Source organism: Phyllostomus discolor, chromosome 4 (genome assembly GCF_004126475.2).
Source record: "Phyllostomus discolor isolate MPI-MPIP mPhyDis1 chromosome 4, mPhyDis1.pri.v3, whole genome shotgun sequence".
Classification (NCBI taxonomy): Eukaryota; Metazoa; Chordata; class Mammalia; order Chiroptera; family Phyllostomidae; genus Phyllostomus; species Phyllostomus discolor.
This window is the reverse complement of record NC_040906.2, coordinates 195,694,470-195,766,558: the sequence shown is the minus strand read 5'-3', so window position 1 is coordinate 195,766,558 and position 72,089 is coordinate 195,694,470. Positions and strand designations below refer to the sequence as shown.

The 72,089-nt window shown below is 44.3% G+C and overlaps 1 protein-coding gene, 1 long non-coding RNA gene and 1 other non-coding gene across 4 annotated transcripts; 1 reads left to right on the top strand and 2 right to left on the bottom strand.

Moving 5' to 3' along the window:
* Positions 1–23,526: 23,526 nt before the first annotated feature.
* LOC118500364 lies at positions 23,527–30,477 on the top strand. Its single transcript, XR_004902932.1, has 3 exons — positions 23,527–23,652; positions 26,704–26,706; positions 30,467–30,477. It is a non-coding gene; the product is annotated as an uncharacterized LOC118500364 (long non-coding RNA).
* SAMD5 (sterile alpha motif domain containing 5) lies at positions 24,242–71,263 on the bottom strand. Of its 2 annotated transcripts, none has more exons than XM_028510660.2 (2): positions 69,483–71,261; positions 24,242–28,033 (listed from the first exon to the last, which is right to left on the bottom strand). In XM_028510660.2, the coding sequence occupies exons 1-2, from the start codon at positions 69,945–69,947 to the stop codon at positions 27,971–27,973; spliced, it is 528 nt and encodes a 175-aa protein (XP_028366461.1). In that variant the 5' UTR covers positions 69,948–71,261; the 3' UTR covers positions 24,242–27,970. The 2 variants fall into 2 exon arrangements, with proteins under 2 accessions (XP_028366461.1, XP_035880760.1); XM_036024867.1 differs by lacking the exon at positions 24,242–28,033 and adding an exon at positions 37,182–37,782 and having other exon boundaries at positions 69,483–71,263.
* Positions 54,841–54,947, bottom strand: LOC114495811. The gene has a single exon (XR_003684480.1). It is a non-coding gene; the product is annotated as a U6 spliceosomal RNA (small nuclear RNA).
* Positions 71,264–72,089: the final 826 nt, after the last annotated feature.

Below are 72,089 nucleotides of genomic sequence, written 5' to 3'. Positions count from 1 at the left end.
CACCCTTGGGAAAGCTATTCTAAGCTTCAAACCATTAAATGGGGGTGGGGGGGTATACTACCTGTCTCATAGGGTTGGTATGAGGATTAAGTTACATATTGCATACAAAGCTTTTTGCACTGTGTTAATAATAGTAATGCTTGTTATTGTCATTATTATGAAAAACAGATCTCATAATCTCATGGTCTCTCTTGCGGATTTTTATGGCTGGCTGTGAGGTGGAGTGAATCTCAGAGCTAGATGAACTCTGAAGGTGACCTATTATGCTGTGGTCTTACAGGCAGAGCAAGTTCTAAGGCAGTTTATGAAAATCACTCTACCGTAGAAAATGAATAGCTTCACCAAGCTTTTCTTCTGTGGTTTTAGGCGGGTCCAATAAGTTGGTTTTCCAGTTGGGGCTGGAGAAGGGATATGCTAAGTGAATAAGTATTCTGGTAAACAGAACTGTTGCATTTTGAGCTTCACGTAATCACCAAATTCTGAAGAAAAGTGTTGACAGATACGTAACAAGAATGACACCAAAGGTACTTCAGTTTTCTTATGAGGCTTCAGAAGGAACTTAAACCTCTTGAATTAACTGAACATCATCAGACTAAATCCCAATTTTCCTCATGTGGCCTAAGTCCAGAGACAAGCCAGTTAGTGATGATTTCTGATGAACTGATTGGTAGTGAAGAGTGATTACAGTTATCTTTCCAGAGATACAGCTCTAGTTTGGATAGTGTCTGAACCCCCGCCCCATCCATCCGCGCTGCCTAGTATCTTTCTCCTTTCTTTTTGGAAAGAACCGGTCATCATCACAACTCCATGAAATGTGTTGAGTTACATACCTTAAGGCGGAAACAGCTGCTTGTCAATGCCTGTCTCTGTAACCAAATGGATTAGATGAAAACTTACAAAACAAACTCAGTCTCAATGATCTCTGCTGCTCAGAACTTGGCATAATTAAACTCAATGGCATTATCCATAAATGTCTTTATAATCTCATTGCACTTTCAATCTTCTCTGCCACCAAAACCTTTGCACGAGAGTTGTTAATGAGAAGGAAAGGAAACCACTGCATTCCCCTCTTTCTTCTCTTACCTAACCCTTGACCAAGTCTTAATAAGCAAAGAACTGAGGGAAAGATGAGCAAGGGAGAGGAGGAAAAAAGATCAAAGTGCTCAGAGATAATGCACAGACGAGCTAATTAAGACTAGGAAACGGAAGCGATCATGGTTGCACTGTAGTCGTTGGCTCCAGTTGCTTTTTGCTTTACTTTTGTGGGGACGCGTCTGCAAAAGACCTAAGTAGACCTCTTACAATGGATGTGTTCTCTAAGTCTAGGACGTGCAGAAGGAAAGGAGGAGCAAGGGAGGGTTATCGAGTACACAGTGGAGTCAGACATTGATGCATGATTTTGCAATTTTAACTCCTTTGAAATCCACGTTCAAGCCATGCCTGTGTCTGTGGAAAACCTTCAGACACAGGCGGACTGAACAGCACTGAGTTCAGCCAACTGCAAACGCCTGGCACCCAGTGCCCCTGTACAAAGCCAGGTGTTAGCTACTATTTCAAACATATTACTTACAAAGAACACACCAGATTCATTGACTAAACATTTTAAGGAACTACGATAGGCTCCCTTACATCGATAACTTAGTGTATAGAAGGTTTACCTTGATCCCTCAGTCTAAAGCAGGTTCTCCACCCTCCATTTTAGTAGCCTTGTCCTTCTGCCTCAACATGGTGATCACGCATTTATTTGAAAATGTATCTGCATGTTGTCTGCCTCCTCACTAGACAGTAGGCTCTGTCAGGGCAGGGAGCCTGGTCTGTTTTGTTTGTTACTCTAAATCCAGACAGTGTCCTGGTACATGACATGAAGCAGGCCCTCAATGTTCAGCAATAGGAATGAATGAATGAATGAATGAACAAATGGGAAAATGCAAGGGTGCTGGGTTCCACTCACAGTAACTTCCGGTGTGACTGGCCAAGGTACCCTCACCTACCAAAAGTTCTTTGTCTGTTATGTGAACACAAACACAAAACACCACACACCCCTAATAACCTGTATGATGCCCCAGGACTCTTATGTAATTTTTTAAAACTCAGCCCTCCAGACTAAATGATATTGAAGCCTCATCTGGCTTCAGGGGTCTACGATTCCAATTCTCCTTGAAGGAGGTTCAAGCCCTCAACCTTTGATGGATGTTACAGATCCTGAAGACAGCGTGAGAAAAACACATAATGGTAACAGCTGTTACAGCCAGCTATGAATGCCTACTGTGTGCCAGGTACTAGGCTGGGCACCTCACAGATGTTCCCTCACTTATGCCTCAAGCAACCTTTCACGACGGATCACAGTCTCTCTGTTTTACAAATGAGCACACCGACACACAGAAAAGTTAAGCATGTGGCCCGAGGCTTCACAGCTAACTAAAGTTTGTAATCATTAATGGCTCTTAGTACCCACGGTGCTGGGTATTATTAAGGTGTGGACTGAGTCGTTCAGGAGCTTAGAGCTTATTTGATAAAAGATTACAAAAGAAGTAACTTCTGTTTGCTCTACTCATTGTGAGAAGCACATAGATCAGTGATTACAAACCTGAGTGAGGCCAAGGGCTTTATGAATCAGGAAAGAGGGGAGGCAGACCTCAAGGGGACCCAATGTGTTTAGGGACCAGGGAGAGTGGTGATGGGCATGGTAGGTTGAATAGGGGCAAAGTGAGAAAGAAGTCTAGAAATGGCGATGCCAAGTGACTTGGGCAGAGCTTTAACTATCTGGACTTCACCCTTTAAATAATCAGGAACCCATCTTCTATTTTGGGAGGTGCTGGCATGTTAGCTTGCACGCCTCCTCCTCTGGGGGCCTTCCCTGAACACCTGAGACCATGTGGAGCGCCCCTCCTCTGTTGCATGACAGCCTGGAACCCCTTTCCTAGCACTGACCCTCCCCTATTACAGTTGCCTCCTTGTTTGCATGGTGGGAGGAAAACATTCCCTGTCCCACCCCTTTTAAAAGATTTTATTTATTTATTTTTAAACAGAGGGGAAGGGAGGGAGAAAGAGAGAGAGAAAAATATCAATGCGAGAGAGAAACATCCATCAGTTACCTCATGTACATGCCCCAGCCAGGAACTGAACCGGCCACTCAGGCCTGTGCCCTGACCAGCAACACTTCACTTTGGAGAGTGGGCAACGCCCAACCAACAGAGCCACACTGGTCGGGGCAACGTTTCCCCTTTAAACAAGAACAACAAGAAGCCACTTGGGGACTAGAACACTTCTTATCAGCCAGGGTAGGGCTTGCTCAGGACAGACCTAACCTCTCCTTGGACATAGAAGGTGGGGCACTCCAGAACCTAGGAGAGAGCAAGCCTCGATTCCTTTCCAGCACTGACTCTGCCCTGCTTTTCCCAATGCCCTGTGCGGCTCTCCCCCAGGCGGGGAGGAATTAGAGAGACGTCTGGAGACAGAAGAGCACCTTGCTGGGGCCACAACCCCGGAGCCCTTCTCAGAGGCGGCTCTGGAATTCTGAGCTTCATGTCCCTGGAGCGTGTGCTGCCCTGGGTGGAAGGGAGCACCCATAACTTTCCCAAAACTGTCACAGTGATCCTCACATCCTTACTCTAGTCAAATGAGTAAACATCTCCTATAGAAATCCCCATGTCAATGAAAAACTGAGTAACACACTCCCCAGATACACGACTGAATTGAATTTGTGCTAGAATGCTGCTGGTTACACTGCAAAGTGTACAATGTAAGCTGGTTGCAAAGAACGCGTCCAAACTTGGCATTTAAGTGTCTCTCCGTGAGGTCAAAGTAGACTTATTACTGACTTTTGGTCTTAGTAAAGAAGAATTGAAAAGAGAAAAAACAAGGCTGTGAAACCAAACAGTGGCTGACCCCTCCGGCCGGACCTGACCCCCTCCAGGTCGGTAAACACGTCCCCGGCAGGCGCAGGGCCAGGCTCGGCACGTGGCAGCGTAAGGACGGTCCGGCACTTCGCTCACTGAAGGAGCGCACGTTCCGCTGGAGCCACGCCGTCCTTGAGGAATGTTAAAGAACTAAAACTCCCCCAGTTTATATGTGGAAATAACTATGGGCCATTGAAGAGATAAATGCAAGCTCTCTCTTCTGGAAAAACCTAACGAAATATTTAGAACCATTAAACCATCACGATTCTGGCTCTGACTTCAAATAAACAGGATAAATAAACCCTCCCTTCTCTGCATTTTTAATTTAGCAAAGCCTTTATACACCCTCAAAGAGCAAGTGCATCTCACATTTGCATCTTATTTGAAATGTACTGGCATTTTGCTTGATTTTTTAACTGCAGTTTGGCAGCCCTGAACCGTCTATTTGGAGATATAAAGCAATATCTGCTCTGAGTTTCTCATTCTGGGCCCATATACACATCCATATGCATGCACACATTTAAAATATCTATGATGGTTATATACTGGGCTCGCCAAAAAGTCCGTTTAGTTTTTTCCATAAAATAACAGACATAGTTTTCATTTTCACCATTAGTTTTATTGATTTGGATATTTTGAGTATGTCAGCTATCTCCCATGTGGTATAATGTTGACTGTTCTCAATTAATGTCTCGATTTGATCACTGTCAACTTCAACTGGCCTACCGACCATGGAGCATCGTCCAGTGAGAAGTCTCCAGCACGAAACTTCTCAAAGCAGTTTTGACACACTCAATCAATCGCCTCACCTTCTCCACACACTGCACAAATCCTTTTTTGCATTTCAGTTGTGTTTTTACCTTTCTTGAAATAATAAAGCATAACAAACCAAAAAATGTATATTTTTCTTCCATCTTCAATATTAAAATGGCTACACAAATAATCACCAATTTTGAGAAGTTTTCTAAATGCATGTTGATATGACAACTGTCGCCACAGTACAATCTAACAAAACTGTTTTGAATGAAGTTAAAGACAATGAAGCATTACTACAGCCATCTTATGGAAAAAGCCAAATGCACTTTTTGGCCAACCCAATATTATTGCGGGGATTAGGCAGGGACAGACACCGGAGAAACGTCAGGTCAGCATCTGGTAACATTACTACATCTCATCTCCTCGGTGCTGTGTTTGAGGCACTTGCATTTATACCATATTATGTTCTCAGAGCACTAGTAACAATGGCTAACACCTACTGCGCATGTTCCATGGGTCTGGCTTCACTTTCAGAATTTTTATATATGTCAATTCATTTGATGCTCTCGTAGTTGTGACAGAGCTGCAATTCACACCCAGGCAGCTGGGCAGCAGAGTCCGGACTTGTAACTGCTGCACTGTACGGATTTCCTAAAAAGTGCTGCTGTTACCCCAGGCACAGATGAGGACCATGGGCCTTGGAGAGACGGGCTACTGGCTGAAGGTCACATGGCCCGCAAATGGCCAAGCTGGGCTCAGACCCAGGTCATCTAGCTCCAGCCCCCAGTCCTTTATGTCTCAATGTACAGTGGCCACTCCAGCTGTGTCTCCGTGGCATGTATGAGAAAGGAAAGCTTGGTCTTTGAGAAGCAGAGGTGGAGAAAAGTGGGAAATGTTCAAAATATGAGGGTCATATGAACAAAGTCCTCACAGATCAACTGACTGTATATGCACTGTCCACATCTTTCAAAGTGAAATGAGTGCTGTTGATACCAATGCCAGGGAAACAGGAACAAAACAGGTGTGATCACCCGATAGGGCCCTGTCAGAGTCATGCCCGTATTTCCATGAACTGACTTACTAGTTGAAATAAGTAAAAAGATACATAAGGAAAGAGGAATCCACATGCCACGTTGCCACATTCTGTAAGCTGACCTTACAACAAAAGTATATTATCTTGATAAGCAAACCACAGCTCTTCCAAAATCTATTTCAAAATCACATCACACAGAAAGACAACATGACATTTTATTTAGGGAACTGAAAGGATTGCCTGAAAGCAGACAGTGATATTCATATTGTATATTTATCTAAAATAATCGGAAATGAATCAGATACATACCTATATTTCAAGCTCCTACCAAGATTTATTAGTTAACATATAATGATTCCTCTTCATAGGTAAGGGAGATTTAGAGCAACTTGATTTTGGTCGTTGCTCCTCATCCTCTATTTCCTCACATTATTGCATGTTTCACCTTAATTTCTTTGCTTCCTTTTATAAATTCTAAAAGGGCAAGTATTGTCCATTGTAAGAAGTCTATAGAGACAGGCTTAAACTTAAAGAGTGGAAACAGTTGATCCACTATTCAATTTGAAAAAGGCCAAAGCATCAAACATTGAAAGTTTCCAGATTATGGATCATCCTTCAGGGAAATGCATCCTCAGAGTCCAGTGCTATTTGTTACTACACAGTTAGAGGTAAAACAGAGAGGGGACTAAGTTCTAGGAACTTAAAGAACAAAGTGAGTATCTGCTCTGGCACACCGGGACGGGCAACCTATGTCAGACAGTGGAAGGAAGAACCCAGAGGAGGAAAAGTCCTACTAAGTTTTGAAAATGCAGTAGAAAAAGTACCTACTGTGTGGTAAATTCAGTAGCTAGCAGGCGTACCCCTGTTGGTTCCTTAATACAGTGATTATGACATGAGTGTCAACCGCCTGCTAAGTGAGTATATTTTACACATTTTAGATGTATTACACTACATGATATTTTCCCAGAACAGTATGTCTTCAAGATTCATTAAAAATATTTGTAGCAAGAATTAGAGTGATTTTCAGGAGCTGAGAGTACAGTGTTGGAAAAGACACGGGTCTTACCTTTCTTAGGTGCACAGTCAAGCAGGGAAGACAAGCGTTAAATAAGTAAGTGCACAGGAAGAAAAATACTCTAACACTCCAAAACCAAATCTGAGTACCAGAGTAACATCCATGTTACTGGCATTAACTTCATAAGCAACTGTGCAGGAAGGCAGCTATTCTCTTATAAATTAAGTTTGGTTATTTAGTTTTCCTTTGTATTGACTTTATTGGGTGACACTGGCCAACAACATTACACAGGTTTCAGGTGCACACTTCCACAGCACATCACCTGTACACTGTGCTGCGTGTTCACCACCCAAGTCAAGCCTTTGTCCATCAGTCCATCACTGTGTCTCCTCCCATCCCCCATGCCCTCCTCCACCTGTCTCCAGCCCCCTTCCCCCCAGCCCCCCAGCCCCCCAGCCCGGCAACTGCCACAGCGTGTCCCTGGAAGTCACTGTTTTCTCTTCCGCTCAATCCCTCCATGGAACATAGAAAGCTACAGATGAAGAACCGTGGAATATATGTTAACATAATGTATGTAGTAATAACAATCATATATGAGTTTCTATCATTTCAAAATTTTGTCTTACAACCTATCAGAGAAAGAGAAAGAAGAGGATCAAGAAAAATGGAAGAATGATCATGTATTTCTTCATTTTGACTTTGATTTCATTAATTGGCTGTTATTTTGTTTTTGCTGCTATAGGCTTTTTTCCCACACTTGCTGTAACTTTATATCATTTACCTATTTAAATCGTTAGGATATAAACTATAGCAGCTAATACTTTAACCCCTATTAGTATCAGAGTATGGAGGAAACAATTTTTTAAAGATCTAGGCAGTATGGACTAATGTAAAGAGAGACCATTAATGTTCATTAGCTTAAACGTGGAGTTCAGGCAAAAATCCTTTAGCCCCTGCATTCCTCAATCTCTCCGTAAACAGTCATAGAGCATTTAACATCCACAGTAACAAAGGTCTTCCTTCTCTGGTTTGTTTTCCTTATGAAAGGCATATGCATTTTTATTAAATATTTATCTCCAAGTGAAATTTCATAAGATAATTTTGAAGGTATACACAAGAGTCCCCCCCCACCATCTTAAAATAAGTAAAATATTTCTGTTTCCAAAGCTTCCCTAATACACACATCCTGACAAATTGGTTTGTGATGAGATGAGACCAGGCAGGTTGCCTGTAATTGAAGACATTTTGCCAACAAGTGAGCAGCTGCCAAAAGAGGCTCTGGCAGCGCTCTGAATATAAGCGGATGATCCCTATGTAAATACCAAGGCTTTCTGCCCTTTCCAAGGCGGTGATTCGGGCCCACCTGACTGGCAGATACCTTAATTAATCATGGCGCCTGGGATGGCTGTGCTCACAGACGCCTGTTATCTCGGCTCCGAGCTCACATCCCCATCCTGCCCCATCCTTTGATGTGACCCACTTCTTTTTGTCACGGCCACGTTGTTCAGAATTGAGACACCAAGAAAATTTGGGTTAAATCGCCCTCATCATTTTTTGCAGTCCTTCAACAGGATTTTTGTCAACACTGAATTTTTTTCACATATATATATATATATAGAGAGAGAGAGAGAGAGACAGAGATGGCATTAAGATTTAAGAAAATCAAGTTCTCAAAGGACACAAAGGGAAAAATAAACAAATGGGACCGCATCAAATTAAAAGGTTTTGCAAAGCAAATGAAACCATTAGCAAAATGATAGACAACCCACTGAATGGGAAAATATATTTGCCAATGATACACCTGATAAGAGGTTAGTACCCAAAATTTATAAAAACCTATACAACTCGATACCAAACAAACAAACACACAATCCAATTAAAAAATGAGCAAAGGACCTGAATAGGCACTTCTCCAAAGAGGACATACAGAGGGCCTGGAAACATGTGAAAAGATGCTCAATGTCACTAATTGTCAGAGAAATGCAAATTAAAACCACAATGAGATACCACCTCACACATGTCAGAATGGTTATCATCAATAAGTCAACAAACAACAAGTGTTGGCAAGGACGTGGAGAAAAAGGAACCCTTGTGTACTGCTGGAGGGAATGCAAACTGGGGCAAGAATTGTGAAAAAAAAAAAAAACAGTATAAGGTTTCCTCAAAAAATTAAAATTGAACTGTCTTATGACCCAGTGATTCTACTTCTGGGAACATATCTGAAGAAACCTGATACACTAATTCAAAAGAATATATGTGCCCCTATGTCCATTGCAGCATTATTTACAATTGCCAAGATTTGGAAGCAGGCCAAGTGCCTATCAGTAGATGGGTGGATGAAAAAGCCGTGACACATTTACACAATGGAATATGACCTGGCTGTGGAAAAGAAGGAAACCTTACCTTTTGTGACAGCATGAATGGACCTGCAGAGTATTATGCTAAGTGAAATAAGCCAGTGAAAGAAAGACAAGTACCATATGATTCCACTCATATGTGGAATCTCATGAAGAAAATAAACTAACAACACAGAAACACACTCCTAGATACAAAGAACAGGCTGATGGCGGCCAGAGGGGAGGAGGTTGGGGGCACTGGATGGACAAGGTGAAGAGATTTAGAAAAAAAACTCATAGACACAGGCAACAGTATGGTAAAGGCGGGGGTGGGGGGGCGGGTAAATTGTGACAGAGGGAGACTTGACTGTGGGTGGTAAACAAGAAATTCAAATGATGTGTTGTAGAAACCTGTATAATTGTACTAACCAGTGTCACCCCAAATAAATTCAATAAATTTTTTTTAAAAAAATTAAAGTTCTATAGGAATTCATAATTAAAGACCAAAGATAAGAATCCTTTAAATGAGAGAGAAATGGCAGGTTCTTAATACTATATATGGGGCTTGTTCCTTCTGCAAAAATAGGGAGTAAATTGCTGCTCTTTTGGAACACCTTTCAGGCCATTAGGAAGCAATTTCTTATGCTATGTAGGAATTTATTAAAGGGATTCCTAGCGGCCTCAGAGACTTAATGCACCTGCTACACAGGAGCACGCTGTCGCCTTCTCATTAACATGGTGGTTCTTGCCCATTAGGTAAAGTCCACGCGAGGCAGTAGAGGACCCATCGCAGCTCTTAAGAGCAAAACCTTATTCTCTTTGGTGACATTAGTCACTGAATTTGGGGGCATGTTTTCTGACTTAACAACCGCTGGGAAAGGGTTCATGCTACAGCTCTATCAGCCTCACCCTTTCCGGTCGCTATTGCCTGTGATGCTATTTACAGCGGCACTTGGAGCTATCTCAACGGCTTTTCATTTTGAGCCTGGCCATGTTTCAAACCCCTCACTGGCCCTCCAGCTAGTTGCCATGACATCCTCCAGATTCTTCTATCACTATCCACGGTTCTTAACCATGGGTCTACACCAGTGCCCCTGCCATAAAGAACAGTGGTTCGCTCGAGGGGCTGGGGCACTGGAGATCAGGGGCACCATGTAGAGTCAAGGTAAACAGATGCAGTTTGTAGAAGCCCTGTGAGTCCCACAAATCCTTTAAGCATAAATGTGCATTTATACATCCTTGATATATTAAGAACTATTGATTTGTTATACCTATTTTACCAGCAGCTACTTCTGCGAAGTCAACAATGATTTCCCCTCATGCTCCTTCTTTCCTTTTCTGTCACATTTTCTAATGAGGGTTTTATAGCTGATAACACGCTTGCCAAAAATAACACGCAAGTTACATTTTGCTAGGCACTCACACAGCTCATCTAATTAGTGGCCTGAAACACCCCAAAAGAAATATGTGTCCTTGTTTACTTATTCCAAGAAGGTGTATTACACCAACACATTATCTATATAATTGTAACGCATGTAGCTATTCATCAGTGATAAGTTTATAGAATCAGGGGCACAAATGCCAACTGAAGACATGTCCCCACGTTGCCTGGCATGGTCCTCATTTGCCAGCACTAAGGAGAAGGCGTGTGGTCCTAAAACTGGCCAGGACGGTGACCGTGAGGTGGAGGAAGTTCTGCCTAGGCCAGAGCAGCTTTGGTCTAAGGTAGGGGTGTCAGACTCATCTTCACCAGGGGCCACATCAGCTTCGCAGTTGCCTTCAAAGGGCCGAATGTAATTTTAGGACTGTGTAAATGTAACTATTCCTTAAGAGAGACCTCAACGCTGCTGCTGGGTGGAAACAAAGCAATGGGCTGGATGAAACAAGGAGGAGGGCCGGATTGGGCCCACGGGCCTTGTGTATGCCACCTGTGGTCTAAAGCCACTGTCCCAGGCCAGTGTTGTGGTCTTTGGCATCCTGAGATGAGAAACATGGGTGGTAATGAGTTTGAGAAGCAGTGGGTCAAATTACGTAGCTTGAAGAATTCCTTTATCAATATAATCTAAAGACAGATGATAGTTCTTGGGGAAACAAAAGGAAATCCTCAGTTAAGAATGTCTGAATGATGTCTGCAAACCCCTCATAAAAACGCTTTGAAATACTTAAGGGGTTTTTGGTGGGTTGTGTTTTAGTAACCATGGAAGTAACACATGCTCAGTACTAATATTCATTAATAAAAGAAGAAGAAGAAAAATGCCTATAATCACAGCAACCAGCAGAAGGAATTATTAACGCACTGCCATTTGGCTTTCTGGTATTTCCCTACATGTTTAGACCATATAAATTTCTACTAAAATTATTTACTCCTTGAGATATTTTACAGTAATTTAGAGACTTTTTTAATGTGACAAAATAATTGAACATTTTTATATATATTTTTCAGAAATGAAATAATATACAAGAGACTTATCTTTCATTTGTAAAAAAATCAACTGCTTTTTTTTCTAATAAAATTCTTTCAGGGAAGTTGCCAATATTTTGTGGGGTATTCAAGTTCCACTTTTTCAAAAACTTCCATTGTTTTATGTAATTATCACATAGCTCATTCTGCAACAACGGAACCCTTCCATAAATTTCTCCTGCTCTTCATTTTACCACTCCATGGCGCAGAAAGGCAAAAGGTTATGAACTAGTTTATGGGCAGTTTTTCATTTCAGTATAGGGCTGATGGTTCCTGCATAAAATTACCTGTAACCTTCTGGATCTATCTTTCAAGTCGTTATGCATATGATTTAACGTGCTGGCCCAGGCATATTAGAGTCAGCTAAATATATGGATTGTGTGTGTCAGCTCCTTCTCATAAATAATAACGTTGTACTTTCTCTTTCAAAACAATTGGCTGCCACAATGACAACTGATTGTAGGAAAAACAAAGAGGGTTCCTCGTGATGGATCTTTAATAGGGTTTAAATAATAAAAATTAGAACGTGGGAAGCGCGAAAGCATAGCAATGACATTTGCCTTGTTTGGAATGCAATCCGAATCCTCACATTAATTCCATGCTCTGTGTTTAAACGTTAGTTCATTGAGCCTTGCTGATTAAGCCAGAGACATCTTGTAGTATTTCTTTCAATATCTAGCTAACCACGGTATTGGGTTTAGCAGCTATTCCCTTCAGAGCCCCGCTGAGGCATCTGGAGAAACAGCTGCTCGGCTTCATATTGGAGAAATACTCGTGTAATGAAATGTTTATGTTTGGAACTAGATATCGATTTTATACACCCTATTTTTATTTAATGAATCGGTATGCCGCTTTAAGAAATCATTAAGTATTTTAATGTTTAGTCATATTTTCATCTTGCATAACAAGGTTTTCTCAGAGGCTCATAGCACCCGGATCCCAAGACACCCCGTACGCCAGAAGCAACTGTGTTTCTAGCACCTGCCAAGACAATGGTTCAGCTGCACACACCGCGGCAGGCAGGCAGGCAGGCGGGCAGGCGGGCGGGCAGGCGGGCGCTGCAGGCTCCGCTCACACCGACAGGCGCTGCTAGCACTGGGCCTCTGGATGCAGCAGCGCCGATCCATTCGGAAGCCTCACTCCCCACTTAGGGCCCTGCACCTTAGATATTCAAGGATGCATTTTTCATAGAGTTTTTTAAAATTAAAACCCTACATGTACAATACCAACTGCAGAGAGGAAAAGCCAGAACAGTTAACTGTGCTTACCTCCTGCTTTTAGTTTGGTCAAGGGGGAATGCCTAAAGCTCCTCTTCCTTTTAGATTTAGACCTTCCCAGCTGCTTGCTGCTGGGTCCTGCTGAGGACAGGGGATGAGTTGCTTTCCTAAGGCCCTGCGGAAGCACTGCTGATTCGGCTTGTGACTCTTTTTACAAGCACATTTATAACAGCTCAGTGTGTACATAAAGGTCACTTCAGAATCTACGACATAAAACTAATTTTGCAACCCCACACTCAGACAGGATCTCTCTCGACTGCCACCTACTGTGCCTATTAACTTACCTGTGGCCACACCATTCCTTTCCTTACATTAAAAATCGCACTTCCTTCTGCCAAAGGTTGATGTCTCTCTCCCTCCACCTATTCTTGGACCCCAACCATCCACTCTTCTCAAGAGCCCCCTCTCTGGACCGTCTATCTACCTACTCATTCCCTTTCCTAAACATCAAATCTCCTAACCCTCCTCCATCACATAAATGCTGATGCTATGGCTGTGTTCTGTGTTGTCCTTTCCTCTGTTCACTGTATGGACTGTGCCTGGGCCATCTTATTTGTGTGACTTAACTAGCACATCCCAAACATTTATCCCAGGAACACATGATTCTCCAGACGTGCAGACATATATCCCACTTCTTACCGCACATCTCCCTGCAAAGACCTCAAACTCAATGTGTCTGAGACAGAGCTCCTCACCTCCCTTGCCCTGCTAATGGGCTCTTTCTCTCGTGCACCATTTATGAGTGAATGGCAACAGGCATGGAGTTGTCTGTCCAGCCTTACGGTGACCCATCCCTCTCCTTCACCCTCATCTGTTCACAACCAGGAGCCACTGAGAGGGAAATCCCATCACTTTTCAGGGTACACTTTTGTCTAAACAGAGCTACCTCTTCTCTCTTGGAGTTCTTACCCTGGGCCTGCGTGTTTGGAAAGTAGAGGAAGAAAAACACTTGTTCTTTTCCTTGGCTAGAAAGTGACAAGAGGTAAGGTAAGATAAAAAGCCACGTGGAGCTTTGCCCCGAGGTGGCATCCATTGTCGCCTGCTGCCGGGAGTGCGAGGCCACGTGCAGAGAGAGGGAACAGCTCTGCCGCTTTCCTGATTCTAGATTTAAGTGAAAATTTAAAAAATTTTTAAATCATAAATTGGCTGCAAAAACCCCCAGAAAAATGTAATGTAAGAATTTACCAGATATATAATAGTCAAGGAAGGAGAACACAAAATTGCACATCTTTTATGAACATCTAGACCTTATTGTCTAATGTGTTACTGCTGGCCACATAAGACTACTTAAGTTTAAATTAATTAAAATTTAAAGCTGCATTCCTCCATAGCAGTAACCATATTCCAAACGCCCAACAGTCACATGTGGCCAGTGGCTACTGCACTGGAAGTTGCAGAATAAATAAAACACTGCCGTCACTGCAAAACAGTGCTGCCGGGCAGTGCCGGTCTAGACGAGGACAACGAAAGAAATCACGGCAATTACACCAAAGGGAGGCGGGAGATCATGGGAGGGAAAGGCCAGCGTGGATTTGCAGTGAAAAGAGCTACACCTTTGGCTTCCCTAGTGCAGAGGAGGGGCTGACCACGGAGGTGGTGGGGGACAGTCAGGGAAGCGCTGCCCGTGAATTTGTAGGATGGTGGCATTCAGAGGAGCCTGAATGAGAGTGGCCTTGATGCCAGCAGCCTCTGGTTCTTTCTCAGAGTCATCACTTCCCTCCGCAAACACCTGGGCAGGAGTTGTTGGCACCGGGGTCCAGAGGAGCCCGTCTTGGTCTCCGGTGCACCTGCAACCCGCTCCCAAGTGCACCTGCAGTGGCGGTCTGTGCGCGGCTTCCACTTCCACGCGCTAGGCTCTTCCCGTCATACCCCGGTTATCACACATCGGCATTCTGATATGCCTTTCTGAGTGAAAGAGAACGTAGCAGCCAGCACTAAATGACCCACACCCACATTCCTTTAGATATACAATCTCCACCATGGCGGAATTTATGTCCAGCTTTTCCCAGTACTTACACCAGTGGCACGAATAAGGATTCAAACACAGCTGTCGCATGAAAATATGTCAGGCATGTAAATGCCACTGGCTATATACATCTTGAGAAAGAAATGTTTGTAATACCCAGCCTATAAAATAAAGTAGGCCCTCCTGGTGTAACGATAAGGATCTCAGACCTGCTTCCAAGGTACGGCGTACATATCTTCCTTCTTACTCACCTGCTCACTCCAGACTGCAGAGCCTCCGGCCAATGTCCTGTCCTCTCCAGAAGACCACACACTCTCATCCGTCAGGCCTCTGCGCCCGAGGCTCCCCCATGTGGGAACCCCTCCCTCCTTCACGCCACTCCCACCTTCCCACCAATAGCCAAAATCCTACCCACCTTTTAAGACTGTTCTTCCAATCACACACACCCTTTCTTTACTTCCCCAGCGTGTTTTAGGAACTTATTTGGCATTAGTGCCGTTTTGCTTGGATAGAGCTTGAGGTCGCTGCAGGTCATCTCTTCCTGCATGCGGAAGGCTCTGTCCCTTCCTCCCCTGTCCCCAGAGAGCCCAGTGCCATTTCTGCAGGGAGTGCCGCTCCCTAAATTCTCCTCAAACAGGGTCATTTAGAAATTCACTGGGCCTTGATTCATCACACGGTCTTACTAGCATAGCTGTCCAATGTGAAGATGAATTATGATGACAATGGCTAACATTTATTGGGCACTTACTGGATACACCGCACTGCACAAACAGCTCCCAGAATCCTGACGTAGGTGAGGCGCCCTGCCCAAGGCCACAGGGATTCGGGCGGCAGAAAGGAATTCAAACCCACATCCAACTCTCTTCTTTCCACTGATGTTTGTGTTTTCTTCGCACCATATTTTATCATCTATAATAAGGATGCATTGGTTTATGTGTTCACTGTGCAGATATTACTCTTGATGTTATGGGTAAAATATAAATAATTAATACCCACAAATGACTTTCAACCTCTGCCATGTTTTCCTTTGGACATTAGCTCCAAATTTTCTACTACAGCATTTTAAACTACAGAATCTGGGCCATAATCCATTAATACGGGGTGGGGCCAAAGTAGGTTCAGAGTTTTTTGTTCCAATGGAAAATAATCAATAAATAGTCATATGAGAATAAACTCTGTGTTTCTTGTGCTCGCAACCGTGAACCTACCTTTGCCCCACCCTGTGCTGACCATTCTTCGTGTCTATTACAACTAACTTTCCACCAAGGGGAAAATTAGGCTTCAGTTTTTCCTATAGCTAGATAATCCCTTAGAATTACTTTCAAACCATGCAAAGTACTCATCCTTTACTGTAAGGACACCCTTCTTCTCCTATAGCATTTTAGAACTGATGTGATTTAAAGCTCCTCGGGGTCTCCAAGGCGAGCAGAGAGCAGCATTACCCAGAGCAGGCAGGTCACCCCCCTAACTTAAGGGCGCTTTTCTGCGGGGAGGTACAACTGGAAACCAGTATTGTATTTCAGTGGCTCAACATTATTTGCTGTTTATGAAGCCAAATAAATTATATATTAGTAGATCAAAAACATTCCACTAATACCGCAACGAAGCGGCAGAGTAACAAAATAATTAAACCTTAAGCAGCTATTCATTAGTGTTGAAAGATCCAAAGGCAAGATTCAAAAAAAAAATGTATAACGCCAAGAGGCAATCAACTTCTGATGTGCAATAAACTAAGTGCACAGCACTTTCTTGTCCTTCCCTGTTCTCTCAGCCGTACGTAACTCCTCGGAGCAGGCTTTGTAAGTGGTTTCAGCTTCTCTCCACCGTGCGACACGGTCAGAGGCTTTGCCTTACTCCCTACATCGCGTTTAACAGAGCTATTATTTTGATAGATTGGAGTTTTGTCATAGTATACTCGATGCCAGAATATAACCTTCATCAGTTTATTTCTTTCCAATTATTGGCTAAGAATGACACTATGCTTTGTGTTACAAAAACATTAAGTACTAGATACTAGATTTTCATATATATTCAGTTGCTGTATGCTTTTTAAAAAATAATTCATCAAAACCAAATACAATCTGGCTATCTTCCTTAATGAAAATAGCTACTATGGTTCATATTAATCATGTCTCTGGGGATTTTCAATATAAGTATAGACTTAATTTTTCATTCAAAAATCACTTTTTTTGTCAACCCTTTCCTCACACTTCCAAAGTCCAGGAAATGCGCCAAGATTTTCAGAAAACACTTTTACGATGACTATTCTTCAAATGTACTTGGAGGAAGATTAAAGCATAGAAAAATAAAAGTGGATGAGTAGGACTTATGGGCCAAAATAGATATATTCGATTCATTTTGTTGTCAGTTCCAAGAAAGAACGAGAGGAAAAGAAAGGAAGGAGTGAAGGAAGGAGGAAGCATGAGAGAGGAAGGGGGAGACAGGAAGAAGGATGGAAGGGAGGGAGGAAGGCCCGATAATTTCAGGCGATGATTTTAATGTTTCAAACTCTGCCTTAGTTTTATATCTATCAAATTATTGACTGATTTTCTTTGTCTTAATACGTATGTAAATCCTCCCTTGTTTTGTATTTGATGGGAACGATGAAATGATTTTCTAAAGGGAATATTTCTAATGAAGACATTGGGGATTTTATCAAGGTGAGAATTATTGAAAATTATAGTTAATTATGTATGCAACTTCTTGATTCATGAAAAGTATAGAGGAAATTAGGTTGTCTCACCCAAGGTTCCACTATAATAAATATTTGTTACGTAAGTTTCTCAACTTGGGTGTCATGTAGAATATTCACGGCGAGCAGGAAGTCCTAGACATTGGTACGGTGCTGCCTACTGGTTTTCTAATTAAAAAGAAATGTAAAGATTATCAATAACTTAAGACAAAAAGACAGAATCAATTTGTTCAATAGAAAATGATTTTTATTGGGTTCAAAAATTTCAAAATGCTAGTTTTTCTCGCAGACTCTATAAGGTGATTTCAAATGGCAGTTTAGTGCTCTTCATAGAATAGAGGAGAACAAAAGCCAGTGTAAAAAACCAGTGCAAAAAAATACTTGCATTTCAAGCACCTAATATGTGCAATGCGCTTAATACAGGGTGTTTCTCTCTAAGACTCACAAGTCCACATTTTATAAACCTAAGGACACCCAGGATAACAGAGGTAAAGTGAATTTCCTACGGTATTTAAAGTGACAGACGGCGAAGAGAGATGGGTGGTTGAAATTCCCTTGTAACTTCACAGACATGCATATTTCATGGATTCCAGCACACGCATTTTCACATTCAAACACGTGTGAAATCAGGGTGGAGGACATCAGATGGGGAACCAGAGCCAGTTCTGATTGGCAGCTAGTGGCACCATTGCCACTGTGTGCACACACACTAATGTGGCAGCCGTGCTGGGTGGCACTCCCACAGAGGGGTGAGCCCATGACATTTCAGCTAGCAAACCACTGAAGGATCCTCTGAAGAAACAAAGGAGCCACTATCCAAAAACCTTCTGCAGACAATCTCAGGTTAGATGAAGAAAACATGAGCACAAAATGTGTAGAGCAGTTTGGGTGACCCCCCGAGACGATCGCCTTACCCTCGGATGTGCTACGTCAGCAATGCCCCTGCTGGTGCAGGACACAGTGGGGACAAGGGGCATGTAGGGACCCGCGCTGAGAAGTGATCCAGAGAAGTCTTCCAAAAAAAAGGGGAAGGGTTACCTCATGTTTCTTATTTTGACTCTTATGTATGTTTGTGATCAATCATGAACATCTATGCACACAGAAGTCTAAGACTGCTCTGTCAATAAGTTGAAATAAAAATCTTAATTAGAAAGCAGTATTGTGCAACAGTTGAACTGGCTGCATACTGGTGTCCCACCCTCTAGGGCACCTGAGACTTGATGAGACGTCATATGTTTGATACTTTTTGTTGCCTCGTCTCCTGACCCCTCAGCACCCCTTCTTTTATGATAAACCCCACTCTCATTATTCTGCTTCTCTCACTTCTTAATTTATGGTCTCTTTATTTGGGCCTGTGTAATATTTGCCCCTATAAATAGAAAGGTTAAGAGGAGAGGCTTAAAGATGTATGACGAAGATTCAAATTCTGGCATTCCTGCTTCCAGGCTGTGTGGCCTGGGGTAGATTACCGAACTCTGGCTTTACCTCAGTGTCCACATCTGTAGAGTGGGGATAATGATCGCACCTGCCTCACAGGGTCATTGTGTAAATGAGAAAATACATGCAGAGTGTTTGCAACAGTCCTGAGCCCATGCCACTCTACTTTTTAATGCTGTTCTATAATCAGATCAAGAATGTAAGACTCTCTCTGAACATTATCTTAAAAACAATTTTAGTTCACGAGTCACAAATCTCTCTTCAACTGTCCCCCCCCCGTTGCCCACCCCCTTCCCCCCCACCAATCCTGCCTGGCTGCTGTGTGGTAAAAACTCGTGTTCCTCCAACACAAGACCCTCCTCTAGGGCATCTTACATGTTATTTTGCTCAGTTTCCACATTACCTCTGTGAGGGGGTGTTATTACCCTCAATTTTCAGATGGCGAAGAGACTGGAAGAATTTAGTGACCTGCCTAAAGTCACTCAGCCAGGTGTGGGGAGCTGGGGTTTGCATCCAGGTTTTTGTTTGTGCAACACTTGACTGTTCTTCCCTCCCTTCCATATGATTCATGCACATCAGGGAATGAAAAGAAAGACAAGTCACGCAATCACTGTATAGTTGCAACTTTCCTCTTAGGTCAAGCGGTCGTAATTCTCTGCAGCTCTGTGGGATTCAAAACCAGGTCTGAAAAACCCTGGACTAAAGTTTTTAACTATTCCACTCTTTTTCTTTCTTTCTTTCTTTCTTTCTTTCTTTCTTTCTTTCTTTCTTTCTTTCTTTCTTTCTTTTTTTTTGCCTTTCTATTGATAGAAGGTACAAGTAAACTTTAGAGAATAATTATCACCAAGGACAAAATCACGGGTCATGAATTTATATTAAACATTTCTATAAGGAAGGGTGTCTACAATGCAATCTAAGAGGGAAGTTAGTGTTTGTGTAGGTCAGTTTATCAAAATAATTCTAATTTTGTCTAGCAGTACTCCATATGCTAGCATGTATGCGATAAGTATATTAATCATAGTTTGATTAGTTTTAATTGCAGAAATAGGTCGACATTTTCTTAGCTTTATCACAGGAAGAGATGATAACCCTCTTACAATTCAGGCTAAGAAAATGGGACCAAAATAAAATCATAATTCAAATAGTGTGTCATTTGAGTATTTGTATGTGCCTTCACAAATTACGTTTAATACATTTCAGGAAAAGGAAACCTAAATATGTAAATTCAGTTCATAAATTACTTATATTTATGGTTTCATACACAATAACACAGGAAAGTAAGAGGACCTAAATAACAAGGAAGCCACACCCCAAGGTGAACTTCTGATAAAGAAAAACTTGGCTTCCTGGGACTCGGGGTAAAAGGTAAGCTGTCTCCTTTGGACACAAAGGTCACAGTGTCCCTGCAAGTCCCTGCAAGTTCCTGAAACCAGGAAATACCCTGGAGGAACCAGCTCACACAACCTGGGAGGCTAGTTTCCTTAGCAGCGTGAGGAAGTCCATCCAGTCCTCCATTCGTGCATCAAGAGTCCCAGGTGGGGCAAAGGCAGGTTTACAGTTGTTCACATGGAAAATAACACAATAATTAATAATAAGAATAAACTCCGTGTTTCATGTACTCACAACTGTAAACCTACGTTTGCCCCACCCTGCCCGAATTATGGAGCCCCTGCAACATGCCAGGAAATATGGCATTTTGCCATAGGTCCTCAGGAACTACGGAAGACAAAACAGGGACCACCACCAGTGGGGACAAGCCAGGTGGGTCCACAGCTCCCTGCAGGTCGCAGTAAAAAGCTGGACCAGGTCACTAACTTTTTTCAAAACCACGTGACGTTATTCCAGTACCGTCTATTTCCCAAATCTTTCATGGTCTCCGTTAGGTAATGCTGTTCACTGGCCACTTTCGTAGATGAGACAGTGAAAGTGTAAAAAAAAGTGACTTGGCTACTCACCAGGAAAATCAAAGTCAGATTCAGGGCTTCTGATTGAGAGGTCAGGATTTAGAAAAAATCAAATGGATATTCTTCACTCAAAATGGCTATTTTTGCAAATGCTGTTACGTAGGTTAATTTCTAAAATAAAGTTAAATTGATTGAGCACAATGGATGTAAAAGAATGCACACTGAATATATACAATTCACAATCAGTGCTCATTATTCAACCAAGAAACAGATGAGATTCCATGGACATTCTGTTAAAGACACACGGATATATTTTCAAGCAGTGGAGGTTGGCCAAAAAAGGGTCTGTAACTATGGGAATGCACTCTGTCCTCAGGGTAATTCTAGCAGGAGGAAAAGAGTAACTTTTTTTCATTTAAATTTGTTCAAGATTCCTCTTTTAAATTTAAAAAAATCCTTGGTGGGGAAGTATATGGCCTGGAGACTAGAAAGTATTCATTTTCCAGGTTCAGCTGAGCTACTCAAAAAGCTGCCTTCTGTGAAGCGATTTTATTAATGATATTTTATCATCCTATTCTTTATTAAATGAACACCTATTAGGCTTAAAATATACATTTAGTGCTGCCCACCAATATCATTGACTTTTTAAAATATACTTGATAGATCAAAGAATACTTAGAAATTTTTTTATTCAGGTATAGTTGGTACACAATATTGTATTAGTTTCAGGTGTACAACATAATGATTCAACATTTATATATTGTGTAATGTGATCACCACACTGTTGTAATTATCTGTCACTGTGCAAGCTTATAACACTACCATTTGCTATATCCAGCTTTATCACCCACCCCTCCCCACCCCTCCTCCCCTCTTTTAATGGTAAGAGAAACCATTAATCTCTTTCTATAAGCCTGTTTCTGTTTGTTCATTAGTTTTGGGTTTTTTTTGGTTTCCACATATAAATTAAACCACATGGTATTTGACTTTCTCTGTCTTATTTCATTTAACATAATACCCTCTAAGTCCACTCATGTTGTCACAAATAGCAATATTTCATTTTTTATTGCTGAATAATATTCCATTTTATATATATATACCACATCTTCATCCATCTATCGACAGACACTTGCCTTGCTTCCATATCTTGGCTATTATAAATATCAATAATGCTGCAATGAACATAGGAATACACACATCTTTTTGAATTAGTGTTTTGGTTTTTGTTTATTTGTTTTCAGATAAATACCCAGAAGTGGGGCTGTTGGGTGGTACAGTAGCTCTAGTTTTAGTTTTCTGAGGAATCTCCCTCCATACTGCTTTCCAATAGTAGCTGCACCAGTTCACGTTCCCACCAGCAGCGTGTGAGGTTCCCTTTGCTCCACATCCCCACCAGCACTTACTTGTCTTTCTGAGGACAGCCATTCTGACCCGTGTGCAGTGGTACCGCGTTTCCTCAGCAGTCAGTGATGTTGAACATCTGTTCACATGTCTATTGACTGTCTGTGTGATGTTTTTTGGAGATGTGTCTCTTCAGGTCCTCCGCCCATATTTTGTAGGTGAAGGAAGACTTGGAGCCTAAGGTCCTGGAGCTGAAAGGTCAGGTTATCAGCACCTGCAGAGCCCAGGGGCTGCTGGGAGCTTCCGTTTATGGACACACGTGTTCTGCTGCTACAGCCCGAAAAACACTGATGGAAGTCGAAGTTAACACCAGGGTAGAAAGAAGGGTGTTTTTGGAGATGCCACAGATGCCTTCAGGTGTGCTTCCTAGGATCTGACGTCAGACAGAAGGTCAGAGGTCGTGGGAAATCTCCATTGCCTGCCGCCAATCCCAGGTCATCACGAGCACGTCACCAATTCTTGGCAACTTGGTGTCATAACAACATAGTTTCCGAAGTGGATTAGCTTATCCTAAGGTTCTTTTTCATTTCTGAAATTCAAGTTTTTATATACTTCTTTCTCATATTTACTCTCTATCTCCCTGCTTTAAATTTACTTTCCTCGTGTATGCAGTGGGAATAAAAACAGCCATTCACAGTCCCCAAAACAAACCCCAATGCCATTTGTACATAACCCAAAACACTACAACAGAACTTCAGTATTTGGGGGCAGCTGACCACGTGCTCATTACTTTGCTAAGCATCTGCAACAATCATTCCATTTACTGAAGGTCCTAACCAGAAAGTGGTAAGGCTGGGACTGAACCCAGCAGACCCTTGACCTAACGACCCCTGCGATGCCACTTCTCTGTAGCTGAATCACAACAATCTTCCAATGACGGAGATTCAAGGGTGGTGGCACCACCACAGGAGAAACTCTGCATACCCTGCCTGCCACCTAACACATCCCACCTCCCCGCCTCCCTCTGTGGTGAGCCACCATCACTAGCACAGAATCGCATGAGCTCGCCCTCAGGGATATTTCAGTTGGAACAGGGAGAAAGCCACAACATACACATATGTAACAATCCTATAAAAGCATCTAAGTATACATCATAATGCTTTATTGGAACTGTGTGTGCAAGGTGGGAAGCCTTGCTTTTTCCTTTCTTTCGAGTTAGAAGTCTGATTTCCCATGCTAACTATAATGCTATAGCATCATAAACATTTATATATTGTCAGTTTAAACAACGCACACACTCTATTCCATGCATCAAAACGTAAATGGTCACAAAAGAAGCCAAGGCGGAACCACTGTGAAAGTCACAACGTTTATTGAAGAACAAACACATTTGCAAATCACAGGCTGCACGGGCATCCAGTCCACGGTTCACAATGCTGTTTCATTATGCCTCCTCATACAATCTCTTTTTAAAACAACAACTGAAAGGGCAAGAACGTGTCCATTGCGGTTACATTTACAAAACCAAGCCTGCAGTTTACTCTTAGAACATTCCGTGCGCGTGGACTTGGATGTGCACGCCCTGATCATTTGGGGCCACGCACGCATTTCCACATGGGCGGGAAGGTTCAGTGAATAGGGCCGCCCTAACCCAAACAGCACCTGAGAACACTGTCACGCTTAGGGCACAGGGAAACTGCAGTGAACCACAGAAGCCCTAACATTTGCCCCGGTCACTGCACCACCCTGCCCTCAATGCCCACAGCACAGCATGTCGCTTTTGGAAGAGTAAGGGTGAATTTGTCTGGCAGAGGGCATGTTACAGAGTACATCGAGAGAAGACATTTGTCGTCTTAGATAATATGTAAAAGTTGACTTTTTTTGGTTCCAGTGGGAGAAATGTTGGTCAAATTGTCAAAAAAAAAATAGCACCCAGCTCTTACTGTGAAATTTAACCTCCCATTTTCCTCTAAAAGTTATCTTACAACAATCATAAAAAATTTAAAGTTCACTTTCAGGTATTGAAACTACTTAAAAGACAACATCTATTTTGATAAGTAAAAATGGTTATGTTGTTCATTTTTCTAAACTACTTTTTCTTTTTCTCTTTTCTTTTTTTTTTTGTCTTTTAAGGAAATATCTAAAATAGTGATCATGGAGTAGAAACTTAACTTGATTTTTTTCCTCCTTGAAGATTAATAATATAAAGTTGAATAGGAATTTCTAATCAAAGAATCTGAATCACGTAAAACAGCTGATGTAAGAATATCTAATTGATGATCCTTGAGGCTGTTACAAGAGCAAAATTAGAAATTCTAAGACAGAGAGAAAGCCTGGCTGATTTGCTTTGCTCCGTACAATCAATTTTGCGTAATTGAATACAGCATCTATTATGGCTTTATTCTAAACTCACGCTGTCAGCTAGTCTCTTCTAAGAATTCCGTTAGCTGGCTCTTGGTCTGAATGGAGAACTCATAATTTAAGGTCGGGCTTGAGATTATTTCTTGTTTATGTGTCTGGATGTTATATTCCACTCTTTATTCCTTATTGACTCTGAAATTCAGAATTTTTCCACCTGCCAGAACACGGTATTTGGACATCTAATTAAATACTATATGTATGAAGTTATAGAAACCAAATAGTCTGTCCAAAAATTTAATTTTCTTTAACCTGTCCTTCTGTTATTTCCCAACGCCCAGGCAAGGGACCTGTTTACAACACTCCTGAGGACAGTCTAAGTTTTCCAGCAGGTGCCCCCCAGTCCCGGGCACACCTGGTTTCTCCTCACAGACAACGGTGTGCTGGTTCACCGGCACCTGCTTCGTACCCTGGCTGACTTGACCCCAGAAGCAGCTTTGGGGGAAGGCCCCTTTGCACTCCTGGTTTGGAAGTCAAGTCACACAAACCACAGGAAAATGCACATATGCCACTTTCTAATTTGCACATCAAAGTTATAAATCGAAAGCCTTTATGAAAGAGGACAATTAGAGAAGCACTTTCACATGTGTCTGTGTGACGATTCCCAGACTGGGCAAGTGCTGGCCTCACGAATTCGCCCAGTCTTGTGCTCAGTCAATACACATGCACTCAACGGCCACCGTGAGTGGCCACTGTAACTTTTCCTCTTCTCCTTCCTCAAATAAAGCAAAGGGGGGGGGCCTTATTCAGGGGGCTTAAGGCAGCAAAAGAATGTGGCAGTTTATGCTTGAGTTTTCTTGTCAGTTTTCAGGTAATCTTTGGAAAAAGTAAAGACGGTAACTGACAGTCGAGAAGGAAAGGGAGAGAGACACTGAGCACCTACTATGTGCATGCACTGGGCCAAGAATTGTGTAGGTGTAGGATACAGAACTCCTAAGCCTCTTAAGAATGGTAGGAGGTATTACTTTGACCTAAGATCTGACAAACTCCAAATTAAAAACTCAATTCTTATTGTTTTGTTGTTGACTTTGCAACACCAAGGTGTAAGAAACTGCTTGAGTGTGTGGATGAAGAACAGAAACTATTCTATGTGGATGTAAAGAAAGTTCTTCAGTGACTATGCATTCCCTATGCCAAGAAATATTTTCTGGGAATAAAATCTTTTTTTCTCACTCCCACAAACTTTCTTTTAAAATGAATTTGAAGCAAATTTTGCTATGACCCTCCAAATTCTCCAATATTAGGAAGTAAACGTTTGTAATCAATCTCTCTGATGTTCTAGGAAAAACATACCAAGATAATCCTCCAGGTTCCATAATGTATTTGTCCTTGGACTACTTCCTTTACATGAAAAAATTAAGAATATCATGAATGCTTGATAAAAGAAAAGACACAGAAAAAGTGACTCTTTTTAAGGGTAATTATCGCCAGATACAATTCACGGCAAGACTATGCTTTTCTCTTACAGTCTAGCTCTTACTTCATCCTGATTGCATTAGACTGCATCCTAATGCCCACAGTGACAGTAATAGATTTTTCAGAAGCGGGGTCCCTGCTAGCAACAGTTCGGCAAATGCATGTAGTTCACATCTGTGAACTACATCTGCCACAGAAGCCGCACCTGGAAATGAGGTCTCTAACAGGAACCCATTTATTATCATAACAAATTACATCTGTAATCTACATAGACCCTCCCCCACACTCCTGAAAAAATACGGCTGGCTAATTTTAAAGACTCTAGTTCACCAGAAAAGTTAAAGTTTGATTGGAGGATAATCCTTACAAAACTGCAAGCTATGTATATTTAAAGGACAACATGTACATGCTTTTAGAGCTTAATTTCCTTGCATTTCCATTAGGAATGAGACTGAGTTTATCTAGTATCTAAATTAATCTCTAGAAGTGGCTGAACCCTATACATCTTGGATTTTCAAGGCAGCGTTGTAATCAAATCACCCTTGGAGACCTGGCCTGCCTCCCCCTCCCCAGGGACCAGCAAGCACCAGGAAGAAATGCATACAGATGTCTTTCCTTTTGGGTGTTCCCAGCTCTCGGGCTCCACGACACTGCGGCAAACTTCCATCTCTCAGGCACTTCGCAGCACAGGAAAGATTCTGCGATACCACACTGCTCTGCTAGCTACTCTCAGAAGCTGCCTGACTCCGGAGCTTGTTGCCTATCTCATATCTCTTCTGATAATCTCCTTGCAACTCAGTTTTTAGTCCCATCCACATGGTTGCTTTTTCCCAGCAGAAAATAAAACTGCCAGTAGCCAAAGGCAAGAACAATAGGAATCAGAAAAACTCCACAGTCATCTTAATTTCCTCCTTCCGCCTCATTCTGCTCTCCTTTTTGGCTGTGGTTACACAGGGTTCTTAACCCGGCAGAGGTGGCGGTTGACCTGAGAAATACAGATTCTTTTCTTAATTATTGTTACATCTATGGGGTGTACAGGTTCAAGGTCATGACCGGCTTAGATGTTATGGCTTACCATGAGTCACTACAGAGGCAATGTATAACAATGTTTAAGAAAAGTGTTTGTATCTGTCAGATCAGCTGTGGCCACCTGAAAGCTCACTGCCACTGCCCACCTCCCTGCCCCCACGGACCTGAAGCCAGATGCCAAGAGCGAGGTGGGGTGAGTGAGGCTCTGCACCGGCCTGGCAATGCCTGTAGTGAGGAGAACCAGCCCCAAGAGCCAGAGCTGACGCCTGCGCAGTGTGTATCAGCACAAGGCAGTCTGATTGGTCCCAACACCGAACTTCAGCCAGAACCAATTTAAAAAGAAAAGTTCGAAAAAAAATGGCTTCCTTTGGTCATGTTCCTTAATGTACCAGCTTTATAAATGGATCTATATATGAAATGACTATATAAAGTACATTAAAATAAGAATTCCCTCACCAAACTATTCAATATAAAATTATATAAACTATCTCAACCTATGAAAACACAGCCCCATATAACGTGAAAAAACAGGTTGAAAAACAAAATTAAAGCTACTCTTATCAAGTTAAAGGTTAATTTAAAAATAATGTAATTACTAGCTAATGCCAGAAACCGGCTGTTTGTCTGATATTATACTTAAAATTCACTAAACCCCCAAACCTTAGCTAACCTCATTTATTTTCCTTAAGAACTCATAGAATAGAGGGAAGAATCCCAAAATATGCATAAGACTGTATTTCACAATGATATGTCCTTTAAAAATGAACCCAGTACTTGCTAACATGTAATATGTCACTGCCTCGTTTCTAGCTATCGTAAGTTAGTTACCCAGCAGACTGATTATTCCAGAATTTTTCCAAGCAAAAGGTTAAGTTGATGAGTATTTCCAGGGTCACCATCCATTTCCCTTTTTGAAAGAAGGTCCTAAATATGCCCTTTTCCAGTCTTCAGGCACCTCACCAGTCCTCCACGGGTTCTCAAAAATGATATCTAGCGGCTCTGTGATGACTTCGGCCAATTCATTAAGTACGCTAGGATGCCAGCCAGGGGGACCTGTGGATTTGAACATAGGGGGGTTACTGAGGTTCTCCTTGACCCATTCTCCCCCTAGTTCAGCACGGGTTCCTGCTCCTCGTGTTTTAAGTCAGAGTTGTCTCTTTCTGCATATCGCCTGGACTTTTGAGAACCAGCTTTAAGTTCTGCTTTTTGATCTATTAATGTTGTCTTTGAAATTAATAAACACAAGTATACTTTATTCTTCTTACGCCTACTCTTCTAGAGTTTTGTTTTAATGAAGTTTCTTTTTTCCTCTGATGTTTCTTATAAGACAAGATAAGATAGTAACACAAAATTAACTGTGCATCACGTAACGGTTTGCCTTCCTCAACCACATCACTCAACAGTATCCTTCAGCGTCCGTCCTAACAGAGTAGCAGTCAGCACACTGGGGAGCATTGTGAACGCTCCGTGCTCAGAGGGTGTGCATCCAGTAAACTCGCACCTGCGAGTGCTCCTTCAAAATGCACCTTCCAAAATAACACCGACTCACAGTCCCTTTCCATCCTAATCCTGTGCATGCAGAGGCAGTAACTTTTCCACACACTCACATTTAAAAAGCATGGTGGTACAAGAGCTAGAAAGGGGTTAGGAGGACTTCTCACAAAGCAGTGAGCGGGCAGAATTCACGTGCAGTTGTGTGGGCATCTGTGCCAGTGTCTGGGGTTGACCGAACACCAAGGATCTCCAGGCTCTGAGAGGGGTCGACACTTTTAACCCCTTCATTGTCACAAGGAGTCTTACGAAGTTGAAAGGCAGCAACAGATTACAGTTCCCTGCCCATCTGTCACAGCCCTGCCGTGCGCCGAGACTCCCTCGACAGATCTGAAACGGACAAAGGGGAGGAAGACAGGACAGTGCGGGGAAGAGAGGACACCCGTCTACCCCAAGGTGTCTGAGATGACAAGGAGGATTCGGCTGTTTACTTGTTTTGTTTTTGCTTTTAATTGGAAAAGTTTTTTACAAAAGGGGGAATCTATTTTTGCTTTCTTTTGTTTTGTTTTTCTAGTCTGTATCTCTCACTGCCTGCCCCCAATTGTATGCCTTACAAAGTAATTCCCATTACAGGACTCATTAAACAGACTCTCCTGAAAAACAATCGTACACACTTCTCTAGGGTGCGACAATTTGTTGGAGCACATGCCACGTGCACCCCTGCTCAGAGAGCCACCTGCTGATGGCAGTATGTTAACTAACATGTCACCACTAATTAGTTTGGGTAACTACTTCCAGCAGTTGCATTTGTGTGGAAAGAAAGTATTACTGTCCATGCTCAGAAAATTTCTTTCTCCAGAGAAGCTAGCTATTTTCAGGCCTTTGTGTGCGTGTGTGTGTAATTCTAAGTAATAATAACTTATCATCGATATATTCAAATAGTCACTCAAAGAAACCCATCAAGCCAATATCTCTATTAAAATCGCCTTCTGTTACAAAATTTGAAAACGTGATATGCAATCTTTCTTTTGTGGGGAGTGAGGAGAAGCTCACCTGAACATAAAGAAGGCAACACTGTTTGGGTTTTAACATTTTACTACGTGAATAAATGAAAAGACATTACACTAAAATCTAGTTCCTCCATAGTGCCAGAGAACTCGCCATTTCTATCAGAAAACCCAGAAAGAGCCTCAGGTTACAGCATCAGCAGACACGAAGGGGCAGAATGGGGCCGCCAAGCAGGGAGGCAGCATCGGAGGACGTCATCATTCAAACAAAAGCTTCTCAGATGTCGGTGCTAGATCTAGCTCTGCCTGCAGCCAGGAAGAGGGCCTCGCCCCCAGTGAAAGGTCATTTTATTGTAGGAACCATGAAAATAAAGACAATGATTTCAGAAAGGCTTTCATCTAGCAAGGGCAGGCACCTCCCCCCCATACTGAACTTTTCTAAAGATGAGGATTATAGGGTCATTCCAATCCAGCATCCAGCTCACAGCCTCCGGAACCTCTCGTGTCTTTGGCTGAACAGAAGACAAACTGCATTCATTCAACATGCCCAGCCTTGCAAGTCGCTGCGTTTCATTCTTTGGGGGAGCGGGTGGGAGGCAGACAAACAGGATTTCCTCGGTTGGGTCATGGAGAGCTCCAAGATGTGAGAGCAGCGCGGAGAGCAGTAATTAGCCGAGCACACGTTGCTTCACAACCATGGGAAACGCCAGAACCTTCCCGGGTACGAGGGCTCCGCCACGCTCCGGAGGCTGACAGGCGCGTGACATCCCCGCTCCTGCTCCTGCTCCTGCCGGATCCTGGTTCTATCCCAGTGCAGTAGGAGGGAACAGATTTTTAACATTCTGACCAACGTGGAGGAGCTAACTGCTGGGAAGAATTCTTCTGGGCGGACAGGCATGGCCAGCCCAGACTCGTTGCACGCAGCTGCTCCCCCACGCACACAGTCACGTTGCGTCCTCCCCTAAACCACCTGTCACACTCCTCCCAGAGAACAGCTCTTTCTGCGCGCCACCGAGAAAAACAATGATCCGTCTATGCGTGTGTATGGTCGTCTCTGGATGTAGTACTGGGCTGACCTAAAAATCGTGAAAGGAATGGCCTCACATCGGGTCCTTTCTCATGAAAGCCAACCTCTGGGACAATCAATAGCAAGTTATATTTTGGGTTCCATTAGGGCTCCTGAAGTGTTGCTATTTTAATAAACAGAGTTTGTAAAACACGAATGTCAGCAGTGTGTATGTGATCTGCCTGCTCCTAGGAACCATTACTGAGAGGTTTATTCTCAGGCTGGCCTGTCTCCCTTTACCTGTCTTTGAGACCACTTTTCAATCACAGAGTTCATGTGTTAGGGCCTCACACACCTAATCCTTGGGCTGAACTGTGTAACTCCCTAATTTGTTCTAGGCTATGATGGGGGATGGGAAAGGTGTGGGGGAGCCTCCCATTTCAAGGTCTTTGGCAACTGTCCTGATCTGAGAAACATGGAGGGGAAGGAAACATTCTTTAGTGAATAAAGAAACTATAATCCCATGGCTAAAAATTATGATTTGTGAGATTACATTTTTTCTCCATTTATTATTCTGATTTTTAATTGATTTCAAGTCTGTTATTCTTTTTACTTGTGATAACCCCTAATTAAACGCAATCGGAACCATAGGCAGGCTAACCCACTTAGAAGTTACTTCTCTATTGTGATACTATGATAATGACATATTAACTCCAATATAGTTATAGACCCAATAGACATACATTTCCTATACTTGGTTGCTGGGAGAAAAAATATAATAATAAAAGTATACATTGAGAGTCCATGCAATTCATTTATAACTCACGTTAAAACGTGAGTTAGGAATGACAGTGCAAATGTTGCTTCCTCTCCTCCTGGATGGTTAAAGGGACACAGAGCTGAACCTTGGGGCCCTTGGCGACAGGACACAGGACGTTTTCACTGCAGGACTTTCTCAAGCTCAGTTTACCAGCATTCAGCCACACCACAGTGCCCAGCACCATGGGGCCAAGGGAGGCTGGGGGTCTGCTCAGAGAGACAGGGGACTGCCACACCGCCTCACTTTAACTGTGGACTTCTCCGAGGGCAGGAACACGTTTTACTCTTCTTTTATCTCCTGCGGGAACATTATCTATAATGTCACACACTACTACTGCTGCCGGTTGATCGAATCTTCCACACTGTAATTTTCACACGTCATTTCTCAGTCAACTAAGTTCCTACCAGGAAATTTTAGTCCAGCACATCAGATAGGAGTATAAATTCCTTTGCCTGTACAAGGGAGAAAAAGTTATCAATCTGTGTGTGTGTTCACTAAACTCAGATGTATCTGAATGGCCAACTCTCTGTCTTTGAAGGCCTCGGGAGGGTCTTGTCTCAGTGGCTGTGCTGTGGAGGCCCAGGCTGCCGCCCAGACTCCAGGCTGGAGGCCGCCCTGTGTTAAACAGAGAGCTGGCACACGGGTCCTGTCTGTGCTGGAGGAGACTTACAGGGTAGACTTCTTTAGACTGACTGATTGATTGGTTTTTGAGAGAGAATAAGAGAGAGGGAGGAAGGGAGAGAGAGAACATTGATTTGTTGTTCCATTTATTGATGCATTATTCCTTGGTTGATTCTTGTACGTGCCCTGACCGGGGATGGAACCTACAACCCTGGAGTACGGGGAGGACCCTCAAACCAACAGAGCGACCAGCCACGGCTTAGGGACACTACAGAAGAGAAGACTGTTCAAACTCCTCCAGAATATTCTACACATGTGCATATATTTTTTTTTTTACTTTGAACACAAATACCCAAATGCTGCATACATATCGTGGACCACCACCCTGCCATCAACCACCATGTGTCCTTGCAAAACCCTGATGTACTGCCTGGCTCCTGGGGGCCAGACTAAGTGCATCTTAATAGACGGCACTGCTTCTCACTGCCTCCTCGTGACCGACACGATTCCAGTCTTCACTCGGGTCTTATCTGCAGGTTTTCAGCAAATGCAAAGTAGACTAAAGAGGCTGGAAATTATCCCACCTGCTTATTATTCAGAAAACTCACAGAAATGAATTCAGGGGGTTAAAAGATAAAAGCGCTTTTGTTTATGCAATCCTCAGGGCATTAACCAATTTTATAATTTTTTCCAACTGAATAACTATGTAAATCCCAATTTCTTAAAATCATTGTGTTGTACTCATCCCTGAATACTCTGAATGTGCTAAATTCCCACACAGGGGTTATGGTCTGCAAGCCAGAACCACCTGCCTGCCTAGACTTACAGCCATGTCTTATCTCTACCAGGAAGAAATTACCAGGACTTAACTGTTGGGATTTCTAGATTGTTCTTTCAACAATTTTATAATAATTAACAGCTTGTCACAACATGAAGCTGGGGCTAGGTCACTATTCTTTCCTGAAATCTAAAGTACAGTTAAAGAGACAAAATGTTAGCTGGAGGGGCCAGCGCCTTCAAGACAAAAGAGGGAGTGTGGGCACGTTTATAGATGGAGTGAAAGGATTCTATGGGGACAGACTAAATGCAAGAAAATAAAGGGATAATTATGGCCTTTGGCCGAGAGTAGATACCACAGGTGGGATTGGTCTTAGGGGGGAGACAGGTAATTCCTCATGGAAAAAGAGGCAAAGGAGAGCAGGTAGATGAAGATGCCAACACATTTTGAGGAGAAGAGGAGTGAGGGCGGGAGCAGACACGGGACTTCTGGTTCTCAGTCATAAAGAACCAACGCTATCTCAAGACGGAGAGGGAGGTGAGAGGTGCAGGCGGGGGCTGGTGGACGGAGTCTGAAACAGCCCCCAAAGGAAGTCCGTTTGACAGCTGCAGGAGCGCGGACTCAGCTGGACTGGACCGCATGGAGTTATGGTGATACAGGCTTTTCGACTTTCTCCCAAATACCACCCCAAACAGAGATCAAGACACAGGCCTGTAAATGCACACCACCAATCCAAAACAGAGGTCATGATAAATGCTAGAGCACGCTGAACACCAGGGTTCTGTCCTCCAGTGCCGTTCCTTAAAATTTATTTGGTCAGTCTTTTGAGGAACGAGTCCTGCTGATGGCTCTCTGTGTCTGTCTGGGGTGCTCTCGTCAAATAGCACAGGCTGGGTGGACCACAAACAACATATTCCTTATAGTCCTGGAGGCTAGGACGTCTAAGATCAAGGTGGCCACAGACTCAGTGTCTGGGGAGGGCCCTCTTCCTGGTTCATGGAAACCACCTCCTGGATGAGTCTTCAAATGGCAGAAGGAAGCTCCCTGGGGCCTCTTTTCTAAGGGCACCGATCCCATTCATGAGGGCTCCACCCTCAGGACCCGGTCACCTCCCAAAGGTCCCACCTCCTAACACCATCACACTGAAGGGTAGGTTTCAACACGTGAACTTTGGGAGGGCACAGTCATGTAGTCTCTAGCAATCAATATCTCTCTCTAGCCAGGCTTACTGGCTACTCATTCAAGGGTTCTCATCTCTCTGTCCTTCCCTGTCTCTCTCTCTCTCTCTCTTCCACCTGCTCACAGTAAAATCACCCATTATTAAGTACTAGTGGTCTTTAAAATCACCATTAACACTTATCTCTTATTGTGATTGTGAGCAATAAACTTGCCATCAACAGTACATTTACAGTGCATGTTGTGATGATTATTACCTGCCTAATCTGGCAAGAATAACAACTATTAATATTTGTTGAGTGACCATCCTGTGTGTCAGACGCTGTGCGGAGACCATTATATAATTATACACCATCCCTGAACATCTCACAAGCTAACATGATGGCTGTCCTGGACCCAGTTTTACTGATGGGAAATCTGAAGCTTTCAAGTGCGGGTCACCTGGCAGGGTCAGAGTGCTGATCAGTGGCAGAGGGGTTATGGCCAACAGCAAAGCCCGACCTGGTAAAAATATGTCTGCACTCCTAGTTATTTTTGATTGGGAACATTTGTAGTTGAATAGTGTTTCCCCCCAAATCACATCTACCTGGAACCTCAGAATGTGACTTTGGAAACATGGCCTTTGCAGGTGGTTCAGGCTCTGGGGATAATATCAGCCCTCCATCCAATCACTGGTGTTCTTATAAGAAGAGGAAAGGACCCAGACAGACACACGTAGAAAAGGTGGGCATGTGAAGACAGGCAGGCGGACAACAGAGTGATGCATCCAAGAGCCCAGTAATGCCAGGGGCCACCCAAAGTGAGAGTAGGCAGGGAACAGTTTTCCCCCAAAGCCTCTAGAGGGGGCGTGGCCCCGCCCAAACCTGACTTCGTATTTCTGGACTCCTGAATTGTGAGAGAATGAATTTCTGTTGTCCCCAGCCACTCATTTTATTGTACTTTGTTACAGCCGCCCTCAGAAACTAATACAGAACCCTTTCACATAAATACATCATTCCTCAGATTCTCTCAGGAATACTTTTGACTCCTTCATTGTTTTTCACAGCATATGCTCATGTGGTTTTAAGCAAAGGTATTTTGTTTTTATTGAGAACATTAAATGTTGTGCATAATGCCTATTTAGATATAGTATTATGTTAGATGTAATTCATAACATGTAAAGAAAAATTTGACTACTACCTTTTAAATAAATGATGCAAACAATTTAAATTAATTAAATACATGAAAAACTATACACTGTGTTTATACATGGACTCTATGCATATTAAAATGCAGACTGATATTTAACTATTTACTATAGCATCAAAAATAGAAAATGAGGATTTGAAACAATTATTTTTCTTTTGCTTAATGTCCACTGATCTATTTATTTGCTTAAATATTTATGATTCACTTTAAATTGCAAGCTGAGAGGAGGTCTCAGTGGCTACTTACAAGCATTTCTCTACTAATAACACATTATTTTTATTTCCAATAAACTAGAATTGAATATAATTGCCAGTATTTTCCTGTTTTAATATCAGTTAAGAATGAGAAAGAGTTTAATATGCAACATAAGCATGTTTGAGCTCCAGGAGGGTTTCATTTTAAAGAAGAAAATATTCAAACAATTTGTATTGAGTTATTTAAAGATATATAATTGCATTCACCGTTCCCAGCCTGGACAGCTTTTTGGACTCCTCCGACAGTTCAGAAAGCCCCGTCCAGCAAATACCGCACTGTTCTATATTAGCAGTCCTCGAACTTTTGACTCCAGGGGCCATTTGCATTTTTTAAATCATTGAAGATTCCAAAGAGCTTTTGTTTATATGGAATTTGAAATTACAACTAAGAAATGTTTAAAATATTTACTTCATCTGAAAATGCAGAATAGTAACTGCCTTACATGTTAACATAAACAGCATATTTTTATGAAACATAAATATAGTCCTCTCCCCAAAAATGAACAAGAAGCATGGTATTGTTTCACATTTTTGCATATCTGTTTACTTGATAGACAACTGGATTTTCACATCTTCCACCTTTGGTCTATAGCAATAGGTTTCAGTTGAAATATAGGAAGAAAATATGGCCTCACATACATGTAACATTCGGAGGAAGAAAGTATTTTAATAGTTTTTTAGGGGAGGTAATTGTAGATACATTTTTTGATACCATGCCAAAACTTGACAACAGATTGTTTCTTAAAAGTCAGTTGCAATGTGAAAGGTGAAACCCCACCAGTGAAATTTTTACACAGTCTACTGTGTAAAAATCATCAGTCCATCTCCTATTCTTAACGGATCTCTGCCCACATGTGATTTGGTAACATCATGCATTGGTCATTTGGATCATATCAGGCTGCTGAGTTGTGCAGGTCTTCCGAATGTTAACACACATCATTATCCAATATCAAACAAATAACATTTCTTAATATCACCACCCATTTCATCAAAAAAGCCTTCAGGTATTATTAACTGTCCAGCTCATTATGGCACATACAAATTTTTCAAAAATGTAACTTTTCTGGGATATTCAAATTTTTAACAGTAACTATTGTCAATTGTCTTCCTTGAAATATTAGGTCCACTCGATGGGGAAATTATCTGCCACATGCCCAAGTCTAACCAACCATGGCTTTTTCTTCCATCGTTCTTTCAAGAGAAAGTGAAGTTCTGTGAATAAAGCTGCTAGTTCAGCTGGTAACTCAAACAATAGCCTAACTGGTCTGCAAGGAGACAAGATTCATACACACTTCCATTTGCAACAGAAGTCTTTATGTTGTAAATGGTTCCATTTTATTGCACAAAATATTTTTCAAAATGTACTCAAAGGTTGAACTTTAATAAGCACTAATTTCTATTGCTTGGTCAAAGATATTTTAAGGAAAACAGCTCTTTCTGGCATGTGTACAGACGAAGAATACAGCAGGCATTGATGCGGTCTGGTGCCACTGCCTTAATGGGCACTAACACACCGGCACTTTCACCCACTGCTGCTCCTGTGCTCCCAGTGCAAATGTCCACATGGTGAGAAGAACAAATAGTGTCAGAATATGGCTGTGCAACAATTACTACCTCGCAGAGGCTCTACAAGGATCTCAGAGACCCCCAGTGGTCTGGGGACCACACTGTGAGAACCCCTGCTCTATCCCACTTCTGGAGAGTCAAAGTAGAAGTCACACAATCAGCACCGGCAAGCCGGGGCCAACTCATCAGTCTACAGTGTAAGTACACCCTTGAAAAAAGAGCTCCTTCCTAACAATTGCTGGGGATTCACCCTCCTGGCCCCCCACCTGGCTCTGCCCCATGTAGCTAGGAAGACTGAGGCCTTCCGCCAGGAGGTGAGCTGATTTTCCTCACCAGTATGGTAAGCAGGTTTGCAAAAGACAGTTGACCTGGTCAGGAAAATGCTTCTCTCAGGCACTCTACTTGCCCACCTTGACAACAGCACAGCTTTTGAAGTGACTTGGGCAATTCTAAGAACAGCTAGCCTGTCACATCAATATGATCTTTGGTCTCCTAGTGTCCAGTCCCAGCTCCCTGAGCACGGAAGCATGGCCTCCACTGGGCTTTGGCCTCCAATTTGGCCAAATTGGAACGGGCAGGGGAGCAAGACAATGGCCACAGTCCTCTTCAGCAGTCCCTTGGAAAGCTCATTGGCATGTTTATTGGCAGCCAGAGTGAGGAACTATCTGAGTGTCTGTGTTGGTTTCTATCATTCCAGCTCTTCTCTGGTTTTGGCAGGGGAAGGTGGGACACTTTCAAATGTCTCATGAAAGTGACATATTCTGATACCATCATTCTGGATTTCAAGGAGCACCAGCTAATTTCTTTAAAGGCACAGTACCTATGAAGTCATCTGAATAATCTTCAAGATGCTGGTCTTGTCCGTATGAATTCTGAGGACATGTAGGTGGGTTACCTAAAGAAGCGAAATAGGTAAATAGGACTGAGTTCCATCACATGCTGGAGGTGTTAACCACACACACTTGCTGTTATGAGGTGACAGTTCTAGAAGGTTTAGGAGCAAAGCCCAGATCAAAGGGCACTGCAGTTACAGTCCGAGGTAGCCTAATGTCTGTGTCCAGAGTAAGCCCAGGGTAGGGGTGTGTGTGTGTGTGTGTGTGTGTGTGTGTGTGAGAGAGAGAGAGAGAAGTTAAGGGTTAGAGGTGGGGAGTGGAGGGTACATAGCGTATACTCTACCTCAATTTAAACCAGCCTATCCTCTGGGTAGTGACGGTGGTCACCAAACCCCTTCTGGCCAGGATAGAAGTCCCCTGGGTCATGCATTGCAGAGGCTCACACTGGAATGAACCCCTAGGTTTCCTACTTCCCGGACGGCTAGCCTTGGGCACATTTCTTAACCCAATCGCTTCTGTTTCCCATCAAAACAAAACAAAACAAAAAAACTGGAACAATAGTGCCTACATCTTACAGGGTTGCTCTAAGGATTAAACCACCTAATATTTGTAAAACTATTCAGAACAGTATCAGGCACAGTGCATATATACATGTTTGGATGTTTTTTCTAGCCCCTACCCCCAAAAAGGCATGGAATTCCATTTCCAGGTTCAATCACTGAGTGACATAAACCCACCACTAAAGAGGCAGAGATACTCAGTCACATCTTCAGAACAAAACGTAACAAATGTGCAGCAGCATTAAGTTAATCATCCACAAATGTTATTAGAATAAATCACGAGTAATGTGTATGCACTGAGCACTGCCTAACCATTAACTTTGAAAACTTTCACTTAGCGTTGTGAAGCATGTCCTACGGAACATAACTACCACAGCTGTAGTTCTCGGCTTGTCCAAGCCTGAAGACCTCTGTAATTGTCTGAAACACAGGCTGTCCACACATGCATAGTGCGTGTGTGTGTGTACATACACACGTATTAAAGAAGGAGTAACTCCACTATTCATTTTTCTCACTTTCTTACTGCCCTTTGCCTGAGAAAAATGACTGCTTTAAAAGTGACCAAGAGTTTAAGAATGCCTTCAAATAAACTTAGACAAGACATATTAGATATCCAGAAACAATGGCTGACACCCAAATAGTTTCCAGAATTCTTGTATTCATTTTTCAAGGGTCTGTGGTCCTCGGATTAGGAGTCACTTTCGAAGAGGAGGAGACTCAACAGAAGCTGAAATCGCATTCTTGAAGAAATTTGAATACAGTAAAACAAAAATTGGTTTACCAAGTGAGAGTCAGACCCCAGAATCCAGATGCTACACTCTTGCATTGGTCAGAGCAGTAGTTCAAGAAGCTAAAGGCCAACATTTTTTCTGTCTTAAATCAGAGTAGCTGGCTTTCCTTTCCACGCAATCTTCCACAGTCCGGCCTTACAATTTTCCATTGTTTTCGCCTTCAAGGATCCCACACACTGCAGCAAAGGCGGCAAACGGGGAAGCAGATAATCCCGTGCAGTTTCTGCAAGGGCCCATGTCTGGCTCCAGAGATAACAGGAAGGGCCGGAACTCACACAGGTCCATGGAAACCTCCCCACGAAAAACACAGAAGTTTGATGGATTGGACAGTTTTCAGAAAATGCAAAACCAGAAGTAACAAGGGATTTTACACCCTCCCCCTTCTGTTGACAGGAGTGTCCCCTGTATGGCATAGAACACAATCCTAAGAGCTGGCTTTTGTCCCTCGGATAAAAGAGAATTTTAAATAAACATATACATCTGTTGAAATCACACTTGGAACCGAGTTACTCAGTTCTCTCCTTCTGTTCTTCTCATTTCCCTTGAGAACAAATGCAAAATAACCTTTCGCATTATTGCATTTTACTACCACTTTAAAGAAGGAGTTGTTTTTATTTTAGGAACATAATGTGCAAAGTCATGCTATTTAGCGCTACATTATATTCACAGATTATGCAAGTTAAATAAAGACACCTTGCTGATTTCTTAATATAGACTCAGCTAAGATTAGTTATGCATCTGCCACCTTAACATTCAGTTTAGGGGAGGGGGTAGCCTTAGTTAAAAATCACACTTGCATGGTAAGTGCTTAGAATTTCATGGTTCATTTCAGAGCATCCCAATCAAGAATTTAATTATGTCAAAAAAGAAAAATATCTTCTTAACAGCCCAGATTACATCCCCTTCAATTTCTTCCCTGCCCCTGCCCCAAAGTGGATCACGTTCCTTAATGTCTATGGATTTGTTTCCTGACCTAGGGAATAATAAGGACTTTGGATAGAGGATTTTAAGATACCCTCCAGTTCTACCATGCTGTGATTTTAGGAATACTAGAGAGTAGACTGATGAGGAGGCAGGGAGAAAACAGAGCTAAGATGCTATGGGAACTTTACCAATTCAATCCCTAAACAAGGCATTTATTTCCTACGCTGCCAGACAAATGTCCCGCAGGACACGGTCAGAGGCTGGCAACTCCGAGTCGAAGGGCAGCACACAGGCCTACCACAACCTCAGCTGCACTGTAACATACAAACACTCGCTTAACAACCCGCTGTTCAACCAATCACTAAATCTTGAAAACACTAACTCCTCCCAGCCAGCAGCTGTGTGTTTGGGCATCAGGATGGACCGAAACTAATGACAGATTAATCTGTGTGTGTGGGAGGAGGAAGGTCTTATTCTTCTTGGATCAGCACATCTAACAATAACTTCCGGGCTGAGTGGTAAAGTGTTTATGCTTGCAAGTTTCTAAAAATGCACGGTATAATTCTTTACTCGGCCGAATGACGTACATAATTCACTCTGGTGGTGGGCAATACCTCGATTGGATCAATTAAATGAGGGTCTAACTAGTGACGAGTCATATTCCCCCAACCAACAGAGCCTGAAACAAAGATTTATGTGCAGGCGGTTTATTTGGAAAGGTGGTCCCAGAGGGCAGAAGTAAGGGCCAGGAAAGTAAAATAAAGGAGGGGAAACCAACACGAGAATGTTTATGGAGTTGGCCACGTGGTGATGTGTTGTTCAGTTCTGCAGGACTTTCCAAAGGGCCTTCACAAATGCATCTCGGAACTGTGCACGGAAGGGAAGAAAGAGGGAAACATTCATCCCTCAGCATCAATTACCCACGTGTCGAGGTTTGCCTCACGGGTGTCAGTCTTCCCCCGCTTCCTGTTTACACATCTGCGAGTGCCCAGTCAGCGCTCACTGGGCTGCATGACCAAATCAGAGGACTACCTGGACACAAAGCAAGAGGCAGGCGCTTACGTCAATGAGAGGTCAGGCTGCTAATTGAAGCCTCTGTAGAACTGCTCACTCAGCAGGGGCTGGAACAGGTTAAGGCCAAGATTACTTAAAATGGTGCACAGAGGTACCAGGCAGGTATATCAGTCAGGCTAGGCCTGGTAGGCTGCAGTAACTAAGGACCCCACAGTTTCACTGCCTCCTAACAAAGGTTTTATTATTTTTTTAAGATTTTATTTATTATGTTTTTAGACAGACACCAATGTGTGGTTGCCTCTCACTCGCCCCCTACTGAGGACCTGGCCCACAACCCAGGCATGTGCCCTGACTGGGAATCGAACTGGCAACCCTTTGGTTCGCAGGCCGGCACTCAATCCACTGAGCCACACCAGCCAGGGCAGGCTTTATTTTTTTTGTCTTGTGCTGCAGACCTAACCTGGGTCTACTGTGGTTCTGTGCCATTTTCTTTACTCCAGGACCAAAGGTGACAAAATGGTCTCTATCAGGAACATTGATCAGGACCATTGCCGGTCATTGTGGTTTCAGGTAAAATGTTAAATTTATGAATGATGCACAGTTTTGTCAAGTTTTTGCCTGGAAGAGATCTGCATCACTCTAGTCACCTTTCATGGACCAAAGCATGCCATCTGCCTATTCTTAGTTCAAAAGACGAGGATATAGAATCCTACAGGGAGGGGCAATGAAGAAGAGCAATTTGGAGTCCATTAATACAATCTATCACACGATGCCTTAATTTTCATGGGAGAACAACCAAAGGTTGATTTTTACATATTCTGTGTATATCATGAAGCCTTTGAAAGAAAATGCATCCTCTCTCCTAACCAACCCTAGCCACCCTCTCTTCCCATATCTGCACCTAATTCTCATGCACAAAGAAATCTTTCAAATGTGTATTTAGGCAAAAATACAGGTTCCACTAAACGAAAACTTCCTTTCTAACCTACCCGGGGTGGAAACATACAGGAGGCAGAATTCTAAGAACGACCCCAACAACCTGCCTTGTCCAACCCCTTCTCTTCTCAGTGTGGGTGGAACCTGTTGATAACATACGATGAGATGCCACTGTCATGATTAGGTTAAATTACATGACACAAAGCAGATTCCGGGTGGGCCTAATCTAGACCTGGTCCTTTGAAAGCACAGTGTTTCTCTGGCTAGCAGACAGAAAGTCAGAGAGATGGGGAACACGAGAAGGACTTGACCCACCCCTGCCGGTCAGGAGAGGGAGGCGCTGCATGAGAAGGGACTCCATCAGCTTCTAGATGCCGGCGGTAGCCCATGGCTAACAGCTGACAAAGAAACGGGGACCCTGGATCTACAGCTCTCAGGAGGTAGATTCCCCCCAAAGCCTAAATGAGCTTAGAAGCAGATTTTCCCCCTAAATCCTCCAGATCTGAAACCAGGCTAACTGATACCTTGATTTTGGCCTCCTAAGATCCTGAGCAGAAAACCCAGGCCAGCTTTCCCAGAATATCGACCTACGGAACGATGGGATAATAAATGGGTGTTATTTTCCGCCATTACGTTCATGGTCATTTGTCATGCGGCAACAGAAAACTAATACAACATATAACCAGATGTATCAGCTGAAATGTTTTACTGCTAAACAGCTAAATAATGATTCTTTCCAACCTTCAGAATGTATGACATTACCTGAATAAAAAAAGAAAGGCCTTCCCACAGAGGGAGAGAAGACGAGGGTCACTGAGGGAAAAGCAGGACCCACAGTAGGACAGACCGACAGAAAACACTGCAGCATTCACCCCGCCGGGTGGTGGCGTCGCGCCTGCACTGGGCCGCCAGCCTCTCTGAAGGAGGGAAAGGGGCGGAGGGTCTGGGATAAAAACTGGGAGGTGCCAGATCACAAGTGAGAGGAATTTGGGTCCAACCATATGATTTTCTTTCTGAATCTTAGTACATGGGGTTGGGGGGGAGGGTGGAGAGAACATCGAATTGTTTAAAAGATGCCACGCGTCCACGGCCTCTTTCCATTTATAAATTCACAGGATCGCACACAGAGAGTTCAGAAGCATACACACTGCAGCAGAAGAAGCACTATTCACCTAATATCCTTCTACGCCCTTTCCCTCGGCACCAACGGAGACCATCGTTCTGGGGCTGCCCTGAACACAGGTTGGGGAGATTGGATGAAGTTCTCTGGTCAATGGGATGTATGTAGAAATAACAGAAGCCATTTGCAGGGCACACTGTTAACAAACATCCTGAGCCAGTAGTCTTCAGTCCCCTTGTCCCTGCGGAGACAGGCCCCTGGATGGAGGGAGCCTGGGTCCCCAAGTCACTGGGTGGAGGAGAGCCTCCGCCCACATCCGCTGGACTTTGCAGAGATAAGATTTTGCTATGCTGAGGCGCTGAGATTGGGGCGTGTGTTGGAAGGGTGTTGTTTTCGTATTACAACACAGCTTAATAATATATTACCCCGGACAATAGACACATATTTTCTCATTTGATTTGATTTAGCAGGTTTAGGCAGAATTTCTTTATCTTTGACCTTTTTGATTTAGTATAACATCCGAGCACTACACAAGAACGTTAACATAGGAATTTGAATATCAAATTTAGTTACTGTTGGAAGAAATTCATATTCTTGCACATCTGATATTTACTCTGGATTTGTGTCTTACATAAAATTGCAATGAGAAGCATGTAAATCCTAAAATACACACACACACATATACACACACACACATATATATACATGTAAATTTACACATACATATGTGATTATGAATAACAGGGATAATGATGAACTCCTTCCTGCAATGCCAATTTAAAGTGGACTTATCATCACCACCACCCCTGTCCCCCACCGCCCCCACTCCCAAATCTTTTCAGCTTGATTTAAGCAATGGCAACCTGGAACAAAGACGAATTTAAAATGAAAACTAGCATTTGTTTAATGTGGAGAAGGACTCACAATAAGAAGTGAAATTATTTTCCTGAATATTCGGAGAAGATGTTAACTATTTATAACCCAGGCTGTCTAACCCCATCACCCATTTTCCCATTTATCTGAAATGAATTTCCAAAGACCTAAGAAGAGACAAAGGCTAATACAGATCCTTTAATGTACAAGATTATAATTAACCTAATGTCTGTTTCAAATTTACTATTATCTATTAAAGAATAAATTATCTTACAGCCCTCTAATGTAGCTTTTAAGCTTTAAATCACTGACCATAACTAATAAGCAGCTTAATAGCAAGAATACCCTAAATAGAGCCACGGATCGCAATTTCACTGAGTATAAATCATCATCATTTTTAACGCAGAAGCAACAGCAAATCTCTGTAATTACTGGGTGCATTTTGAATCACTTTTATTATTACTGCACTGGCCCCATTAAAAAATCCAAAACACTGAACTGCATGGAATATAAAACTGGAATTATGGTACCCCACAAAGTCTAATTGAAATCCATAAATTTTCTACTACTATTCAGAATTATTTTGTTGCCAAAGAATTTCAGCTATTCAGAATTACCTTTGAAAACACTCGGTCGGTCCAGAGCAATAAAGTAAGCGCATTTTGCACTGCCAACTTTGGGGAGTGGATTCTGGAGCAAAATTATGGATGGTTTCTTATTCACTCAGGATGTTACATTTCTAAAGTAAACCATAATAGGCAAAAAGAATGAAATGAAAAAATCAAATCGAATATACCACCCACAAAGACTATTGAACAGTGCATCTCTCCCCGAATCACCGGTGGATGTACCGTAATTCTGACTACAACAGACTCTGCAACATCCGTGTTCAATCTCCTTACTATAAATTTACCAAAGGGAACAAAGGCAACTTCCTTACTTGTGTGTCTCTGAGAAGTAAATGCAGGACGAGCCCCCAGGCCATTCTGAGGAATAACTTTCTGCATATGTTTAATGGTGAATGATTTAATAACTGCCTCTTAGACGTACTCCGTAATTACCGGAGTTCACACGAGTGTGTGTGTGTAGATACAGCACGTACTGTTTACACCACACAGCTGAGCATGCTGTGCAATCACCCTACTACAATCAAAGGCTCTATACATTGACTCTGACTAATTTGCCTGATGCCCACAATTGAGGTTCCAGCCCTGCAAAACCGACAGTTTTCTTATGAAGAGGTTTTGCCACCACAGGCAGTCTTCTTATAAATGATATGCATTACAAATGTCTATTCACTGTATCCTGGCGCCTCACGGGTGTTAGTCTCCTTTGGGTATCTTTATAATCTTAAATATACCTTTTCTACTACCTTTAAAAGGAGAGGGTCTTGTTCTCCTTTGAACATTCTCTCCCACTCTATATGTCCACTTATATTTTACATTCTTCTGGGACGCCTCCACTCCTCCTCCCAGCTCAGATCTGGACCTGACTGCAATGCCATTCTTTAGGTTATAAATTCCAAGATCAGCCAATCCAGAAGAATTCACTCTCCTATTTTAACATCTTTATTTTAAAACCATCCGGATTTTCCATCTTTATTGCTTGAGCTATCACTTAACTTATGCATTTAATTATTTCACAAAATTTGGTCCCTTCTTATCAACTACTATAAATTCATCAAGGGAGATAATAGCTATGTGTTGGAAGTATTAAAGAAAATTGACCAGAATTCTAAATTCTTAACATGTATATAATTTTTGAACTAGGTGTCCTTTCTTACGTTTTTTAGTTCTAAATGGTGTATATTTTGATCACTATATGCAATTTAGCAAATCAAGCACATAAACACCAATACAAAGACTCAGTAAGTTTTAAAAAATTTAAAAATTTTGTTCTCCTGTATAAGTTACATAATTCTGACTTTGTTCTCATTAGAACTTTCTCCAACAGTGGAGTCCTATCTGCCAGGATGCCCTCGTGTGAAATTGTCAGAACGTACTCCTGTGTTTGAGCAAATCACTGCAAGCGAAGAACAAATGGCTCATTTTTCAAGAGAGAAAAAGAACTTTGTGGTGAGAAGGAACAAGACTTCAAATCTTGATTTTTGTCACTCTGTGGTCTTGGGACACTGGTTCAGCGGTTTAAAAAAACCAGGACGAGGAGGTACGGTTAGACTGATACCGGATTAGAGATTCTCAAACCTGGATGCCCAGAGTGGCCCCGCCTTCAATGGTGGGGGAGGGGCTCCCACTCCGTGCACCAACCGCTCATTCACAGAAGTTACTTTTGACTCTGTTTTTGGCTTTGAGACTTCTTATGAGACTTTTCCTCAAAAAGGGTTCTACAAGAAAAAAACCAAACACTGAAAATCCCATCCTTTCGCCTGTGAGAGGGCACGCACCTACACATGCTCCCATTTTATACAGCAGAAAACTCAGGCTGAAAAGCAGAGGGGCCCACCTCCCTTGGGCCCAAACTGAAAGTAGCCAATGGCCAAACAAGGATCTGACCACCGTATTTCACATATAGTCACTGTCCCCATTCCAGGTGTGACAGGCCATCTCCACACTGGGGCAGGAGGTCACCTGCCCTCCCAACCCCGTGTCGTGGTCCCCGCCAAGAACTTGCTCTGGGGATTGTGACGGTTAACTTTGTGTGTCTACTTGCCTTAGCCATGGTACCCAGTGTTTTGGTTGTCACAAGGCATTTTTTAGACGCGATTAAGGTTTAAATCAGTAGACTTTGAGTAAGTAGGTTACCCTGCATAACGTGGGTGGGCCTCATCCAATCTCCTGAAGGCCTTAAGAGAAAAGACTGAAGCACCTCACCCCTGCCCCCAAGAAGGAATCAGGAAGAATTCTCCCTCTAGACTGCTTATGGACATGACACTGAACGTCAGCTCTTCCCCAGGTCTCCAGCCTGCCTGCCCTGTGGGTTTCAGACTCGCCAGCCCCCACAGTTGTGTGAGCCAGTTTCTTAAAACCAATCGAGCAATCAATCAATCAATCTCTCTTCCTAGCTTTCTCTTCTCTTCTCTTCTCTCTTTTCCTCTCTCCTCCCCTTTCCTCTCTTTTCTTCTCTCCTCTCTCTTACTTACTCTTTCTTTCTCCTTTTCCCCTCTTCTTTCTCCTCTCTCCCCTCTCCCCTCTCTCCTCCCCTCTCACATACCCTTTGGTTCTGTTTCTCTGACACAGGGCTCTTCATCCTGGTGGACTCACAGTGACTGTGTAACCTGCCACCCCTGATGTTCCTGTGGATCCCATGGTCTACCTTCCCCATCTCAGCCTGAAAGCTCACTCGATCTCTTAAATGATCAAAGGCGAGTCCACCACGCAGCTGGAGCCTCGGGGCTTCTTACCTGGGTTTTCTCAGGCCTTTTACTTAATTGTGCATTCTGTTCCTTAAAAAGGGCCCCCTCAACTTGAAAAGCTTCATGCCTCATAAAACCTGGCTCTACACCTGGGTTCAATGAATTAGTCTGGGCCCCGACATCACACTGGAGTCTGAACTCTGCATGGGCTGACCTCGCCAATGGCAGTGCGGCCAGACTCCTTCCCTTCCCAGCGCCTGGCCAACCCCGAGGCACACTGCACTGCACGCATGTCCACTGCAGGAAGTGAGATACAGCTGTCCTTCAAATCCCAGCCCAGAAGAACTCAGGTAACTTCACTACCGAAAGTCATAGGAACTACGACAGTAAGGTCTCAGTGGGGTGCCACTAAACATTCAATAACTGGCCGTCTGGCGGGGGGGGCATGTATGCACACATACACATTCATACACTTTAAATGTTACTACTGTAAAGCATGTGTAGCACATCATTTACAAAAGAATAATAAACTCTAAAATATCCCTTATTGTAAATTCCACTTACCCAACTGACGCTCACAGAACACTTCTATTGACAGGGGCTAGATTCTTCTATTGGAAGCCAACCTATACAGCCTATATTACAATAATGAGTATAGTTCTGACATGAAAGGTGGTTGACAGGTGTGTATACATAAATGAATAAGATGCAAATGGATGCAAGTGTCCTTTTGGTGAGCATTCCCTTCAGTGCAGCGTTTTCGGGGTGCTGGGCCTTAGGGCTGAAGAGCTGAAGAGCGTGCTGGCCTGCCTCCACATCTTACGGAACGAGGCAGACTTAAAACAGCAATTATCTTGCTAATAATATGAGATTACAATTAAATACTACAATTGCGGGCCGAACATTTTTAAATGGGCTGCCAAATTCAATCCTACAATTTACATAATCCTAACTGACTATTATGACTTTACTGTAGATTTCCTACATGGATGGACTTTACTCACATAAACACAATCACAGTGTTTTTCTAAAATCTGAGGACAAAACTTAATTGAGCATTTTCAAGCCTAAAGAACCTCTTTAATCCCTAAGATTTTTTAAAACAGAAAAAAAATGATCATTTTTAAATCCATGAACAGTTAAAGGTCCTGGGATTGTTGAAAGATATATTCTGGTTTTGTTACAAAGCCTTCTCAAGCCAGGAAGGATCTACTGTAGAAAAAAAAAGGCATATGTTTTATAAACAGAACACTATTTAACAGTGCTTTAGTCAAAAACAGTCATTTATAATTTTAAATAAGGCTAATTGCAAAGGGGAGTAGGTCAAGTTCATACAGAGGTTCACTTGGATTAACGTGGGTATGTGTACCATGATTCTGTCATTCTCAGAAAAACATATTAAGATGTTAAAGGGCAGAAATCGCAAAGAAACTGACTACGCAAACACCGGCTCTCAGGACCCAGAACACGACTCCTCCCCCAGTGTGTGGGGGCCACTGGTCCGGCCCCACACGTCACTCATTCTCCAACGCCAGGCCAAGCCCCTTCACACGCCCACTCTCTTCCTTTCCGTTGGTGATTCTTCCTTAACGTGTACAACAAACCCTTTGTCTGCAAGGTTTGCATCTCCCCGGCTGCTCAGCCTATTAAGGTAATTGCACAACCCTCAACAATAACCACAAAGATTTCAAAAACAAAATGAAACCGAAACCACAAGCCAGTTGAGGCTGAGGAGGCAGGGGCTGAGGCTGGATGGCACATCTCCAAGATGCCGGCTCACGGAAGGAGCTGGAGAGCTCCGGAGGGCACCGTGGGCCGCTCTGCTTCAGGCTTCTCTGAGGAAGGGAAATGAGAGCTGACATGCCCATCGCTTAGGAAAGCTGTCTGCACCTGCCTCCTGCGCACCACACACAGGCCCCGCGCAGGGCGATCGCCAACAAGTGCAGGGCACGTGTGTGTGCGCGCTCCCACTAATGCGATTCCTGTCCATGTCATCTCAATTCGTGGTTAAAAATCTTAGAGTGTTACCAAGGAGAAATCTCGAACATAGACGAGAACTATAATCCTTCCTATGGCAAAAACTCTCACTGTGTTTGTTTGATGGTTCTTTTTTTTAACAGAACCTCGATTTCAGAAAATATCTTCCTGTATATGGTAAAGACTAACCCACTTTAAGAAAAGACCACCATAAGAAAAAATGGTCAAGAACACCAACCGCATATATTTTAAAATGTCCTCTCAACCCATCTCTAAAATGAATAAACCTTTTAAATTAACTTTATTCTTTTAAACACACAATATAACTCATAAGTATCTCAGTTACTATTGCATTGTATAAACTGGGCAGACCCTGAAAGAATTATTTTATGATAAGATGCAAAAACAGTTTCACATAACAAGGTATTTGCAAGTTCCCAACTCATTTTTGTTGGATATTTCAAAATGTTCTAAGATGCACACAGTACTAGTAACATAAGTGATGTGAGACATATGAATGTAGACCGACGGCTAAGGTGGAGATGAAGCAGGCAGCAAGTACAAAGGGGCCAATAAAATCTTTACTGACGAATGTGTTCTGCATTCTGCGTTCTCTGGGTGCTACCCTACTTTATGCAAAACTCCTGGAGGGCTTCCTGTGACATTAATACAATGATGCAACTATGACATCCAATGTTTCCGGGTATCTTAACAACATAAAAAAAGACTTATTTGTGTGTCTACCATTTGAGACGCTTCAAGTTTACACTAGTAACAGAATCAAATGTTCAATTCCAGAAGATAAATCCACCTAAGTTACACTTAAGTTGGTATTCATCAAATTATTGGAATAAGGCCAAGAAAAAGATATTATAATAGTTTAACGCAGGAATCAGTGGTCCACTTTATTTGATAAGGTTACAAAACAATACTTACAATGTTTTTACATTTGAAATATATGATTGCCAACTTAAGAGAACTTAGTTCTTCGATCTGCATAAATATGGCTGCAAAAGCTAGCATTTTGCTAATAGTTCTATTGCTAATATGCCCGCCAAGTTTCACCTTTAATAATAGCTAACACTGAATACATATTAGATGAGTAACTTACTGAGCGCTTACTACATATCAAGGACTATACCAAGTGCTTGCTATACATTTTTCTCATTTAACCCTCAAAACAATCTCACGGGGTAGGAAACAACATTATCTTCCATGTATAGATAGATAAGGAAAGAGTGGCAGGGAAAGGTTGAGCCACCTGCCTGAGGCCATACAGATCAGAAGTGACGCAGCCTGGTGCATCTGACTTGAGGGCCTGGGTCCCGTTACCTGTACTGTCTAGCATTTGTTTAATTCCTTATTCTCTAGTAAATGTCATGCAAAGATGCTATGGATTTAGGGTCATGGTTTCCAAACTTACTTAAAATGATGGTAGTAGGGCAGCTCCTGGATATGCTAGAGACCGAGCTCTTCAGAAGGAATTACTTTTACCGGGCAACAATCTAATCCCATTAGCTTCTGAGCCATTAGATTCAAGCTCAGGTTCCCACCATGTGCGACCCGGATTGACCTAAACCCCAGCGTGACCCCTTGCCAGGCGGTATAGCACAGATAAAGCTCCTCAGGTAAGTGCTGCGGGCTGAACTGTGTCCCCCTTTAAAATTCCTAGGTTGAAATGCTACCCTCCAGTATCTTGGAATGGGACTGCATTAAAGGCAGGGCCTTTAAAGAGGTAATTACGGGAAAATAAGGGCACACGGATGGGTCCCAAACGGTGGTCCGTGCCTGTGTAAGGAAGGGAATTTAGGAGATTGGGGCACAGACAACACGCGGACTGAGGGGTGACCATGTGAGGACACAGTGAGAAGACAGTCATCTGCAAAGCAAGGAGGGACGCTCCGGAAGAAGCTAAACCTGTCCCCACTTTGATCTTGGACTTTTATCTAGCCTCCAGAAATGTCAGAAGATAAACGTCTGTTGCCTAAGCTACCCAGATGGTGGTTATTTGTTATGGCAGCCCTAGCAAACTGAAACAGGCAGTGATGAAGTCCATGTTTAATCCTTTCAGGGTTGCCCTGTGCGGGAATTCTATGCTTCCGACCCTAAAAATAGACAAATGAATGGATCACCCTGGGAGCCACGTAGCAGACAAAGTTTTTTAAACCAAAGCTCAGAAGATAGAGGGTAAGGGGTCACAAAATAAATGGGCTACCTGTGGATAAAGAGATTAAGACTTCCTGAGGAGAGAATGGGAAAGAAATCAAAATATGGTAAGAAGGATGAAGGAGTGTTGTAACATAACTAGGTGTAGGTAACTGTCCAGGTCAAACATACCTGACAGGTCCCAGGGGGTGGAACACACTCTAAACTCCTCAGCAGGCAAGTCCTTCAATGACCCAGCCCAGTCCTGGGCTGCACCCTACACCACGGAACCGCTGGCCCCCACCCTATACTACCGCCACGGACCGCTCGTCAGTCCTCTCCTGGCACTTTCTTTACGCAGAGATCTTGCTCTGCTCTTTGATGCACGCATTCGCTCATTCAGTGAAGGCTGGCAGCAAGGTGCCGAATGTACAAGAGTCTGTACAATGGACAAGATCCTTGTAGAACTCACAGTCTAGTGCCCTCAGTTTCCAGTTCCCAGTCCACAGTGTGGCTCCGCCAAGTGACAGCCTGCCTACCCTTCCCATGCCAGTTACTCTCCAAAGAGCCTCCAAAGCCCCAATCAAAAGGAACAGCTCTCTCTGCGGTGCTCCCACACAGCTTGGTTTACCCTTCGTTTCGGCATTCGGATCATACTGAAATGTTGCATGTACTTAGTTTAAATGTTTATTATGTATGAATCTGTGAATGTATTTGTGTGTATGTGCACAGGCACGTGCTCAGGTACATACAGAGACAAAGGTCAAGTTCACATGCACATGCTCAGGGGACAGAGACAGAGACACAGGTAGAGACAGCGGTAGACACAGACGTAGAGATAAGATCTTCCTCCAGGTGATAAATGCCACCAGGGCACAATTTATACCTTAGTTACCTTTGAATTCCCCACGTAACACCTAATATTGCTTTGCATGTTCTTGGTGTTCAATAAGTATGTGCTGGATATAACTAATACTGTTAATTAATGATAATCAGTAATATGCTATGGTGCAGAGATAAACAAAAATATGAAACTCACCAAATCTAAACCTAAAAATTACTACCTTTAAAATATTTTTTTCCTGCAAAACACCGTTCTCCATTCTCTCGGCAAATGTTCGTGCTTTTTAGCAGAATAGCAAGAAGCCCGTTTCATCATCGGTGACCTCTGCTACCGGAACTCGTTTTCAGCAGGCCATCTGAAGAGAGTGGTGTGTAGGTGCCGAATGAAATGCCTGATGGCCAGGTGTGGTCTCCGCGGTGTGTCCAAGAATAATGGCCAGAGGCTGTACCTGCATCTGCTCAATGGAGCTTTACGATGGGTATCCAGACGGATCTCTTATCACCATCCTAAAACCACCTAGCTTTCCAGAAGGTATGCTGCTCTCTCAGTGTGTTTTTGTACCTGCTGGGATGTGTATCAACAGACTGGTCCTGCTGAAGAAGCAGAATTTGTCAGGCACAGTCAGGAACATTGACAGTCCCTGGTGCTTCTCTGATGGGGGCTGGCAGATGATTCTCTCTTCATCAGGCTTTGTGACACAGGTGTCAACTGGGTTTTGCCTCAAGAAACCAATTGCCACAGCACACACTGCAATTAGAAATCTGAACAGTCTGGCTGGGTGGCTCAGTTGGTTGGAGAGTCATCCCGTATACCAAAACGAAATTTTACCCTTTGCAACGGTATGGATGGACCTGCAGAACATTCTGCTAAGTGAAATAAGCCAGTCAGAGAAAGACAAATACTGTCTGATTCACTCATATGTGGAATCTAATGAACAAATTGAACTAACAAGCAAAACAAACGCAGACTTATAGATGAGAGCAGATGACAGGTAGCGGGGCGGGGGAGACTAGGGCGTGGAGGGAACTGAGCAAAAAGGAAAACAGGACTCATGGACATGGACAAGAGTGTGGTAATTGCTGGGGGGAGGGGGTGTAAGGGGACTAAATAGTAATGGAAAAAATATAATAAAGATTAAATTACTAGAAAACTAAAAATAAAAAAACTAAAATCTGAACTGCTCTCTTTAGTATGTCGATGGCTGTGGTTTAAGCTTGACCACTCCACTGAGACTAAAAACAGTGCCAAGTAAAAAATGGGAAAAAGGATCCTGTCCCTTGTAACCTCCAGCCACCTATACTCTGGACATCAGCTGAGGTTCCTATTCACGCGGATCAAGCCCTTTTCTTCCTTTTGCAGTAATGTCCCACGGAGTTCGAAAAAAGTTTCAAAAAGGCAAAATTGATAGCCAGCTTGCCCCTTCAAGGGGGCTCCAACACACACCCCTTCGAGGATCAGCCATATCTATCATCACCTCCTCAAAACCTTCCTGCCCCTCAGGTTAGACGCCTCTGCCACAGACTCCCGTCAGAAGCTCCCTCGCCTACTCATCGTGCTTACCACAGTGAGCGCACGGGAGTCCTCCTGGACTGGCCTGTGCTCACAGTAGTGTTTGAGGGCACAGACTGAGTCTTATCCTGAGTCTTATCCTTCAAGGTAATTCCACCACCTAACACACTGTCTGACACAGAGTGGTCAACAAAAATATTTTGAATAAATGCAGAAATGCATCTATGCAATAGCATAGTCAAACATCAATTCTGAAGTAATATAATGAATGAATGTCAATTCTTACTTTAGGACATCAACGGTACTTGGAGACCTTACACCTTGGTCCCTTAGTATATGTAGAAGCTAAAGCAACACCAGCATCGTCACGACAACATTACTGGAGTACTTACCATGTTCTGGGGATTTTTTAAAGCCCTTTATGCATTCTATTTAATTAAATGATCACACACAAAAATCACATGAGATATGTCCAATTCCTGTTCCACTTTGCAGTGAAGGAAACGAAGGCCCCCAGAAGTAAAGTGATCTGTTTGAGGTCCCTCAGAGAGCATTTTCATAGACAGAAATTACCGAATGTTTTTTAAATTACACTTTAAATCATTTTCTGAGAGACTACCACATGTTCTTATAGAGTTGCATAGCATTTTTGACAGATCTGTAGAGATGTAATTTGCATACCATAATTTACCCTTCTTATCTATACAGCCCAGTGAGTTTCACTATGTAAAATGTATTATATTTTATTTTTTATAAAAAATGTATAACATCAGCACCTACCCTTAAATCAGTTAATTTATGAAATCATCCTCTTTTGCAGAATACATATTGGCATTGAAACAGCTCAAAGAAATGCAATGGATATCTACTAAAACATTAGCTTGGATTCGCTGTATGCTGCCTCCCTTGTATTTCCTATTTTGAGTCTGCATACCTAAAAGAAAATTAAAATTTTCAAACACTTTATATTCAGCAATTATTTAAAAACTACACTGTTTTCCTGCTCTAGTCTTCATAAAGGGTTTTAAAGGTTCAAGTAAAAATAAAAAGATGCTAGGGTAACTCTGCTGCATCGTTCAACAGCATTTTTATATGGAACTATCGGAATCCATAGAAAAGCATGGAATGCTTCACGGATGTGCGTGTCTCCCTCGCACAGGGACCACGCTGATCTTCTCCACATCGTTCTGAGTTTAGAGCATGTACTGCCAAGGTGAGCCCTGGTTTTGTCTTTTCTAGGGTATCGTATAAATGGAATCATCCACTATGTAGTCTTCTGCATCCAGCTCCTTTCATTTTGCCTGCTTTTGAGGTTTATCCACGTTACTGCGAGTATCTGTAATTTGTTGTTTTCTTGCTCGTTAGTATTTTATATTATGAACATATGACAATCTGTTTATCCATTTACAAATTGATAGAGATTTGGGTTACTTCAAGTTTGGGCTGTTTTTGTAAAGCTTCTATGTGTATTCATATATTCATATACCTGTCACTGTATGGACACATGTTTAATGTCTCTTGGGTGGAGAGCTGTGAGTGGATCTGCTTGGTTATATGGTATGTTATGGTAAGCCATGTTAAGCATCTGTTCACCTTTTTAAAGAAATTTAGTTTTATCCTCACCCAAGAAAAAAAATTTTTTCATTGCTTTTAGAGAGAGAGAAAGGCAGAGAGGAAGGGAGAAAGAGAAACATCAGTCGGCTGCCTTCTGTACACGCCTGGACTGGGGATCTGACCCACCACCCGGGTAGGTGCCCGGACCAGGAATCAAACCTACAATGCTGTGGCTACAGGACAATGCTCCAACCAACTGAGCCACACTGGCCAGGGCCGCTTCTGTCCACCTTTATAAGAAACTGGCAAACTGTTTTACAAAGTGACTGAACCATCCTGTATCCTTATCAGAAATGTATGAGTTCTACTTACTTTATATTCTTAACTGCACTGGGTCTGACAGGCTTTTTAATTCTAGCCACACTAATGGTGTCTCCTTGTGGTCTGAATTTGCATTTATCTAATGACTAACGATGTTGACTCTCTCTGCATGTGCATAACTGCAATCCATGTATCTTCTTCAGGGAAGGTATAAATGTTTGTTCATTTCCTGTGAAAATGAATTTCTTTTTATTAGTGAGTTGTAAGAGTTCTTTATATATTCTAGTTATCCGTCCTTTATCAGATAGGCACTTGCAAATGCTTTCTCCCAGTCTCTGGCTTGACCTTTTATACCCTTAACAATATATTTTAAACATATTCCTTAACAATGTAATATTTAATAAATCAATTATTTTTAGAACAGTTATTTTTAGAACAGTTTTAGGTTTCCAGAAAAATTAAAAAGACAGTACTGTGAGTTCCCATATAAACCCACACCCAGTTTCTTCTATTATTAATGGCTTACAGTAGGATGGGATGTATTTTATAATTAGCAGTCATTTTTAAAGTTCTTACCTGACAGTTGGCCATTCTTGGGTTTAATTCTAGTGACTGTTTTTTCTCTTGGTAGGCAATTCCCCTCCCCCACCTTTTTTGGGGTATATCTTGTAATTTTTGATTAAATGCAAAACATCGTATCTGAAAGAACAGCTGAGACTGAGGTCACCGACATTTTCTTCTGGAATGAGCGTATCTCTTCTGTCGTCAGGCTACTACCCTGCGTAGCTGAGTCCGTCTGAAAGTTGTTGAGGTGGGTTTGTGCTTTGTTGTTGCCATGGTAACCTTCAGTGCGACAAACACTATGATCTTCTCCAGGGGTAGATCCCAGACACCTTATGTTTAGTGTGAGGCCCAAGTGACAAGTGGGTGTGAGTTTTAGGGGGGGGTTTTCTTGAACTTATGAAATTTTAGTTGGCGTACAATAGTAGATCTGTTTCAGGTGTACAACACAGTAACTAGACATTTACATACCTTACACAGTGATAAGCCTGGTAAGTCTAGCAAGCACCTGCCACTGTACAGAGTTACTGATAGTAATGCCCATGTTCCCTGTACGCTATGTCTCTCTGACTTACTTTACAACTAGAAGCTTGTACCTCTCAATGACAGAGGGTTTTCTTAGCGTTCCCGCTCCACAGGTACACAGCCAAGTGCCTCGCTGTGCCCGTGTTCTTCCCCAGATTCAGGCTTGTTGCTCCATGTAGGTCTCACGGTGGGGTCAGAGCATGTTTGTTGCTTTATTCTCCCGCCGCAGCCTCGGTCACTGCCAGACCCTGTGAACGTGAGCTTCAGAGGCGAGGCTCTCTCCGCCTCTTCCACCCGTGAGTCACAGCCCACCGCTGCCCAGTATTGCCGCTGTGTCTCGGGTGCACGCCTGACCCTCTTCAGCTATGGCAGATCTCTATCTAACATGAGTTCCAACTCTGAGCACAAGTGGCTTTCCCACCCGCCCTCCCTTGGTGCGAACAGGACTGCTCTCGCCTCGGTGCAGGGCCGGAATACTGTCTCTCCTTCTCCCAACAACTGCCAATCAGTGCCTGGCTCCAAGTGTTTGGTCAGTGTTCCTGCCCATCCCTGCCTGTAGGACAGCGTTTGTGTCCTATGACAGGAGTGCCGGGACACTGGGGGAGTTCGTGTCTGCCTCCCAGGGGCATCGATCATCACCCGCAGGCCGGCACCGCTGAGGGGCTCTCTCGTGTCCCGCCCCATCCCCAGTCCCTCCCCTGAGTACGGCGGAGGCCAATGGTGAACAGTGACAAGCAGATGCAGATCCTCTTTATGCCTGGGGCTCCTGGCAATGTGAAATCATGCTAGCCCGTTCTACAATAGCTTTTAAAGATGTAATAGCTTTTAAAAATTTTTAGTTGTTTTCTTTATATCTTCGTTGATGGCTACTAACCCTCCAGCTTGGGCTCTGCCAAAGACAAAACAACGATGTATCCCTTTTCTCCCTGGAATTCATACCACCTGACTGCCCGTAGACCTCAGGTTTCTGATGAATGGGGGAAAAAAGGAGTGATAGCATAGGTTATCCATCTTTTTGTCTCGTGATTAAAGTGGGAGCAATATTTTCTTACAGCTTTCTACAGCCGTAGTAAAATCAAAGTTCTAGAGTTTAATATTATTTAAAACATTATTAATCCTATAGGACATTACAGTCTAACCAGAGCTTTCTCATTATTTTTAAACTCCTCTTTTCTTCCAACAAAATGAAGCCTCATATTCAGTATGTGAGTCTTTTTCACACTCGAATGACCTGAATGTATCCCAGACACATTCCAACTCAGACACGCTGACGTTCGCAGAGGTAACGGAGGGGGGTGGGGGGGTCCTCAGGCTTACTGGAACCATACAACGTGTCAACTAATTCTTCAGAACAGGCCACTTCCCGTTCACAATTAATGTCTAGAAGACAGCCTATTTCTGTAAGTTTATCATTGCTACCCTCTGAATTTCAAGTATTTATTCTTAATTTTAACACCAAAAGAGACCGTTCAAACAATGAATCTAAGCAAAGGGGATACTTACGACAAATGATTAAACAGATCTTTTAAAGCAAAACAAAGATGTATATGCAAAAAAAAGTATCTTTAAAAGTAACTTCTGTAGGGAGACTCTGCTTATTACAACAGTGGAGTTACTTACATGATCAAGATATGAATAAATCATTTCTCCACTGAAATGCACATTTCTGAGAAAACCAGCCTTATCACTTGGTAGTATCACTTTTGTTTTGTTTTGTTTTCCATTTGATCGTGTGGGTTTTGAGACTAAAAATAGGACTACCCACTAGCTAACTCGTCTACCCAAATGACTTTCGGCTGCTTCCAAACCCCAAACACCATATGCCACCGTGGGTATTCAAAAGCTGTGCTGGAGGCTACGAAAGCAACTCAAATTAACTTCAAGAACTATTCCAAGTAAGAAAAGGATCACTTGATTGAACGCTTGGTTCCCATATTATTCTCCACTTGTCTAAAAGAAGGAAAGCCTTGGATCTTAAGAACTTATCAACTAAAATAGCAAAGTATGAATTTAGCAAAGACATCAATACAGCAAAAACTCCTGAAACGTTGAACCAAGGAGAACCAATACCTGTCTTGCACAGTATGGCACACAGTAGCAATCACATACATTGCCATGATTGCTAATCACTTCATCAGTGGGTGCTCAAGATGAACAGGACATTTTGTCACCAAATTGGTGTAACTTAATTTATACATGACCATCTCGTCCCCTTTTGTCCATCAGTATTTGTAATTAATACATGCTGAAAGAAGGAAGGAATTCTCCTTGTCTTAAATTGAATATAAAATATGACTTCATTCTACCATAACATCTTTGAAATTCATACTAATTTGTATGCTATTAATTTTTTAAAAAAGTAAATGTCTGGGACTCATCCACTCCCAAACCCGTAAGTAGATAGAAAAACCCCTTTAAGCAATGTTTTCAGGCAGACTTGCATAGCATGAGGACCACGGGCTCTGGGGCCAGAACCCCCGGTTTGCTAACCGTGTGACTGTGGACAAGTTACTTCAGGTCTTTAAGCTTCTTTTCCTCGTCTATGAAATAGGGATGGCCAAACTACCATCTCCCTCGGAGGGCTGTTATGAGGATTGAATGAAATAATGCAGGAAAGCACACTTAATAAATAATATAAACCGCTATCACCGCTATTATCATTCTGCATATTTCAAGCTGTTTTTCAAACACTGAGCCTGGAGAGGCCTCCATCAGCAGGGCGCGGACCCTGACTTGGGCACGTCTGTGCTGAAAATGAAAGTCAGTGTAGGCAGGGGTGGAAAATGGGACTTTAGCTCTGCAAACCCTACGGGGAGAGTGAGGCAGGTGGCTGAGGCACCAGAGAAGTCCCCTCCAGCTGTGAAGAGGCAAATCAAACATTCATACGTAATTAGTATTTGGCTGAATTAGGAATAAGTCTAATTTTCGCAATTAATGAAATCGGGGCACCATGAAAGGTGTTTGGAATACCGGTTGAGTCCACTGTTCTGGGAGCTCCCTCTTTTCCAAACCGCCTGCCTTCCAAAGAACACAGTCCCTTTCCCCCGCCCCCCGCAAATCACTTTCAATATAAATATTATTTAGCATGTGAACCTCAAAATGGCCATGTTGGGGGTGATAAAAATATCATACTTCCTGCCACAGTATGTAACCAGTATGGCTCTGCAGTTCAAGCACGTTATCGTCAGTGGTTTAATAAACAATCACAAGACCACCAGGACCTCCGATCCACTACCATGTCCAATATAAGGGATCTTAAGAACGGATAAATATGCCGGCCCAAGCTGCTATGCCAAGAAGTGGCAGTAAAATCTCTGATTTAAAATGACAGCAATAAAACCCCAAGTTAATGTCAGCAACCTGACTCCAACTCTTCCATCACCTCTCCGTAATGAAGTAGATTTCAAAAGAGTAATTACTTCGCATAGCCTCTGGCTCAACTCTAATCTGAAGTGGATACGATATGCATATCTTGAATTTCTTCCGACTGCACAAGCCCCAACAAGCCAGGGGTAGAGCGTGGGTTTGTGTGATCCCAAATACCAACCAATTCCATCCTTTCTTCAGATGCTTTATAAACCACAGCGACTAGGGCACAGACCTTGGACGCAATTAACAACTGAGCACATCAACGATTTCTTTCTCTCACATTTAGGTAGAGTGACTTTTCACCTTAAGCAGATCCTATAGGGAGTAAGTCTCAAAATTAACTCTGGTTTTTTAAATGTAAAATATTTTCTTTTCATGAAGATTAACTATGGCTTTATGACTTCCCGGCTATGAAAATATTGCTGCTATTTAGTGCGGTGGGACTTTTGTCAATCAAGAGTTTCCCAGAGGAGCGCTTCGTAAGCCAGCAATGTTCCACTCTTGTTGATACATGGCTCCTTTAAAGAGGTTATATCTTTACCACATGATGGATGGCTCGCTTGGGGAGCTTTGGGTGCCTCCATTTCTGCAAATTCAGCTGAACTCAGAACCCGCTGTGGGTGTTTTCTGGAGAAACGCACCACTCCTGTACCCCATCTTTAATCCTTGCTTCAGTGGCCTTTAAACCATCATTCTATTTGACCTGTTAACCAATGTGTAAATGTAAATCAAGGGTTTGTTATCATTGTATTTCAACAGGGCTTTTCAGTTTTATTTTTGTTACACATGGGGCTGTTGTTTCTACGCAGAGCCAGACACTCAGATTAATGCGCACCTTCAGTTTCTTTTACCAGGGTTTGAATTTAACAGGGCACGTGGCCAGCGGCCCCCCATCTGCCTGCTCCACTAAAGGGCCTGGGGTGGGGCAGGGGCAGGGAGGGAACAGAAGGGTTGAGGGGGAGTGGGGGACCAGAGGCAGTGAGTGGGAGACGAGGAGGAAGCTGTGAAAACAGTACAATCGGTAGGGAGTCCCCCCTCCCCCGCCTCAGAGTCTCTGCCCCGCCCCCCGCCCCCCACAGCCCCCACGCCCCAGCCCCTGCCCGGTTCAGAAACCAAACTGCCAGAAAACTACACTGTTGCCCACACCTGCGTGGCTGTCACCTTGTGAGCAACAAGGGTCAGTGCTCGTCCCCCCCCCCCAATCTCACAGCTGTCCCTGCCTCTGTGCTTCCGGTGACAGAGTGTGCAACCTCCAGAAAGCTACCCACGGGATGTCCACTATAATACATCCACAGACAGAGATGGGCAAAAGTAGGTGGATTACCAGCCCTCACTACCTACGAGATAAATCATAAGTAAGGATATGAAATAATAACAAGAATGTTAAGACAAGCAATACAAATAAATAATATAATAATAAATACATAAATACTAATATGAGAATAAACCGTGTTTCACCTACTCACAACTGTAAGTCCACTTTTGCCCACCCCTGGATACATGACGTCCTGCCGACGATTGTCGGAGTGGTCAACAAACAGAGGGTGAGTGTCAGACGTCAATCATGGAAGAAAGGGTGTGGGATGGAAAAGATCGTGGTGATGATCCAGGAGTCAGATTACAGGATTCCCCCCCTCACTTCAAAAGATGTCATTTCATTATTTAGTTCACCCCAGCCACGTAAGGATGGTTTAGTATTAGGAAATCTCTCAACGTAACACATAACCACACTAGGCACACGAAGGAGAAGACTCCTCAATTATTCTGAGTTGCTAAAAAGACATTTAGTAACATCAAATATGCATTCCCAATAAAAAGGCCCACAGAATTAGGAAAACAAAGATGCTTTTTTAACATCATGTCTGTCTTAAGCGGACAGCTAATAGCAGAAGCATTTCCATTAAAATTTGAAATATGACAAGAATACATAATTATCCTTATTATTTAACGCTGCTAAATAAAATTGCAGCCAAGGCAATAAGACTAAAACACAGAAATAAAAGCTACAATTCCTATAAAGGAGGTGATAAAATTATGTCGTGTGTATGATTAAGTGTAAATTCTATTTCATAGGTGAAATACTTTTACTAAATTTAAATACTGTCAAGTTGAAGTATATTCTTTATTTTAATGGTTATTTGCTTCAAAACTAAAGAAGATATCAAGAAAATAATTACTATGAATTATTCCTTGACTATTACCTAAAATAATTTTGTCAAGTAGAGGTGGGGTGTTAAATAATGAGACACTCTGGGTGTCAGATACAGTAGATACACTTCTGCTCTTGTTATAAAGCTATGAAATGTTCTAGGGAAAATACCTTATAATTTGGAAAATCTGCTCATTATGATTTTGGTAAAAAAAAGAATATATATTACTTATTTCCCTTCTCCTTCTGACATAGTCCAAATACAATAGGCCCTATTTTTTATATTTATAACTTTATGGAAACATAATGGTAAGGTTTTTTGAGCTCAATAGACCATTTACTTCTGTTAGAAGCAGTAATGAAAATGTCTTCAACTATCAGATGTCATGTAGTCTCAGTGTAAGAGAGACTTAATGCCTTTTGGCACGGTCTAGTCATTTGCCCTTGATCCATCTTATATCGACTGAAAACAAGGATTCCCTTCCTGCTCCTCCCAGGCCTCTCCAGGTCCACATCAGTGCTTGATCTGGAGTAGCATTTTTTCCCATAAAACTTAGAAAGTAGCCATTGAAAGCCTTTCAACTCAAGTGCTAGTAGTAGTAGCAGTAAGCCTTAGCTAGAGCCAAGGACTCGATGCTGTTTCCGGTTCTCCACAGGCCATGACCTTAAGAAGCCATGGCCACCATGGTTCTGGGTGAACTCTCCCTCCTCCCCACAGGCCAGGTCCTCCCAAATACCTCAGAGACCCCTTATATACATAGTTCAAGGGCCGGCCCTGGCCAAGTTCACGTCACCTGAGCCACCTTACTTCAAGGAAATTCACTTCAGAACGTATTTCTGGTCAACCAGAATCTGGAACCTGACATCCTCTTTCAAAAATTGTATTCTCATCAAGTTCTTTCTTCCTTTTTTATTTTTCATGGCGTACCTTAGACAACGACCTCAGAGCTGACGACGTTGGAGAGGGCATCCTTCCTGCAGCTCCCTTTAGCTTCTTCTAAGTGAGGAAGAAAGAACAGGCGCAGCTACGGCTTGGGTAAGACCTGCGATGACGCTGCAGGGAAAGGAGCCTTCTAAGACCAGGACAAGCCAGTGACACACCATAAGGACACCACGAGACTCCCCAGATCCAGGTCACCCGGTCGAGTGCCGCCACTGACTGTCATGTGGGTGCAGATGATCTAATTCCTCTCCTTCGGGGCCACGGGGCCTTCCCATTCATGCTCTATGTGGAGAGGCCATGACTAGTGCCTTGCTCTCCGCAAACCCACGCGGAATTCATTGCCTTTCGTGTTTTGAAAAGCCTTGTCGAGAAATGCCCGTATTGGCAACACAGATACACCCCAACGGCATATTTTTAAGGGTCTGAAAATACGAAGGGGATTACAAATGTAAATTCTAAAGCCAGACTCATGTTGTTAGTTTCTGGTTGCCATCGCACGTTTTATTGAATGCCATGACTCTTAATGGTCTGGTTTGCTTCCAAATTACTGTAGCTGTTTACCCCAAGCCAGGGCCACCTTCGAAGAAGGCAGGCAGCCACCCTGGCAATGCTCTGAGGAGGGTTCTGCCGACGCCAGAGTCTCCAAAACGTTTCGAGCAGCTGCAACACTGTCCTCGACCCAGCGCCTGTTTTGAAGAGTTCAACTTCATGTTGAATATCTAAATTCTGAAACGTTTACATAGTTTAAAAAATCATTTTTTGTTCATTGTATCCTCAGGGACACAGGAAATCATTTGCACCAAAAACACACCACTGAGTAGTTGCCACACAGCTCTACTATCAGGAACGAGACCCGACACAACCCGCCCTTCTGTACACAGGACACGTGCCCAGAGGCCGGAGTGTCCCAGCAAAGCTGGGTGCTGGGTAACAGGTGCCGACAGAAGGGAGCACCTCCCAGGAGCCAGGCGATTCACCTGGCAGGTGCTTTTTTCTCGATGCCTGTTAATATGCACAGGCTGCAACTTACTGGTGAGACATCTCCATGTAGGGAGGTGGGAAATCCATCAAAACTTCAGGGCCTTCTAACTGAGTAAAGTGCTCAGGAGTCCTGGGGTGCACACTGAGATATCCTTCCTGACGTGAGGATAGGATGTTGTATCAGTCCCTTCCTACAAGTAAAAAAGGGGCACAAGGCCTAATGGGCTTCTTCACATTTTGGAAGCAGCACATTCCTCGTTTGGTTGTGCTGCGCTGCTGCATGTACTGAGAGGCTGGGAGAACTGCTAGTTTTGAGCTGGGCCCAGAACCAGGAGCACTGGGAGCTCTTCAGTGTCACCCCCACAAAGGTCCCCGTCTCCTCGGCCATCCTTCCTCTCCCACTGTCCACCACAGCGAAGGTTCCCCTCCCCCGCTGGATGGAAGGGAACGCACTTCCCATTCAGTGCTCTGGGCACAATTCCCTCCCACCTTCTCTGGGACCTTGACCTCCAGGGTTGTGTCCTTTTCTCCCGTCTCCTCACTGCTCCCCTTCTCTGGATCCTGCCACCAACACTTGGACATGCTCCCGTTTCTCTCATCCTTAAAAAAAAAATCCACAAAACTCTTCCGTCGACCCAAAGCCTCTCTTCTTCCTCTAGCTGATGCCTCAGATCTATCTTCTCATCCGATTTTGTCAAAAAGTTCTCTGGTGCATACAGGAAGTGGAATATTATTCGGTGCTAAAGAGAAAGGGGCTATGCAACTGTAAGTGAATAAATTAAAATTAAAAAAACGAGCTATCAAGCCATGGAAAGACATGGAGGAAACTTAAATGTGTATTGCTGTGTAAAAAAGCCACTCTGGAAAGGGTACACACTGCGTGATTCCAACTATATGACATTGTGGAAAAGGTAAATACTCGAAGAGGGTGAAAAATTCACAGTGGGTGAGAGGGAGGGATGAATGGGCAGAGCAAAGAGGATTTTCGGGGCAGCGAACATACTCTGTGTGATACCAGAATGGGAGCTAGGTGTCATTACACATTTTCCCAAATCTGCAGAATCCACAGTGCCAGGAGAGGCCCCCAGCGTAGGCTATGGACTTTACAGGTGACTCTGACCCAGCCACTCAGGTTGGTCCACCGTCCTCAGTGCACCACTGATGGCGGATGCTGACAATGAGGTGACCATGCATGTGTGGAGACAGCTGGTACGCAGGAATTCTCTGCACCTTCCTCTCAATGGGCTGTGAACCTAAAACTGCTCTTAAAAAAAAGAAAAGTCTTACACACACTAAAAACAGGCTGTCGGTGTTCCCTGTTCCTACCTCCTCTCACCGGTCCCACCACCTGAACCTGCCACTTCAGAGACACCACAGCACAGATCTGCTTCCTACTTGGCCGGGGTGTGCCCTCCTGAGCAGTCCCCCCTCCTGGAAGCCTCGAGTTTCCACCGGCTTGTGGAGGCCACTACCACCCACCTCTGCCTCACCTCTCCGCTCTCCCCTTTCGCCTCCCTTAGTTTTCCTTCCTCTGCTCATCTCCCTAATCCTGGTGCAACAGGATTTAAACCTGAAAGCAACATCTTTCTCCCCAGACTTGTCTTCTCCTGGGCCCCCTAGTTCCAGCAATGACATTGGAATCTTACATCAGAAATCTGTGTGCCATCCCCACCCCCGCCCCTCTCGGCCTGCCATTTGAACAGTCATCAGCTTCTGTCAATTCTGCCACTGGACTGCCTCCCCTGTTCCCCTCCCACCATCACTAGCAGTCCAGGCCAGCAGCAGATCTCTCCTGACACTGCGGCCACCCCCTAACTGTCACCCTGCCCCTGGCCAGGACCCATCAGTAGCTCCCCTCTGGAGATACACTCCAAACTCCTCAATACGGCTTCAGGGCCACCCAGGACCAGCCACTGTCTGTCTCTCCGTCTCTCGCCACTTCCTCCCAGTGCTCTGGGCTTCATCCAACCAGGCTAAATTCCATCAAATCCCTTTGCATGCAAAACTTGCTCCCCTTCTGGCCTCTGCACACACTGTCCCCTCTGCCTAGAACACCCGTACCCTAGACTCTCCTCTTCTTCAGGCTAAACGCCCCCAACCTTTGATTCTCGGATAAAATTCCAGTTCTGGAAAGCTGGCCTTCACCCCCACCTCCCTGCAGACTAGATTGGATGCACCTGTCCATGATTGCACGTGCTCCCTATCAAAGCCATCATCACACTCAGCCATTACTGTTCATTCATGTTATGTCTTTCCTGCTAGACCTGAAGCTCCTTGAGGGCAAGGCTTTTGCATGCTGCCAACTGCGGTAACCTGGAGCCTAGCAGGAGGATTTGGCAAGGACCTTGGGCAAGTAGCGCAAGGATGTATGAAAGCTTTACCCAGTGCCCACCCTGTGAAAACAGTGGCTCCTCGCCTCACTGAGGCAGAAACCAGGGCAGTCAGAGGTGCTCAATAAGAGGAGAGGGCCTGGAGTCCAGGTGCTCTTTCCAAAGCTACAGGCCTCCTTTGCAAAACAAGAGAAACCTACTTGTTACTTACACTGTAACTCACCTGAGTGGGCAGCGTGACAACTGATGATAAGAGGTAATGCACACACCTGTAGCTCAGCACCCAGGAAGGTTAAATGTCACTGTAGCAAACCTTAAATCTTACAGTCCTCCCAGGTGATTCTTGGGAGAAATCTCTCAACTTTCTTTTCCCTGCCAGCTTCACTATTCCTGCCGTGATCGCCCTCCGCATAATCCACTTCTGATGCTGTCTGCTATTCTCATCACAGTACAGAAAATCACAGGGAGCAACGATGCAAATGACCGTGAAGGACAGGCGAGGCCGGCTCTCACAAGCAGAATTCGAAATGTGTATGACGAACCCTACACATTCTGATCGCGACAGAGCCAAGGAATCTGGACGAATTATAACACAGATCACATTTTTAAAAAAATAGCCCTGGCACTGTCTGCAAAGAAAAAAGCTGCATCAGAAAACAAATCCTGAAATAATTAAACATGCAAAACTTATGCGACAACACACAGATAAGCAAATGCGCAATGACTCCTGTGATCTGGCGCTGCAGACCCGCAAGCCCAGTTTGGGTTACATCAATCACATGTCAGTTTCAATCTCTGTGTTTGTTTTACTTGTAACAACTATGTACACATGCAGTGACAGAATTATTTTTAAAGTTAACTATGTCACCTCCATGTTTTGGTCTCCCTTAAATGTGTACAGAAAGTGCAGGGGGATCTATCTTTATCATCCAACATTGTTGTCATGAGATTTATATAGCAGCTGACTGAAACAATTATTTACATGGAAAGTACATGGCATCACAATGTAAGGCGAAATCTTCTCCTATAAACTGCACCCGCTGGAATGCATTACCGTCTCGTGTACTGCTCTAGGCGGCAGCCCACAGTCCGGAGTCTCTGCCCAGACATTTCAAGTCCTCGGAACCGATTTTCTTGCACTGAGGAATCTTTCTCAGCTTCTAAGGTTGGTATCTAGTCTTGTCTCTTCAAGTCTCAGAACCCAAACGTGTTACTTCTGGCGCCCCACTCTCACCTCCAGCCCTCCTTCCCCCCCAACCCCCCACACCTCTGCCCTCTCAGCCCCATTACTAACCTCTTGTCCTCAAAAATAAGCAAGCCCTAACGACACCCCTTGTCCTCTGCCTCCCTTGCTGTCCAGGACTTGAACTTACCACGTGCCCAGGTTCTTCCATTCTCTCAACCTCAGCCCGCCTCCCTTCCTGGAATGTGAGTCACAAAAGTCTGACCTTGAACTCCTTGGACCCGCTGACTCCAGACATGGGCTGTGACACTGCTGGCCCCGCCCCTCTGTCCACACTTGGACAGAACTCTAACCCACCAGCCTGGGGAAAGCATGCCCTCCTCTCCATCCCCCCGGTTTGGGCACGCGTCAGCCACACAGTCAGCGTGTGACCGGAACAGGGGTGTAATGTGAGGGGGACTGTCCTCCGGACGTGTCCTCTGTATAGTTTTCAGAGCTCAGATGTATGCACTCGAGCAAGTTACCTGAATTGTCTGTCTTTCAAACTAACATGTGGATAATATTAAACCTTTCATTTGAGTCCAACCTGGATACTGTTATCTACTTTTTGCCGTTTTCTCTTGAACTTCCTTCAGTCCAGATATTATGAGCTTTTCTCATAATATCCACATATTATGAGGCATTTCCCTGGTAGGGTGCTGGTTACATCCCCCTCCAGCTACAGCATCTTTCCCATTTCATGGCCCCCACCCCCGACCCCCAACCCCCAACCCCCAGCCCCGGGCTTCCCCATGCCCCGATTTTCCGGCTGAGGTGCCCCTTTCCCTGGGTAAGTGCCCGCAGGCTGGAGGATCCCCTGTGCTGTCTCCCTTCCTCCCTTTCCAGTCAGGACCCCCTCCCCAGAGGGCTGGACAAACCCACGTGGAACAGGTCCAGGTAGACGCAGAGCTCTTGTGTGAAACGAGACTGTCTGCTCCTTAACCATGCCACGCCCAGGCGCCCATGTCACCCTTCCTTACGGAGCAGCCGCTGGAACCTCAGGCTCCTTCCCGGAAGCTCCTGCGCAGGGAGCTCCTCGCCGGGTCCTGAACGTCTCACTCCCTCGTGCTGTGTCCCCACTCTTGCAAACGCAAGGCCCCTCGGGCTTTCTAAAAGTCACAGCTGCACCTACTCCGTCTGTTCAGGACGAATACCAGACCAAACGGGGCACAGGGCACAGACCTGACAGCACACCTGGGCGGCCCCACGGCGTCCAGCGTCCTCAGCACCTACTACCTCTCTCTGCCCAAGTCGAAGGAACTTGTCCCGAGTGGGCTGACGTGTGTTTGGTTAACTTTCCCACCAGGATGTCCAGGTCACCGGTCCGCTTTTCAAGCGTGCAGCCGGGATCTGACTTTATGGAACTGAGAACAACGGAGAGCACGACTCCCCACTCTTTGCCTTAGTTTCTCAAAAAGATCAGGAAAAGAACTGACACAGGGAAGGCTGGAGATAATGCAGACATTAAGCATCCTTCTGGTACCTTCAAACCCAGACTCGACCACAGAGGTACCGGCAACTGCCCTTTTGCGTCTGGATGGAGTCCAGCTGCTGACAGGGGAGCAGAGGAGCCCACACAGAGACTTGGTCCGAGTTGAGAATTAACAGCCGAGCCCAAGATCCCGTTTTACTAGCCGCTAGTGACACCAGGCAGAAAGGAGCAGCGAGCGAGGACAGACAGAACACAGAAGAGAATCCCAAACGCCCAAAGCGTTCTAGCCTGCCCACAGTCACCCGGAGCCGGGCCGCCGAGCCTGGGCTGCGGCGGCTGGGCGTCCCCTCCGGGGCGGCGCCTCCTTACCTTGCGGGAGTACGGGGGTTTGCTCAGGTGGATGCTGTCGCGGACCAGCTTGTCCCTGATCATGATCTTCAGCTTCAGCTTGGGGTAGCTCACCAGCTCCCTGCTGTGGGGGGCGGTCGTCTGGCTGCAGGGGCCCCCGCGGGTGCCCTGGGCCGGGCCGCCGCACGGCTCCCCCCGGCGGCCGGTGGGGCGGGGGGCCGCGGGCGGTCCGGGCGGCGCGGGCTGAGGCTGCGGCTCCAGCGTGAAGTAGAGGCCGGCGGCGGCGGCATCTTGCTCGCGCAGCCGGCGCACGGCTTCCAGGATGCGGCGGCGGTGTGCGGGCGCCAGCACCCCGATGGCGTCCAGGTCAGGGTCCCCGATCTGCTTGCACACCTCCAGGTCATCGTAGCCGTTATCCACGAAGGACTCCGCGTACTGCGGGAGCTGCAGCGCTCTCAGCCACTCGTAAACTATGTTGGTGCACATGGTGGGACTACAGCCCCGCCGGCACTCGCCGTCCCAGCGCCGGAGCCGGACCGGCGGCTTCAGTTCTCGGAACTTTTAATCCTCTCCCCCAAGGGGAAAAGCCAAATGGCAGTAAAGTTTTCCTTTTAAAAGAAAGGATAGAGCCCAAGACACAGAGCCATCAGAAGAATCCGGAGGACGGAGAAGCGTAAGAGCGGCGAAGTGAATTCCCCAAGCAGCCTGGAGCTCGCAGGCTCTGGCGGCTGGGCGAGCCGCTCCGCGCCGCCCCTGGAAGCGCCGCTGCCGCCGCGGGGAGGGGCGCGCGCGGCGGACGCGAGAGGGGGCGGAGGCGGGCGGGGCGCGGCACACCCCTCGGACCCGCAAGGGGTCAGTGGTGCGCGGCGCCGCCCCGGAGTTTCCCCAGCCGGGGCAGTCCCGGGGCTGCACGGCACATCTCGCTTTCTGGTCGCCGCTGTCGGCGTCTGAACGCACGCCCCGCGCTGGGGAGGAGGCTCCCGCGCAGACCCGCGGCGGCCCTCGAGCGCCTCGTCTTAGCGAGTGCGTGTCACTGTCGTCCTCCTAGTGGGGAGGGGGTGTCTTCTAAACTGCCGCGCTCCAGCGGCTGCTTGGAGGGCTCTTCACTATTCTCTTTAATCCGGTTTCTCTAGCCCGTGGAAATCTCTACGCTCAGGTCGTCCCCAGCCTCCCTGACTCCAGGCTGCACGCCCGCGGGCTGCCCAAGGGCAGGCAAGTACTGTCCGTCCCACCTGGCTGGGCGAGGCTGTGAGGTCAAGTTCCCTTCTTTTCCGGTCCGTGTTGAATCCCGCTTCTTCCGATTCTGCGGGCGAGCCAGAGACCTGAGGTCTGGCTGCTTCCGTGGGCGGCAGCTCAGTGCCCGGAGCGGCGTTGCTTTGGCCCCGCGGGTGGGCGCGACGTGGGGACCGCCAGCGTCCAGCGCGCGCTGCGCGCGGCCCCTCCTCGCTGCAGCTGGGTAGGCTGGGCAGCAGAAGCGAGTGTTGCTACTGGCTGGCTCTCCCCGTCCTAGACCCTAGGATCTGCGAAAGTTTGGGATGGTTTGTACTCTCCGCACGGTTGGCATTCCGCACGGCCCCCCCACCATACTTTCTGCCGGGTCCCCTTGCCTTCGACCCCTCTGTGCTTTCTCTTCGGTCCCCCCACTCTGCATTCTGTTCGAACGCCCCGGGCGTCTCTGCCCCCGGGGACACGTCAAGGCATTCAGTCCTGGAGCCCGGGAAGCAGATTTCTCCGGTCTCTGGGGCGCGTTGACGTGGGTCCCCCAACCCCCAGCTCGAGTTACAGGAGGTGCTCAGACAGCTCCGCCCGCGGCACTCTCTCTACAGGGAATACCAAAATCCGCCGAGTTTTCCCATCATGCCCAAAGCCTGAGCTAGCGCCTGGGAGCGTGGGGACAGGAGCGGCAGGTGGAACAGACCCAGTACCTCCTCTAAATTTCCCTGAGTATCTCTTCCTGGGGCTAAGAGATTTTTGGTCGAGGTACTCTGCTGGGCGGATTCACTGTCTCCGGGTCTCTTTTGGCAGAAAGGCCGTTCGAGTTCCTGAGCTATGCACCTGAGCTATGCCAGGACCTGAACGGGACTTCTCCTGAAGGAGTCCGCGTGGGGCGTGCCAGACGGCGCCTAGCCCCGACCTTGGAGGGTGACAAATGGTTGTTTTACAGTCTTTTCCAGACCCGCGCATTTGGCCTTTGGCGGGATGTCCCTCTTTCCCGAATTCAGAAAGGCCAAGCTTAACCCCTTTGGGGACGCAGACCCCTTAAAATCAGATGACAGCTTTGGTCCTTTTGCCCCGGACAACACCAGACATAGGCACACCCAAAATATTCCCTACGGCTGCGACAGCAGGCAGTGGGGCTGGCGGGGCGGCGGGGCGGCGGGGCGGGGCTGCCTGGGTTCCCAAGCCCCGGACTCGTGGATCCCAAATTCAGAAAAGCTGGCAAAAGGAACCTGATTGGGAGGGGGAAAGTGGGCAAAGAGCTGTGAGGCTAGGAGGGGCCTCCCCTCTCTTCCCTCCTCCTGTCACCCAGGCCACCCCTTGGGGAATCCGAGCTAGAGTCGTGGGCCCTGGTAGATTTTGGGGGTTTTTCCCCCCCGGGTGCTTGTAAGCTGCAAGCTCCTAGCCTTC

Bases quoted from the DNA above. Each gene is read 5' to 3' on its own strand.
- SAMD5 (XM_036024867.1), bottom strand. From the start codon at position 69,947: ATGTGCACCAACATAGTTTACGAGTGGCTGAGAGCGCTGCAGCTCCCG. The intron at 37,783-69,482 runs GTAAGGAGGCGC...TCGCTTCTTTAG, and splicing joins AACCCCCGTACTCCCGCAAG to GTAACCCACCTACATGTCCT.